General features: G+C 47.7%; 3 protein-coding genes and 1 non-coding gene across 14 annotated transcripts in view; 2 read left to right on the top strand and 2 right to left on the bottom strand.

Moving 5' to 3' along the window:
• UBALD1 (UBA like domain containing 1) overlaps positions 1-6652 on the bottom strand; it is a 13014-nt gene extending 6362 nt beyond the window's left edge. The window contains exons 1-2 of the mRNA XM_078862858.1: positions 6127-6652; positions 3404-3466 (exon numbers count right to left, since the gene is read on the bottom strand). Of these exons, the coding sequence (XP_078718984.1) occupies positions 3404-3466; positions 6127-6246 (183 nt within the window). The 5' untranslated portion in view covers positions 6247-6652. The remainder of the gene's footprint in view (positions 1-3403; positions 3467-6126) is intronic.
• Positions 6653-15220: 8568 nt separating this feature from the next.
• MGRN1 (mahogunin ring finger 1) lies at positions 15221-42078 on the top strand. 11 transcript variants are annotated; one of them, XM_078862846.1, is made up of 20 exons: positions 15221-15438; positions 16641-16840; positions 18981-19099; positions 21192-21280; positions 22556-22702; positions 23458-23575; positions 25244-25310; positions 26972-27015; positions 27504-27551; positions 27713-27784; positions 29135-29294; positions 30183-30295; positions 31037-31263; positions 31583-31703; positions 32800-32908; positions 33139-33302; positions 33733-33790; positions 34272-34376; positions 38610-38659; positions 39717-39807. In XM_078862846.1, the coding sequence occupies exons 2-19, from the start codon at positions 16753-16755 to the stop codon at positions 38651-38653; spliced, it is 1893 nt and encodes a 630-aa protein (XP_078718972.1). In that variant the 5' UTR covers positions 15221-15438; positions 16641-16752; the 3' UTR covers positions 38654-38659; positions 39717-39807. The 11 variants fall into 11 exon arrangements, with proteins under 11 accessions (XP_078718972.1, XP_078718973.1, XP_078718975.1 ...); XM_078862847.1 differs by having other exon boundaries at positions 38610-38663; positions 39717-39793; XM_078862849.1 differs by lacking the exon at positions 38610-38659 and having other exon boundaries at positions 15222-15438; positions 33250-33302; positions 39717-42078.
• A 1316-nt stretch (positions 42079-43394) lies between these two features.
• Positions 43395-43542, bottom strand: LOC144936924 (U12 minor spliceosomal RNA). The gene has a single exon (XR_013637516.1). It is a non-coding gene; the product is annotated as a U12 minor spliceosomal RNA (small nuclear RNA).
• A 3740-nt stretch (positions 43543-47282) lies between these two features.
• LOC144942887 (forkhead box protein J1-like) lies at positions 47283-61361 on the top strand. Its single transcript, XM_078869929.1, has 3 exons — positions 47283-47465; positions 51189-51879; positions 60240-61361. Exons 2-3 carry the CDS (start codon positions 51220-51222, stop codon positions 61158-61160), a joined length of 1581 nt encoding a protein of 526 aa, XP_078726055.1. The 5' UTR covers positions 47283-47465; positions 51189-51219; the 3' UTR covers positions 61161-61361.
• Positions 61362-71404: the final 10043 nt, after the last annotated feature.

The raw sequence follows: 71404 nt of genomic DNA, 5'->3' as shown, positions 1-71404 counted from the left end.
CATTCCATTCCTTGTCAGAATTTACCACGTGAAAATAACTAATACAATTGTCTCGTTAATGATATAATGATCGTACGAAACGGTTGAGTTTATTTGGACATTAATCTCACTGGAGGGATTTTTAAGGCCAAAAATAGACGTGGAACACGCTGTACAAAGAAGCTAAACATTTACTTTTTTACAGCTATATAACGCTGAGATCAAACCTATTTACATACCATGATGCGACCGAGGCACATTCAGCTGTGTTCATTTGTGAAATCAGCGCGGTTTCTGCACGAAATGACATCACATTCAATCGTACTAAACGTAGTCGTATGAACAACCAAAGGGGCTTATAGCCAAACTATCATTTGAAGCGATTCGGTTCCATCTCATCCAAAACATCTCTGCGGTTTCCAGGCCGTCAAAGACAGTTGAAGGATATCCCTGAATGCTGCTACACACGGGTGGGCTGCAGAACCTTGAAAGGAGATTATAACCAGCAGCTGAGGGCACAAGTCACTGGAGGCCATCCGACTGTTCACCGGTAACTGCACTGCTGGGAACGCCAACAGAGGGTGCCGCTCACTTTATATAACGCCGCTGCTGCTACCAAGGGTTTATGCTCTTGAGCAGAACTTGTTTGTTGGATGCCCTCTGTAAACACAACATGACCGCTGGCTGGCAATAATGAACCGTAAAAAATAGGGGGCCGGTTTCCAGGAGGCTGCGCTGCAGTACAATGACCCGGACAGATCACGGGCCAAATATACGACTCTTTACGCAGTTTACGAGATTCGTCAAATGCTTGCCACTCTTGGTTTTGTAATATTCTCGCAATGCGCAAGACAACATTTCTCAACTCCCAAGTGGAGTGATTGATGTCAACGGCAGGTAAAACTTGCACGCTTGACGGGGTAATTTACATTTTAAAATTACATTTCGCACTGTAATTTTTAATACAGTAAATGGAATACGGTGCATCCCTGCAATAACTTCTTGACGTCACCGCTAGCAGAAGGGCCTCCAGTTGCCAATATTATCCATAAAAGAGACCAATATTATCCATAAAAGTGTCGTTAAAACATCCAATTCGTAAGGTTTGTCACGTAAACAAAACATGCCAATTAGTTACAAGTTCAGCACACCACTGTGTTGGAGAGTAAACCCACCACGTTCTAGAACCACGATGTTTCGCCGATAATTACAACCAGCCTCATTAGGCAACAGCCAGAGTCATCATCGCTGGCCAAACGTCATGGAAGGATGTCGGAAATTCCCACACTTTACTCCACTGCACGCGGCCTTCCGATTGACTAACTGGGATGTACCTATTCATAACTACTGGATGAACAAAGGCGAGGAAGGAGGGCATTTAAGAAACCTGCAAATCTTTTGAATTGCTGCCGCCGCCACCGCAAGCATGAAATCGATGACCCATGGATTGCAAGTCCAGGTGTGCTCACCTTAACGCCAAATCCAGCAACAAATTCCACACCAACAAGAGGCCACAGAGCTAAGTTTGAAACAAGTTACCGTTTCAAAGTTCTAAAAACATTTGAAAAACGACACCTTGAAAGTGAAAACACACTTCCTGTACTTAATCATGGCACTTGACTGACCCAGGGAACGGAACACGTGTTAAGGGAAATATACTTATACAAAAATAAACAATCGAGCAATGTAATGCTGAAATATTGCAGCTGATTACTTTGTGGAGTGCTGCTCTATATAAACAATTGTAATATTTGCTTCAAACTGTCCTTCCATAGACAAAAACTCCATGTTAGCAGCACTGTTTACACATAGGGTGTATTTGCAAAATAATGACTTAACCACCACCACCACCCCTCCAGCTTCAATGGTGCAAGTCGCAGGTGATGATGAACTATGGAAAGAGGCGGTGGTGACGTACATCATATACAGACTGTACTGCCTCGAACATTCAACTGTTGTGTACAAAGGAACGTGTACAGTCAGGTTTGAGGTCACAGCACTCGAGTGCCACACCTTCCTGGCAGTAAAAGCCCAAATGTTGTGGGGTGTTGCAACGATGATACTTGTTATAAATATTCATAATATTGTTATAATATATATAATATTGTGCCCTTCTATAGCACAGTAGGTAGAAACGTATACAATATAAGCACAACTATATTCTGTGTCTACATGTTTAAAGTAAAACGTTTCAGTCTATTGGTCTATTGCCTTTCCAGATCATCTGTTGAAGCAAGTCAACTCTGGACCGGTTTCGACCTTCTGGATTTCATCAGCAGAGCCAGGATTGTTAATCAAATGCCGCTTAGTTCTCGAATGTGACTGGCAAGATCACCCCATCTAAACGACGGGGCCCACACTGGATGGATGTATTGTTGCAAAACACACCAGCTGCATTCCTCTTAGCACTCAGGTTTCCTCCCACGTGTGTACACTGTTAAACAATGCAGTGGGTACAAATCATAACAATCACTGTGGTGACGCTTTAATATCATCATCATTATCATCATGAGCCATGGTCCATCCACTGCTGGATGAAGGTCTCCCAAGTCACCACAATCTCGCGTAATCCTGGCGTGTAGGCAATCCACCTAGCAACTGCACGGAGCCGGGTTCACCGCTTCATCTGATCTCGGTATTCCATCCCTTGGCTGCCGCTCCGTCATTACTCTTGACCATTGGTCCTTTCGAGGGATGGCGACGCATCCCGCCCGATCAACATCTGAACGATGCCATTAACCTGCTGCTGTTCTCCGACCCACGCTGCATTCCTCTTGTGGTTTCTCGATGCAAAAACAAACAGCGTGTACTTGTACTGTGATCACACGCTCAGGAACACTGGATCTTTGAAATGGAAATTGTTGATCGCAGCGGGTTAACCAAAAAAAATAATTGCCGTGCCAGTGATGTTAGCCTACCACTTGGCATACATATTCTGGCTCTCAAAATATAACAGAACAAAAACTCCTGTGACATCAATGATGTCAAACCAATGCGTGGGTCTAATAATTAATAAAAAAAACGTCAGTGTATGATTTTGTAATGTGTACCTCGGTTTGCCTGTGTAGAATAATTACGTAATTAAGCGGTCTAATTGCATTGTGCAGGCATTTTCAAATCTGGCCACAACTTAATGTTTACATTTTCCTGCTCCATTACATTGTTTGATTTGCTCTTCAGTCACGTGTAAATCAGCTCACGGGGGAATTCGTGCCACGACGCCGTAAGACGAGCCAGCCTTTGAAAAAAACCAAAACAAACAAAAGCAGCTATTTGAAATGCCCCAAAAAAATGCACGGGTGGGGGAGGGTTAGACAATGTTTGTCTTCACAGGCCCTCCGTGACATGGCACGGTGGATGAAAGGGGGCAATGGATTTGGATGGAAGGGGTAGAGGAAGGGTCCAGAGCCCTCTTGCAACTCACCATCTGGTGAGCGTGGAAGGCGTTGGGCACATTCGCCTCCTGGAAAAACATGCTGAGCGCCGTCTGTGGATGGGGGCAGAGACACAACACGGCAACAGCGCGCCAACGATTGGCTCAAATGCCACACAGTGACGATACACATTCCTCAATGACACTGCCCTCAAAGGAAAATAAATACTGTACTGTATATCCATACGTGACGTTTCAGGCAACGGACCTTCTTCACAGCTGATGTCCATTTAATCAAATACATTGTTTTCCTTTTAGGGCAGTTGTTGACAAATGTGTTGGGTGTTTGTTATGTGTGCTTGTACACCACTGCCTGTGCTGAACAGTAATCGCACATTTTAAATTTAGAGTGACAATACAATACAGTGAAAAGGACAAAGCAACCACGATTTGCTGTCTTAACCCAGCGGCACACGACCTTGCCCGATGGTGCTGTTCGTTGCTGGCCAGTTTGACACACATGGGCATCTGGGCTCAGCAACTGTGATGTTACTGTACGTTGGGATAATCGGCAAGCGTGGCCATTAAAAACAAGGTGGCCCTTTTAAGTCCCTCGTTCCTGGAAATTGCAACACACACACACGTGATGAGGTTGAGCATTGTGTGGAGGAATGTGCCTTTCGATCTCGTTTCCAGGTCACACACAAGGCAGAATTTGGTCAGGGTTTGGGCCTTAGGAGAGAACGGCCTTGTAGGCGACCCCAGTACAGTCACTGTGAATTGTCCACGATGAATAATGTGGATGGTATTTTAGTGAAGTCAATCGCGTACGAGTCTACATTGTTACTCGTGCAGCGTTCTGTTCGGCTGATCAGGCATGCACACTGCAGGACAACACACATCACGTGCACTAATTGGTAGGCAACACCCTTACACCCTTGCCAACTGCGGCAGAGTCTGCCAATGCCAATGTGCGGTTGAAAACAAAACACCTCTTTCTTGCCTTCTGATTTTCACAGCCATCAGGCTCCATCAGGCTGCACCAGGACCACCCAAAACTCATGTCCACACATTTCCTCTGAGGAAGGGGCATTGCCCGAAACGTCACCTATTGGAATTTCTTCCCCCCATTTTAGGGAAGTGTTCCCGAGGGATGTGTTGAGTTTCTGTCCATCAGCAAACTGCTTGTATTTGTCAATGTCTTATAACGCTATAAAAGTCCAACTACACACGGCATAAAGTTAGAAAGAAATGACTTCTATGGGACAGGAGATGTGATAGATCACGTTATAATGAACGTACAGTTGTAAGGATGAAGAGGAATGAAGAGACGCATTCTTAGAATAACATCGAGACGTAACGAAAAACACGTTAGGACATTCTGTACTCGTTATAACGACATTTCAAGCTCAAGTAAAGTAGCTAGACGGAATGATGGCTGGTGATCAAGAATAATGATCCAGTGACAGCCAAGGTTATGGAACGTGTCCGAAAACACGACCGCGGAGGAGATGGAGTGATAAAATCAGCTCTTGTGTCGGTTTAAGGCGACTACATCGTAGACTCGTGAGTGATGTCCGATGCCTTTGGGAGGCCTTCATCCAGCAGTGAATGGATTACGGCTGATGATCGGAGGTCACAATTATGGGCGAGATAGAATGAATGAGGAGGATATGAGGACGACGATGGGGAACTGACGGAGAGACGATACAAGATGTTTAGCTATGAAGAGAGGGGTGAAATTCAGGTGGGATTGTTTGGATGTCAGAATTGATTTTAATGAAAAATGGCAGTAAGCGTTGGATTACTATGGATTAATTTCCATAGAGATGGTCGGAAGGGAGGTCGTGATTTACGGAATATGTAAGCTGACCCAAAGGGGACGGATGGAGGTTGCTCGGGGTGGACGGATCACGGAGAGGATTAGTCTAAGGCTCTAAGCAAAGGAGAACGGACCTACATTGTATGACCGCGTCGTTGTTGCACTAGCGGGGAGCGTGGTCTGCAAGCGTGTGTCGTGATGACAGATGGAAGCACTGTGTGTTGAGAAGGCTGAAAGAACACAATGTCATCGAGTGGGTCAACTTGGATGTGGAGGATCACAGGAAGGAGTTGACGGGACGGGCGGGGTGGACCGAAGATGGACGTGGGGTTGGTGGTGGACACGTGGAGGTCGAGGTCTGGATGGGCACCCATCACCCAGTGTGCAGGGCCAGATTAAGGTTCTTGTAGGCCCTGGGCATTTCTGTTTCGTAGGCCTTCATCCTTCCCCTTGACAATTAGATTGTAAGAGAAGCACCATTTGAAGATGTTATTGCGAATTTTGCAATGAAAAAAAAAGATCTCGAAAAGTTCATCTTCGGAGTTAATTTCTCTCTCGTCTTTTGAAAAAATAACGATTGACATGACTCTGCCCCTTTGTATATACACTGTGCCTGTCCTTGCTATCGAGACATGTATTTATTTAAGAAGATATCTTGGTTAACTTTTTTGTTAATCATACAAACAACAACAACAAACATGGGTCAATCAGTGCCGACTGTGACTCTATCGGACAACAACGACCGTGGCATGTTGGAGGTCGAGACCTGGGGCTGGACACCCGAAGGTGCGAGGTGATGGTGCAGCAGTAGCAGCAGGAACAGCACAGCATCAGCAGCAGGAGGAGCAGCAGCAGCAGGAGCAGCAGGAGCAGGAGGAGCAGCAGGAGCAGCAGCAGCAGGAGCGGCAGCGGCAGGAGCAGGGGGAGCAGCGGCAGGAGCAGGGGGCCTCACCTCGAACTGCCAGCGCGCCGCCTGCAGCAGCTGCGTGGCCTGCTCTGCCGCGCAGCCGGCCGTGAGCACGAACTGGTTGACCATGAGCTGGTGCTTGAGCTCCTCCATGTTCGTGGACATGTCCAGGCAGAACGCCACCAGCAGCAGCAAGTGGCGGCAGCAGCAGCGAGACGAGGCTGACCCCAACAATACCGGGCAGAGCTAACCAACAACCGCAACACCACCACCACCACTGACACCCACCACCACCGCTATAACACCACCACTGCTTTAGCACCACCACTGCTCTAACACCACCACCACTGCTCTAACACGACCACTAATAAACGAATGCCTGGCGCTTCACGCTACCCACGGCGCCGAAAGGTGAACACGCCACCCGATTCGTCCCCCTCCAACAAAAGACGGAAAAAAACCAAAACAGCGGCCGGCGACGCCGCCGAAACACGGCAGCAGCTCGCGGAGAGGCGACAGCGGCGAGTGTGGCGGTGTCGGTAACGAAACACGGAAGCGATTGGTGCTGCTGCTGATGATGATGCTGCTGATGCTGCTGCTGATGATGATGCTGCTGCTGATACAGATGATGCTGCTGCTGATACAGATGATGCTGCTGCTGATACAGATGATGCTGCTGCTGATACAGATGATGCTGCTGCTGATACAGATGATGCTGCTGCTGATACAGATGATGCTGCTGCTGATACAGATGATGCTGCTGCTGCTGATACAGATGATGCTGCTGCTGCTGATACAGATGATGCTGCTGCTGCTGATACAGATGATGCTGCTGCTGATACAGATGATGCTGCTGCTGATACAGATGATGCTGCTGCTGATACAGATGATGCTGCTGCTGATACAGATGATGCTGCTGCTGATACAGATGATGCTGCTGCTGATACAGATGATGCTGCTGCTGATACAGATGATGCTGCTGCTGATACAGATGATGCTGCTGCTGATACAGATGATGCTGCTGCTGATACAGATGATGCTGCTGCTGATACAGATGATGCTGCTGCTGATGATACAGATGATGCTGCTGCTGATGCTGCTGATGATGCTGCTGCTGCTACTGATGCTGCGTAGAGGTGCCGCGCCGGTGTCAATGATTACACCTCCCTGGAGCACAATAACAACAACAACAATGACGACACGCGTGTAGGAGGCTCTGTGCGTGGCACGGGTGTGAAACCAACACACTGCGCAGCGCCACGACGGCTCGCGGCGAGATGAAACACCTGCTGCACCTGTGTGGGCAGCAACACCGGTAATGATCAGAACGAGCGTTTCACCAACGCAACAATTGCCCGAGACGATGGCGCGGGCGGCGTGAAGTCGCCTCTCAAAGCCGCGTGCCTCCTTTATAACCACAACCACCACCAGCAACAACCACCACCACCAGCAACAACCACCACCACCAGCAACCACCACCACCACAACCACCACCAGCAACAACCACCACCACCAGCAACCACCACCACAACCAAACACTCACCACCAGCAGAACACCAAACACTCACCACTACCACCACCACCAAACACTCACCACCAGCAGAACACCAAACACTCACCACTACCACCACCACCAAACACTCACCACCACCACTGCTGCTGCTGCTGCTGGGGCGGCCTGGGGGAGACCAGGGGCGTCGGTGGGGAGGAGTGGTGGTGGTGGTGGGGAGTGGTGGTGGTGGTGGGGAGTGGTGGTGGTGGTGGGGAGTGGTGGTGGGGAGTGATGGTGGGGAGTGGTGGTGATGGTGGTGATGGTGGGGAGTGGTGGTGGTGGGGAGTGGTGGTGGGGAGTGATGGTGGGGAGTGGTGGTGGTGGTGGGGAGTGGTGGTGGGGAGTGGTGGTGGGGAGTGATGGTGGGGAGTGGTGGTGGTGGTGGGGAGTGGTGGTGGTGGGGAGTGGTGGTGGGGAGTGATGGTGGGGAGTGGTGGTGGTGGTGGGAAGTGGTGGTGGTGGGGAGGAGTGGTGGTGGTGGTGGGGAGTGGTGGTGGGGAGTGATGGTGGGGAGTGGTGGTGGTGGTGGGGAGTGGTGGTGGGGAGTGATGGTGGGGAGTGGTGGTGGTGGTGGGGAGTGGTGGTGGGGAGTGGTGGTGGTGGTGGGGAGTGGTGGTGGGGAGTGATGGTGGGGAGTGGTGGTGGTGGTGGGGAGTGGTGGTGGGGAGTGATGGTGGGGAGTGGTGGTGGTGGTGGGGAGTGGTGGTGGTGGTGGGGAGTGGTGGTGGGGAGTGATGGTGGGGAGTGGTGGTGGGGAGTGGTGGTGGTGGTGGGGAGTGGTGGTGGGGAGTGATGGTGGGGAGTGGTGGTGGTGGTGGGAAGTGGTGGTGGTGGTGGGGAGTGGTGGTGGGGAGTGATGGTGGGGAGTGGTGGTGGTGGGGAGGAGTGGTGGTGGTGAGTGGTGGTGGGGAGTGGTGGTGGTGGTGGGGAGTGGTGGTGGTCGTGGGGAGTGGTGGTGGGGAGTGATGGTGGTGGTGGTGGGGAGTGGTGGTGGGGAGTGGTGGTGGTGGGGGGTGGTGGTGGTGGGGAGTGGTGGTGGTACTGACGGTGGTGTAGCGGTTAGCGCGCTGTGCCCACACCGTGTCAACAACCCACACGGTTCACCCCCCATTCTTCTTGTGCAGGGAAATTGAGTTTTCACGTCCATACGGCGTACTGCCGTTCCAACACGGGCAAACATCGTTGTCTATTTGTTTGTGTGTCTCCCTTGTGATGGGACTTCATCGGGTGAACGTTGAGATTGATAAAGGCTCAGGGTGACTTATCAGGTCTGATTTGGTCTGTAACAAGGTAGGGCACTTACAAGGGGTGACAGGTTTGTGTGCCTACGAACCCCGGCCGACCCACCACAACACCAGTGACGATTTTTCTGAACCGGTTCCTAGGGCCCCCCCTAGGTCGACTCAGCCATAAATGAGTACCTGGTGCGGTGTGTAAACATCGCCACTAGGGAGACAAAGGCGGGTCGGGCGTGGAGTTGGGTCACCCTCCCACCCCCCCATTGTGTCACAGTGCCCGGCTCACTGTGAAGGCCATGGGGGAGAATGTTTGTCTTTGGTGGTGGGGGCTGTATTTTGAGTTCACTCTGCCCTCAGTCTTTACGGTGGGGGTTTGTTTTTAATAGAAACCAAGCGCTTGGTCGCGACTTTACCACACTACAGAAGTCAGTTGAATATCAGTCCCTCCAGAAAAACGCGATTATGCGATCGCAAGATTTCACGCAAAATCAGCCAAAGTCCGCAAATTTATGCGGGGGGCGCGTTTTTTCAAATACGCCGCACTTTCGCCGCATAAATTGCAGATTTCCGCGCGCAAAATATGCGGGCTTGCATGATTTCATAATCCCCGCATTTTCGTTGCAAAAAGTCACATATATCTTAGCAGAAAGTTGAAAAATGTTGCGTTTACTTCACAAAAGCGCAGCCATTTCCCCTGTTGCCATGGGAACGTTATGAAGTGACGTCACTCATTACGCGCCATCATTGAAAAGCTGCAAACCCCGCGATGCCAATGAAACCATGATGAAGCCCGCAAATCTTTCTCATTTGCCAACAAACATAAGCGCAAAAGACCGCGCAAAGCAGTTCCCCAGTGTGTTACATGACAGTGGGGGCAAATTATTTTGCATAGCTACCTCTGTAAAACAGGAAGCACACATTTTTTTTATATTTTATTTATTGATTTTTACAGAAGTTGTAGCATATTCATTTTGTAAAGCTACAGAACTTGTTCGACTCAATGTTTTGTAAGTTTGAGCCATCTGTTAAGGTCTGAAATAAAACAAGAAGAGAACTTAAATATTCCCAGCACTTTCTGTGATGTAGTATGCTTGCTTATCATAGGAAGTAATAAAAAATGACTCTTTACATTAAAGTAGTAGCCTAGTGAATAGGGTGTTGGGGGAATCACTTTTTTTTCTCTTTTTCATCAAACCGCAGTTTTTGCAAGTTCCCGCAATTTTTGCAAGTTCCCGCAATTTAATCGCATAAAATTGCATAAATATCCCGCATATTCCATCGCATTTTTTAAGAAAACGTGCCGCATAATCAACGATTTTTGCCCGCAACAATCACCAAAAAACTCCGCGTTTTTCTGGAGGGACTGGAATATACACTTCACCGCACAGAGCCCAGTGTATTGTTCTCGCCATACGCTATAATAGAGACGGTGCAAAGTGTGGAGCTACTTCAGTCGTTTTATTTGTCACTAACTGTCGGTTTGCAAAAATGCCGGTTATGGCTAAATGATCGCCTGGGACCCAATGGCTAAGTAACGTAACACATGCTCCAGTTCATGATAGCGAGTCGCCACTTTAACACGTAAATATCTAACATGTTTTACTGCGGCAACGACAAGTGTAGTGGTTACATTGCACTGTAAGAAGGCAGCATTGTAGGTTGTTGTCTCTTTCTTGTAAACAATCGAATCGATAAACAGGGACTCATCTTCTTGGTTCTTTCGGTAAAGTCACGTAGAAGGGAAGTAATAAAATAATAAAAATAAAACATAATAAAACAATTCTCACGACGTTTCGGCCACAACGCAAGCAGCCATCCTCAGGCGAAGAATGAAACACCCCAAGCTTGGAGCGTATATTTAAGCTGGGTTAGAGGGGGGGGAGGTGGGAAGAAGAGCGCCTAAACAAAATAATTTGCATATCAAGAGGAATTCAGCATATGGAAAATGCGTAGGAGGTGGGCGGGGGGGGTTCCAAATCAATACTATGCCCGTGCATTATGCAGGATTAGCAGCATCAAAGGGGGGGGGGGAAGTGGGGGAGCATTAACAAAGGAAAGGAATGTTAATAGTATGTAGCTGTAGTTACTAAACAACCACGTAAAAAACTACAGTATAAACTGCATGACAAACTACTTACGAACGAGTTAGGTTCCAGAGTTCTGTTGGTAAGTCGATTTGTTCCTAAGTCCAACTGGTTCTTCACGGTCTGCAGATGTAGAGGTCATCACCGCCAGCTATTGCGCGGTGGTGAACTTACGACTCTTGGTTTGAACAGCTGCGACTGGACATACGGGAAGGTTTGTTCGTATCTCTGAAAGTTCGTAAGTCGAATGTTGTTGGTAAGTCGACGAGTGCCTGTACATGAAGGCAAATTCAGAGGACGCGTTTGTTTTTGAAACGGTGCCCTCTAGCGGTGCTAGGCATGTCAGGGCACGCACAATGTCGACACGCCGATGCTCAATCTGCCAAACTAACGAAGGAATTACCGTCAACGCCCCCGCATTTTCAAGCCTGGAGAGTTGGGTTATTCATGACTGTAGAATTTGAAAGGGTATGGGACTGTGATACATATCCTTCAGGGAAACAAAAGATACGTACCAGGGATATAAAGCAAACAAAACAAGGTTTGACCGCAATGCCAAGTAAAAATCCACGATCCAATCGATTACAGAAAAATAAGCTGGTTTTAATACAATGGAAACCCATGAAATGAGAAGCATTCGTGAAACACAGATGGCTGTACTGTATTATTATGTTTATATATTTTTGTCGGCTGACCCGGCTTGCAGTCATAATTTAATGTCACACGAGCCAGTGTTGACCAACGGCGGTTAACATTGCGTAGAATCGGTTCCAGTGTGCATTATCTGGCTCCATGTGCACTTCCACAAATATTTGTACACGTTTCTCTACAAAACGGAAGGAAATGCGCAAGGTGGAACATTTCTCAACGCGAAGTGAATTACGTGCTCAACAACTGAGCAAACACGGGCGTGTGTGTCAATGACTGGGATTTGTGTGGGGCTACGTGTGGCAAAGGGTGGGTCAGTGAACGGGCACGATCCTGGTGTTGCACAATTGTGAATCATGACGTTATTTTATGAATCGACATCGCATACATTCGTGAACAATGGCAGGTGCGGCAGATCGTGTAACAAAAAAAACATTTACACGATACTAAATTACGCGTACTTACATTATGCTTTGAATATAAGAACATGCCACTGGCGAAAATGTAGGAGATACAAACTCTGTCCATCAAAATACGTGACATTGGTTTGAAGATTCATTTAAATAAAACTATGGTTTTTTAAGTCGCTTAGTTTGTCAGGATGGCATGCTATTCAACAACCTGCTTTACTACATTTGAAACATTACATGTGTTAAAGATGCATACAGTTATAAACTACCAATATGCCTTTAGCAATGACCAGAGAAAACGTGCTATAACCTCGATGCCTGATAAAGGCCTCATTAAGAATATAGCCAAGAAAAATGTACTTCCTTGCATTGGCCAGCTGTTTGGCTTGAATATGTGCATGGGCTATAAAGTGCAATCTTCTCATACGTGTGATGCACAAATGCTACTCTACCTAACCAACAATTTTTATGCCATAATGCACATTAACAATACTAATGTACAGTCCTTTATCTTCCCGGTGCTAGATTATAGGTTTTCCGTGCCATGTATATACTGTGTGTATGTTGAACTTCTTTCGCACTGTACCAAGCCAACCGTGCTAATCGGAGGTGCGGATTGTTTGACCATATTTCACCACGCCGGTCAATGAAGAATGTTAGCCATAAGGCTGGGAATTAAACTCGGGACTCCGGCTTAATAATGCAGTGCGCTAACCACTGCGCCACTGCTCCACCCCAACAATTGTTATATCCTACGAACATATAATCAGCTTGTGTCGATATACTCACTGGCTTCTGATGTAGGCCTATACACAAGCTGATTTCCACACCCCAACGACAGGTAACAAATTGGATTTTCTGCTTTATTATCATCTAATGTCAGTATTGCTTTGTGAAAGGGTAAGTCATGTTTTGGAGGTCATGTTATTTTTTTGGCTTGAATTGATGATTCCTACAAAAAAATGTCAATGAGTTCACTCCTTGTGTTTGGAAAAATAATAAACCAAGGTTGTGTTTGGTTCCCATTTGTAATAATGTTTTCAGAATGCCGTACGGTACGTAATTCACAATGTTTTTTTAAATTACATTTTAGCCTGGCAGCTTGCTGCAAACGTATTTTTATTTCTTATCCACAGATTGTGTAGTTTAACTTTGTGAATGCTGAGCAACGTCCGGGTCATGCTGTCATTTCACCAAGACGCCCTTGGATATTACTGTACATGCAAATCTCGAAGGCTTATCCCATTTAAACAATGACATAATCACTATATTAAACGGTTAATACAGTGATTTTAGCGCTAAAGAAATCTACTTACTCCATAGGACTAGACATATTGAACAGTCAAATAATGTATGAAGATAAAGAAAATGTGCATGTATGTGTTGGATTATAACTCTTAACTGTGTTGATCTGCTGTGGATGCTTTCCAGTTTTGCCTTAAAATGCGACGAGAATGTATATTGTTGGTTGTAAATATACCAAATGTCCTTACATTCCAAGCGACACCTATTTCATAAGCCTGGAAGAATGTGCGTTTTTCACAAGTTTAACTTTATTATTACTCTGCTAGTGCATACATGTTTATGGTTATCTCATTTTCATACAAACACCAAATGTAAGGATGTAAGTAAGAGGATGTGAATGCTTGCAGCATGAGTCAAATGTACAATGCAATAATCACAGTGGCAAGCATGAGTTTTTACGACCACTTTTGCACCAAGTGAAAGGTTAAATTTCTGCTTCAGCAACCCATGTAATAACCAAAGTGTGTGTGTGTCTCAAATGCTGCAATATGGACGATGAAGACCACATTACATCATATGAAAGATTGCACGTAATAAAATACAGGCTATTGCCTATGCAAAAATAAAATGTTTAAAAATAAAGTAACATTTTGTATCCATCAAGCTATGCTTCTTATTAACAGGCCACACAAATGCTCTTGAGATTAACAAAGTAAAATCAGTCTAGACTTTCCCTGCCAAAACAAATACTGTTGGAAAACATTGGCCCGGGTCACAAAAAGTCTGAGACTCAATGAGGTTTCTCTTGAGTGAGACATTCTAATTATCAGTATTATCAATCTGCTACTGTAAGAACCATTCAACCACATCTAAATGTAACTGAATATGGTTTAAATGCTGCTGGATTTAGTTGCTATGCAGAAACTGTGGGCATACTTCATTGATCTGGGATGCTCCAAAAAATTCTCACGCCCCTTCAAATATACTGGCTGTCCCCTCTTGCCTCCTGAAGGCGGGCAACCCCCCTAATAAGCCACGCCCAGCGTGACGTGACGACGATGGCGATTACGCCACGAAGCTCAGACAATCAACTCTCAATATTGTCGTGTTATCTGATTAAATCAGGTAATAAATCCGATAACCAGTTTAATAATCGATTACTTAAAAATATATCCACTACTTTCGTGCAATCCCGTACGAGTAATATAACCGATAACCTGAAATGGATTATAATACAATCACAACTTTTCATATTGTCTGATAATTAGGAATCAGACCGATGATCAGTAGCGTAATCGATAATCCCAAACTGATTTCGTGTTACCCGGTCAGACTGAGTTAAGCGAACCCATGGTCGGTGGAATAATAATCAATTTATTTCATAAAGTATTGGATGATACCCCCAGGCTTGAGCGTACCTGTCAACCCCTTATCAGTGCCCAACTTATTACAGACCAATTCAGACCGTATTGGTCACCCCGTTCCCCTTAAAAATCTCAACGTTCATCCTAAAAGTCCCATTACAAGGGAGAAACACAAGCAGATAGACAAAAAATTATGTTGTGGATTTGCTCTCCAACACACCGGTGTGCTGTACCGGTGTGCTGTACTAGTAACGAATTAGCATGTTTTGTTTACGTGACAAACCTTACTCATTGGCCGTCGGGTGGTGACGGGTTTAACGACACATTTATATTTACTCGATCTAACCTCCCCAAAAAAACCTCTATTATGGAAGACAAAAATTATTGGTGTTTTTTTTGCCCGTATTGAAACGGTTGTACGCCATATGGACCTGAAAACGAAATGTCCCTGTCCAAGAACACGGCCTGAAATCGTGTGGGTTGACAGGGTATGTTTGAGCGACATCACTTTAAATGCCTTGCAGGTTATGTGTGTGGGGGGTGGTGGTGTGTGACATATCAAAGTTGTAATACCGCGTTGGCCCACACGGGTTCGCCCAGCTTGAAGGCGGTGTGGAGGCGTGTGCGAGGTGTGGATGTGGAGGATTTGGCTCGCGGTCGGCCACCGAAATCAAATACGCGACTGCGGTTACGCAAAGACGTTGAGGGACGCATGCACCGGCACATGCACAGGCAAAATACGAAGCGGCCACACGCCAGTTAATGCGGCAGCCGGGCAAGGGCTTACAGCAACGGGACCCTACTCAGCTGAGACAGGTGACGAAACGGTTCCAAGTAAGGGGGTTTAAATTCCTTCAATTGCCGTCTGTATTTTTACTTTTTTAGATGAGAGTACCAAAGAATTCATCATCTCCATCATCATGACCACCACCATCAGCCACGGTCAATCCACTGCTGGATCAAGGCAGCCGTCTGTCACTGTCGCGCGATTTGCTAGCAGAGGTGTCGGTGTCGATCTCTAAACCCCATCATCATCATGATGATGCCGCTTAAAGCCACCGGCCATCCCCGTGCCCACCTGGGACATCGGACGGCCTCGCTCCCCCACCTCCCCCCTGGACGGGGTCACAGAGGTCACGGAGGGCCCCACGCCACGCGGTGATGGAGCGACGGCCAATGCTGCTGCTGCTGCCATCATCGTCGTCGTCTTCGTGTTCACGGAGCCGCCCTTCGCATCCTTCGCGTGTTTTGATCCATTAAAGTATCACTTAAAATACAATCACTCTACGTAGCGTAAATTAGGCGTTTACATTATTTTGTATTTGACGGTTAATTTTTACAAGAAAAATATTTGTAATTTTTAATGTACAGTACTGTGATAATCTATTGAAAGGTACATTATTGATTCGTTCTAATTGTACATTATGACATGAATGTGTTTTGTTTGTATTTAGTTTTTGACTTTAGCTCAACATTTACCTGGCTGTCTGCATGTATTTAATATTTATAACTAATATACTGTATACTGTAGTCCAATAATGTAGAGCAGTTTCGTTACTGTTGTGTGCATGCGCAGTAACTACTTTTATTTCGTGATTATTATTCAAAATATATATAAGCTACAGTAGTCGATGTCGCCGTACTTTTATATATTCGCAGTGAAGTCAACTTGATAACAGCAGAGGACTTTAACCTTACACCAACCGTGTTCATCTCACTACCGTACTCACATTTACAGCAGTATCACATTACAACGATAAACCACTTTTAGATTCACGATTTTGATTGAATATCAACACTGTGCGTATTGTGCATATTCATAATTATTATTATAATTTGTCTTGCGTCAAGCGCCCACCGTCAGACGCGTCTGTCAGTAAATCTTCATTCTCACGATAACATTACAACAGCGTCAATTACACACTAGCCACGGCAACATCAGTAAAACACCTTATCGGTGGTACTAGTAGCAGTGTTGTTAGCGACATTATTTGTATGTCGTGTGTGTGTTTTGTTAGTCTTTTAAGCGCCTCAAGCGATAACGGGACCCCGAAGCAGGCCGCTGGCTCTGGTGAAGCCTAGGCTCTTGCCTGAGCGGCCCGGCCGTGGAGGTTCGGGGGAGCCGGGGCCATGGGCGCCCTGACGAGCCGGCAACACGCAGGCGTGGAGGAGCTCGACATCCAAGCCAACGCTGTCTACAGATACCCACCAAAGACGGGTGATTCTTCGTTATTTATGTGACTGCAGCGATGTAATCGTTATTATCCACTACAGAGTGCATGTGAACATTACATAGCTGTCAACCCATACGGTTTAGCCCCGCGTTCTTCCTTGTTGATGTGAAGCTTATTCTTGTACAGCCGCATTTAGTTCAATACGGACAACAACAAAACACTGTCTGTCTGTGTTTCTCCCTTGTGATGCCACTTTGTAGGATGAACGTTGAGATTTATAAGGGCACGGGGTGACCAATAAGGTCTGAATTGGTCTATAATAGGGTAGGGCACTGATAAGGGGTTGACAGGTTGACAGTGATGAACACCACGAATCACCATCGCTACCAACTTCATGACTATAATCATCAGGATGATAACGATATTCATTATCTCAAGAGTGCTAACAACATCGTGGCATTGATGAACAGCACTATAATTGTGATCATTAGCGATATCGTCACCACGGAAACTAGTTATTACGATCACCACACCTATATGTAATCATCGACAGCGATAATGATAATATGCATAATGACCAAAATCATCACGCCAATTGTAACCATGATAACTCTCGTCATGGTCATCATCCGAAGAGTGCGGACATCACGCCAATGATCAACATCACTACAGAGCAATCACCAGCATCATGACCAACATCATCACCACGGCAATTATAATTATAACATCATCATCATCTACACAAATCACAACTATAAGCATCACAACAACTACACAATAATCACAAGTACAGTATAATCACAACAAATTTAAGTGCTCTACAATTATACAAATATAACCACAACTATTATAACAGCATCACCACTGTCCCTGCCACCATGAAAATCATAATAATTCATCACTCATCATTCTCATCACTATACTGTAACCTTCATCACCATCACCACTTTTCACCATCACCCACACGAAAACGTCGTCACAACAACTGTCTCCATGATTACTGACCACCGTTCAGTGTTCTTCAACTAAAGTGCACACTAATTGTTACAATGCACTATTCTCTATGTGTGGTCAATGGGCATTTCTATGCAGGGCTCCATGCGTGTTCTGTAGTGTACGCTCCGCGGTGCTTATTCACTACTGGTACACTTTTGAGTGAACGTCATGGCAGGGGTAATGCGTCTCCATGTCATATGAGCACTCTGAAAGCCTGCACTAAAACACAACCGGTAATTCTCCGCCGTGTACGTAATGTTGGTTGGCTTATTCACTCGGTCATTGGAGCTCACAGCCACTCTTCAGCGTTTGGCAGGTTCAACCGTTGCTAATGGTGTATTGTATTCCTCATTATCAGTGTTGGTAACACATTGCCTTGTGATACGTGGTCTCAGATTAACTAAGGTAGGTTACGGGGCATTCTGTTACCTTTAGGACACTAAAATAAGAAAATAAACCAGTGCAGAATGTATCGAGTGTGCGTCTGCACGCAATTAATTTCACACTGTGTGCTGTGATGTATATTTGGTTGAGTGTCACATTTTTTGTATGTATTGTCAAGGTTTTATGCAATGTATTGGTAATACAGTGCTGTGATTACCACAGTATTTACTGTTGACACGTAAAACATGGTAAAAAGGTCGGCCAAGGTTCTATATATAGTATACACAAATGCTGTGCTTATCCATAACACAGGATTTTTGGGGTTTGCTTATACTTGCTTATACTAAGCATATTGACTGTAACTGTGGTAGCTTGGGACAAAATATGCCTAATATTCTCTCGTGAAAAAGTAATCAATGCTGTGTGATAGAAGGTTATTATATTCTGAAAAAAAAATGTAGCCGATCAAACCGTATTTGATGTTGTGTGATGTGAGTGCTATCATGAGCCAATTAATACGTACAGTACTGAGCTGTATATTTCTGAAAGTAAATGGTAGTTGGTTAATTGGCTTTACCTTTAATAATGGAAAACCTAACATCTGATGCCAAATATTTTTTATTTAAAAGGCTCCATAAACAGACTGAATATTAAACCACAACAGTGGTATATCATTTACAAGCCCCAGCTAACACGTGAATCGCCACGGTGCACCAGGAGAGGTATTTCCGGCCTGAATAAAGGACTCACTTCAAGACTCATCATGTCGATCAATGCCACATGCTGTGCTTTGTTCTCACGTAGGCAATTATTTTGCAAGCCATTTCATAATGGGTGGAGAGAAGTTTGAGACAAGCACTCCTGAAGGTTATTTGTTTGGAGAAAATACAGATCTCAACTTCCTGGGAAACAGGCCAGTACCGGTAAGCTCTGCTGTATTTACCTCTCATTATCAATGGTCACATCACCTGGGGGTAACAGGTTTTCAACTTTGTCCATTGCTCCCAAGGATTGTCACATGCAATCTATGTGCACGACATTCATTATGTGTGTATATGTATGCCATGCAGTATACTCTATTCACCGTGTAGCACGTTTAACAAAACTGTTTACTGTACAACATCCATGCATGATGATGGGATATAAAATTTATAGATATTTTACTACATGTTATATATAATCACAAGATATAGAATAGATAATTTGTGTAATGTATTTAAATGTATTAAGAACATTTACTCAGTGCACTGGATCCTCTTGAAAGACATGATAGCTCTAAATAATTCAGTACTTCCTTTGACATTTAAATAATGTATCAGCCTCGACAAAGTACTCTCATCTTACTTCCTGCTGCGTAACAGCTGTTACAGTTCTGCTTCGGTCTGGAGCACACAGAGGCATTCATAAGACAGTACACAATACTCATAACAATGTCATTGTTTTCTATTCGTTCAACATATTTGGCATGTTTTATATGAACTCTAAAGGAAAATAGTTTCCACTTTGAAGCCATTTTGTATCAACTGTCTGTGTTGCTGACTTACTGTTTGCATCGGTAAAGTTGTGTGAAGCGCCCTCTTATATGGCCTTTGGTGGTTGCAGCTGGCAAGTGAGCTGTTAAGAGATGTCCTCCTCTGTCGTTCTTCACTCCTTCGTCAAATGTTATCATTCATCCGACCGTCTCCGTACCTTTTACCTTGGCATTGAGGTTCACCCATTGTAAGATGTGTTTTCCCTAATTTGGAAATGTCAATGTATCCCTACATTTGGTCTACTTCTACGTATTGTTGAGGCAGCAATTTGTTGGGGCATACATTGTAATTGTCTGGTTCGAATGTCATGTTATCTGGGCAACATTAGCTGAAGTATTTGTCAATCGTATCATTCAGTGTTTCATTCCCAGAGGGACTAAGGGTCACACTCATTATGACCAACAACTCTCTCTCAGTCATAGGAAAAAGGTTACCACTATTTAAATGGGGTAGGCTCTCTTTTTTCCTCACCTCCGACTTTACGTCTCTCCAATCAGTCTCAGTTCAACAAGGTTTGGTTTGCCAGACAGATTCCATGTATCGTTTATAGCCAGAGTTAAATTCAGAAGATGGTCACTTTATCATATCCAGTTCTAGCACCCTCTGTCCACCTTCCCAACCAGTGCTATGGCTGATGGAACAAGAGCTGTTGTGGACTGGGAGCCATGATATATATATGTGTCACTGGGATGAGGGTTTTTGGACTCCCAGTATATTTCACCACACCGGTCAGTGGTGGTTGGTGAAGGGGGGGCCCTGGCCTGGTTCGGATATCACTCGTCATTATTCTTAGCCATGGCTGGGAATTGACTCCAGGTTCATCATTTGGTGCCCTACCACTGAAACCACTCTATCGTATTTACAGCACTTTAAATAACATTTATTACAGTAAAATATACTGTACACCCATATACAGTACTTTACAGGGCAGTATAAATGTCTAGACATGTGTTTAGACATCACTGACGTTTACTGAACGTGTTCAATGTTTTTATAATGCCGATATGACATTGTAATGCCACATTTTGCATGAGTTCTGTGATCCAAGCTGTTGGCATTTTTGTTAAATCTTACAAAGATGTTGAAGGGAGTGTTCTTCTGATGCCAGGGTGTACTTATTTGCACGAGCGTTGTTTTGGTAGTGATTACTTGGGAGAAGGGTGAGGTGACAACTGACTCCCATGAACATTTTTCAGTTACAGGGTCTGTCTCGCGCAGCCAGAAACCAGACGCAAATAAACAAAACAAAGAAAAGCAATGCCTGAACGGGACCAGATTTCATTTGAAAAAAATATATCTTCTGTAAATGCTGTTAACTCAAATGCATTGAAAAATCATGACGGATTGTGTATGTTAATATTGATAAGTATAACATTTCAGATGTTATGAAGTCACATATTGTAAAATACACTTTGAATTCCTGCTGAGGCGTAAACATGTTTAATAATATTTGGGCCGTCAATTGAATATTTTTATTTTCCAGTTTCCTTACCCTGCACCTCCACCCCATGAGCCCGTCAAGACTATACGCAGCCTCGTAAACATCAGGAAAGATTCGCTACGTCTCGTCAGGTAAGTCTGTCCATAGCAGAAGAACAGGACAGGCATCTGCTGCTGCAGCACCATTTACAAACAGGGCAGTCAGTAACTGCTGCATGCTGGGTTGCACAGTGACAACTTGCTGGTTTTTACCTCGAAAACAAAATATTGCAATGCAGTTTTGTATGCATCATAACCAAATGTTCCAAATATATTTATTTGCTTGGTTACTGCACATTGCACCTGACATGCAAGCAGATTAATGCTGTTTTAGGTCATACGTAATGATGACTGCAGTTGAAATAGTTAAGTAAAGGAAGTACAGTAATTTACATGATAATTCAAAATATTTTTTGTAGCAGTTATTTTCATCATAATTCACGTGAGAGTTCATTCAAATAACATATAGTAATAAAGAGGAGACTCGGGAGAATACAAGCTCCTGGCTACATTAAGTCGTTAAAGGGTTATGATAAATCATTATAAAATACATTAACCTTTTTTATATGCGGTGCAGTAAAGTGTATAAAATTGCCTTCTTCGCATCATTCCCTGCGATCCTGCATCATTGCATCAAAAGGCTAATTCTGAAGCTGCGCATTGCACTTTGTAATCCTTAAAGCCAGTCTTGACGTTGGGTGTTGTAATCCAGCTCCAGGATATGTTCTAAGCTGTTTCAAGGTTGTCGGCTATGCTTAGCTGCTTCCTGCTTCGTTAAATCGGCAGCACTGTGTGCCGAACATTTTTTTGTGGTTGTGGGAGAAATGCAAATGTGGCTTGTTCCAGGTATCCACAGCTCAGATTCATGTAATGCATACGAGAACAGAATGTTCAACCTTTTCAGCAGTGAGTGATGTGTGCAAGTCTTGGCTTTGAGCCAATCTTTGCTGCAGTGTTTGGATTTTTGCCTTAGCACTATTTACATTTGCAGTCAGCATAGTATTGTTGTACCAATGCACGACTTATAAAATACAGGGTTCTCTTTTTGGCATTGCACACACCGTACACTGTCAAGGATATGTTTTCATCATAGAGAGGGAGGCACTGCAAGTAAGTTGGCATGGCAACCAAGAGAGAGGTTGCTATTGGGAGCCCGGTAACCACAGAGATGTCCCATCTCAAATAAAGCCCTTTGTCTGAAAATTAAAGCATAATGTAACGCCACGTGGATTTTCTTTTCTTAAACTGTTATTGTATGGAAATTCGTTTGGGTAAAATTGTCGGACATATAGTTTTTATCTGGAGCTGTGGTTTTGCAATGAATGTGTGTAAATAGCAATTAAACATGTTTTTGTTTTCATCTCCCAGGATTACAGATGAAGCAGAAACTCCTGATGGCGATTCTTTAAAATCCAAATTCAGCTACAACGTAGAGTTTGTGTTTGACTCGGATGTGCAGGTGGCCATTACCATCTATTACCAAGCTACAGAGGAATTTCACAATGGCATTATCATGTGAGATATTCTCATGGTCATTAGAAATATTCACACATTTCCATAACCACAATTTTATTATTGTTAAAATTATCAGTGTTCTTCAAGTTGAATTGAACATACGTATACTTTTTCCTTCTTAAAATTATTACTACACATTGTTATTTATACTTGAATGCAATTGCTTAAAATATGAATATGATTAATTTGATACTCTGTATTTTTATTCATAGTATTCATTAATAATTTGGAGAAAACAAATCTTCTGTACAATTCATAGTCAGCCACAGCAATTGAGTGATTTTTATATTAAAGCATAAAAAATATACGGGCTACATTTCCGCTTTGGTGGTGCGGGGTTGTCCATGATTGCTAGTTATCTATTTTTCTGCACCTGTATATAATGCCTTCTTCAAGCATTATGGCTTTCTATCTCGGTTAATTTCTCTCCTCTCATACTCTTTGGTTCTTTCGGTAAAGTCACGTAGGTGAAAACAAAAAACAAAAAATAAGAATAAAAATAAAGAATAAAATAGAAATAACTAAATTAAATAACGACGTTTCGGAAGTAACACAAGCTTCCATCATCAGGTGGGACAACCACAGCAAAAAACAAAATTACTGTAGTGGGCAAAGAGAGCTGTTAGTGACAAGCGATTATATAGGGTAAGAGGGGGGGAGGAGCCAGGGACTTTACCGGAAGAACCAAAGAGTATGGATCCTTGCAGTCACGAAAACTTCAAATCTAGAATCTCTCCTCTAACTTTTGCTTTCAGGTATACGGCAAAGCATCACCTGCGTCAATCAGAGACGGTTCTCTGCAAGGGAGGAGTGAGCCAACTCTTCTCCCAGACATCACATGTCATTGACCCCTCTGAGTGGAACCCAGAAGAGGTTAATCATTGTTGCTTTACATCTTACCCACATGAGAAGCAGAATCCATACACCTTAATGCGGAGGAGTGCACGCCACGCTGCTCCAGATAATCATGCGTTTGTATTCGCCAGACCTCCCCGTTTTGTCCCCTGCTGTGGTCAAGGCTGGTTGCATATAAGCAAACTTAAGACTTTTACACTTGGGAGGTAATGGATCCGACTGATTTATCCCAACTCAAAAGCAGGGTCTCACAGTCCCGTGAGTATGATTCTCGTGTTAGGGAAAAAGGGAAAACATGGGTAAGTGCCAAATGGCACTTGGCCAAACATCCCAGGAAAGTCTAGAGTGGCCAGGCATGTGCAAACATTGCACAAGTAAACCCAATAAACCCAACTACCCCATATAACTTGACAAGGTTTTCATCTTGTACACGTCATCATAGTAGCATTTGTTAATGATATGATGAGAGTGTCATTTGTTGGGCATGTTGTGAATCAAGTGACATTTTTACATAGGTGTTTTCGAGGCTGCAAGTAGTCATGCACCCAAGGGACACTGAAATCCAGATTAGGGCGTGGGGTTGATTCAACCGGGGAGAGGTAATGATTGACAGACAAACACTTTGTTTCATTCTTGTTTCAGAAGTTAAAGTTACATTTGGTTTTGTTGCATTAATTTCTGGTTCAGTTCGTTTTGGATCTGAGGGTAAATATGTGGGCCTTGGAAAATAAATAATTATACTTTTTGGTTCTTTCGGTAAAGTCACGTAGGTAGAAAAAGAAAACAAAATTAAAATAACTGCTGAACCAGCAGTTCCACTGCTGGATTATTTTTTCCGCCTGAGGACGACCGCTTGTGTTGCGATCGAAACTTTGTGATATATTATTTTTTATTTTGTTTTATTTTTCTACCTACGTGACTTTACCGAAAGAACCAAAGATGGATTCCTGTAGTCACGAAAGCTTCAAAACAAAATTTAAAATTGTCTTTAGTTCCGCAGTTTTTAGTTTATATAACATTTGAGAATCTTTCTTTGACTTTTTTTGGGAATAACTAGCAACGTGCATGTCTGTCCAGCCCAGCCAGCCAGCAAAACTTTTTAAAAATTATATACTATGATTGGAACAAAACAGAACGGAACCTACCTGCATTACTAAATTTAGTTAAATAAAAACAATGTTGTTGGCTGAATATGATTTGTGAGTTAACCACACGTTTTTAATTAGTTTTACAAAAATAATCACGCATAGATCGACTTGAAAACATTGCCATATTGTGCGCCCTTGTGCTCACGACATGCGTAAAGTTGGTGCACGCTATGCAGCATGTGCTACACACTGATGTCTGCAACTACAGGAACAGATGTCATTGCTACCTATGGTAAACACAGGAGGCGATGTCATCAAACATGTTTTGAATGCTTACAATTTATGTTTGTACATTCCAAAAAAAAGAATTGAGCAAAAAATATAATCATTTATAATATTCCAGCCAATTTTTAAAACCAATTTTTTTTGTTATTAATTGATGTTCCATTTCTTGTTCTGTCCCATGAATTTCAATCATTCTGGAACGTGCCTTGGGAATATTTGTCTTTCTATTCCCCATCTCTGGATTTAGCATGAGCTTTCCTTTTGGTGAGCATGATTTTCAGCCCTTAACATATTCTCTTACTGTACATTTCAGCTGACCTTTGACTTGGAGCGTGATGTTTACCCCATGGTGATCCATGCGGTTGTGACGGAGGGGGAAGGTAAGGTCGTGGTTGTTACAAATGGTTACCCATGGGCTTCTTGGAATCATATCTTTTTTTATGATTGCGAATAGGATATTTCGAGTTGGTAGCAGTATGTGTCTCGCGTACATATTGGAGGGTTTGTCTGCAACACTTATGATAATTTATTGTAGCATACGTGTAATACGCATGGCTGAAGTGGCAGTGTAATGTGAGCCAAATTGTTGTTTTATGATACAAATAATGACCATTATTTACAATAAGAATTGTCCTTAATTTCACACATTTAATATAGCACCCAGGCATTTATGTTGTAGTCTCTGGGAGGTAGCTACATAGGCAGCTACAATTTTAGGTAGAGAAACTATATCCACATTGTCCAGTATTTAATCGCTGTGTTAAATACTGACTCGCATCCAAACCTGCAGTTGAGATAAATTGGCACAGCGTAACATGTGACACTCATTTGTGTTGCTCTGTTGGAGTATGATGGGGCACAGTCCCGAGGAATGGTCAGCGAAGCCAACGGAGGCAACTATTTTGTTGAGGCAACATGAGACCGTGTCTCTGGATATATACACTGTCAACTAATTAGAAAAACTTGGTGATTGTTAGATGTCTGCCTCTGCAATATCAACCCCTTCATAAAACATGCCCTTGGGATAAAGAGATGTCTGGTCTCTTACACTTTTCACATTTTGTGGTCATCGTATTTAACTTGTAGTTTGTAGGCAGTGCCAAAAAGGGTATGTTTAGTGACACGTTGTACCAGTTCTGTACTGCGTGCGCACTAAAGCAAGGTTAGTAAAGTAACTCATTATAAGCAGTCAACATTTACCGACCTGTTATTGCAGAAGGCAGTTGTTGTGTACTTACACATACGTACATGTGCAGTTAGGCAGCCTAGTGCAAAAGCACGTATACATTCGGTGTTTATGAAAGAAAAAAATAAGGAGGTTTTAGACACGGTTGCAGACATGTTTTGATGTAAAAGAAAACGATCTTTATGATATGCAATGCAATCCGATTTGTATTCATGAATATAATGACCTTGGAGATGGAGGAATTAAATCAATTAATGCGCACTTCCGATTAGCACGGTTGGCTACGTACGGTGCGAAAGAAGTTCAGCATACATGCACACATATGGTAGGTACAATGAACTGTGAGGGATAGTGACGGTTTGGAGAGGCTTTTATAATAAGCATGTTTTATTTGTCCATTACAATATTTCAGAGACAACGGTACAAGGCCGAGGCCTGTGACAATCCTCGCTGCTCGTGTATAGAAGCGCAATTTATTGTAATTAGTCGATATGTATATGATGACATAAATATATTAATTACTTAACACGTTTCCCCCCACCCTATTATTGAACATAGTGTTTTTGCCAAATTGTAACCTGAGGAATGTGATTTTGAGTGCGTATTTCACAGTTGCGCAAGTTTCTGTTGCACGGTGCTGAAGACAGCGTGTCACAGCAAGCAACTCACACCTTGCCAAAACATTGGGTGGCTGGGGAAATGCACGCCCATGACGTTTAGAAATGTCATGGTTGACAAGAGGCATTTAGCGATCTGCTTTGCTCAATGTCAGCGCATTTTTGGGATTATGGGCACAAGTTGCAAGTGCAATGTTTTTAGCTTCTTTGTTGTGTGATGTTTTGTCTGTATGGCCAGAGTACATCGGGCATTCCCACGTGCTACTCGCTACATTTGACAAGGTGAAAACTTCTTCTTGGTTCTTTCGGTAAAGTCACGTAGAAGGGAAATAATAAAATGATAAAAAATAAAACGTAATAAAATAAAAATTATCACGACGTTTCGGTCACAACACAAGCAGCCGTCCTCATGTGAAGAAACAGAGCTGTCGGAACGTCAGCGTCCCAATGAACACCGCCAAGCTTGGCAGCGTACATTTAAGCTTGGTCGGGGGGAGGAGAGTGCCTTGACAAAGGAGTTTACATATCAACACCGGAATTAAGCATATTGATGGGAAATGCAGATATGGGATTAGTCACTCCTTGTGGAATGTGTAGGTGGCGGGGGGTCTCAAAGTCATATTATGCTCGTGTGTTATGTAGGGTTAGCAGTGATAAAAGGTGAAAATCACGCATACGCTTTGCACTCGACAGTGTGCTCTGGAGACTAAACGGCTCCCGAGTATTACGTTGCTACCGCAGTGTTGATGGCTCTTTGCCGCTCCCTGCAGCACACGGATGGAAGCTTCTTTGTAAAGCCGCTCAAGCAGAAACAAGTGGTGAGTAAAATAACCACCGAATTGTTCTCGATTGCCATTGAACATACAGTGGCAGAGCACTGATTCCAAACAATTGCTGCACGCTGTCTTGCAAAACGCCCGTGCTTTTTTTGCTACGTCCATTGACTCGCTCGTGGTGATGTTTTGAATTTGGAAACAAGGTGGATGGAGTGAGCTACTTGCTGCAGGAAATCTACGGCATTGAAAACAAGGGGAGTGTGCAAGAGCTTAAGGTAAAGTCGTTCATTATTATGATCGATGTACTCGTGAAGTTGATGTATGCTTGCCGACGAAAATTGCGCTACGATTACAACAGTGAAATTTGCATTTTTATAACATTTCGTTAATATGTGAGTGTGAACACTTTAATCTCTCAAGTACATAAGATGATCTCTTCAAAAATTTTCACAAAAATGCAGCAGTAGTGTCCACAGTGAAAAACAAAGCATTGTCAACCCAAGTGATCGCATGTCAGCATTTTCTTAAATGGTCACATCCTTTAAGAGTACAAGAAGTGTATTGAAAAGTAAGGTATGTTGAAATAAAACATGTTAAAGGAGTGTTTTAATATTGTACATTTAAGTACAGTGAAATGCTGTATTGGTAAAGGAATTGAACTATGCTGTGTTATGTAGTTTACTTAATTGTTACATAAGTGGTTTGATGAATAGTCATAATTGGGGGGTCAAGATTCAATTAAAAAATTGTTTCTTTTTTAATCTCATTTGTATTTTCTCCCGTTCTTCTTCGTTTGTAATGACTCATTCATTACATTAGTCTACATATACAAATGTAATATTATCGTCATATAATTTGCATAAACCGTGCAATAACAAATTCTTGCTTGTACAATTTTGACTTAAAACTTTCGTGACTGCAGGAATTCATATTCTTGGTTCTTTCGGTAAAGTCACGTAGATAGAAATGATGAAGACCGCTTGTGTTGTGATCGAAACGTCGTGGGTTTTTTGCTTTTATTTTAAATCTTATTTTTAATTAAAATGTATTTGTATTTTCTATCTACGTGACTTTACCGAAAATAACAAGAATATTAATTATTGCACGTACAATTTTATGCATGCATCGTGAGTGTAAAAAAATATATTAATCGGTGAATCTTTGCATGGATAATGCAAACGAGAGATTTGGGAATACAGGCGTGGTATGAATCTATTTGTTTCGTTGACAACTAGTCTGGATGTAGGTATTTATGTTGTACGTACCGTAGGTAGCCAACCGTGCTAACCAGAGGTGCGCGAGGAAGGACAACAAACTAAAAGTAAAAATCAGTTCTAAAGAAAATCTTTTCAATTTAGATTTAAAACTGTATAGCTCCAGTGGGCTTGCTAATAGTCTGGGATAGGGCTTGGCAACGTGCGGCTCCGGAGCTGCATGCTGCTCTTTACCGGCTCGTTTGTGACGTAACCTATGTTGTATTCACATGCGGCTATTGAAATATTGAGTTTTGCACCAAATTCGAAAAATAATTGTCTCGTTCTTTTTTGGTTGCCGACCCCTAGGTCCAGGCCCTGTTTGACGTTCTCGGCATCTTCGCTTGTGCATCGTGGTTGTTTCCTCTCTAGACGTGTGAAGATGACATCAGCGACAACAGCACGGAGTGCGTCGTGTGCCTGTCGGACATCCGGGACACGCTCATCCTGCCGTGCCGCCACCTCTGCCTTTGCAGCGCATGTGCCGACACTCTGCGATACCAGGCTAACAATTGCCCCATCTGCCGGCTGCGTAAGGCATAGCATGCTGTCACAGTGAGGCGCACGTTTTGTCACCATAAGGCATAGCATGCCGTCACAGTGAGGCACAGCGTGCTGTCACCGTAAGGAACGCGTGCCATCAACATAAGGCATAGCATGCCGTCATAGTGAGGCACAGCGTGCTGTCACCGTAAGGAACGCGTGCCATCACCATAAGGCATAGCATGCCGTCACAGTGAGGAACGCGTTCCGTCACCATAAGGCATAGTATGCCGTCAAGATAAGGCACAGCGTGCCGTCACCGTACGGCACACATGCCATCACCGTAAGGCATAGTATGCCGTCAAGATACGGCATAGCGTGCCGTCACCATAAGGCATAGTATGCCGTCAAGATAAGGCACAGCCTGCCGTCACCGTACGGCACACATGCCGTCACCGTAAGGCATAGTATGCCGTCAAGATACGGCATAGCGTGCCGTCACCATAAGGCATAGTATGCCGTCAAGATGAGGCATAGCGTGCCATCACCGTACGGCACACGTGCCGTCACCATAAGGCGATGGCACTGCTGTCACCACAAACGTGGCCCGTTGGTTTACGCGCACTCCTTCCATCAGTCTGCGTCCTGGGAATGCAACGTTTTACCGAGCTCATGTTAACTATTTAATCGCTTATTATAATTTCAATCGCCATACAACATATGCTTCAAAGGGCCTTATAAAACATTGGTCGTGTATTTGAAATTGGTTCTTGACCTGTCCGCATTTTAGTGCACGTGTATTTTTGTCTTCTATTTCTAGCTACAACCGCTACCAAAACTAAAAGAGCCCTTTAGTTAAAAAAACGCATGTATGGAAGGCGTTGCAGAATGCACGTGTAAGCATGATTATTTTCTTCCTCTCTTTTCATCTTTGCAGCGTTCCGCGCGCTGCTGCAGATCAGGGCTATGCGCAGGAAGTCGTGCTCTGTCGCAGCGGTCAGCTACAGCCCCGTGCTCGCCTCGCAGTCGTCCGACAACGACGAGCGCACGGTGCGACGCAAACATCCGGACGAATTAGAACGCCATTGGCTTTCGATGACTGCAACTGCTGACAACGTGTATTTGCTTACGAGCGAACAGTGAATCAACCTGGCATTCAAAAAGCTCATCGATGTGACGAGCAAACGCTTTTTTGTATACACGGGGTAAAATGTAAAATGTATATCCGCCACACATTTAAGGTTACACCATTATAACAGTCCTCACATGTCATGCGTATCGGCATTTAAAAATGCTCACTGTATTATTAAATTTTCCTCTAATTTCCTTTTTAGTTTTTTTCTAAATCTTTTTTGGGAAGCTAGCATGTTTTCATAGACCCTGTGATATATAAGGGATGCAATTAATTTAAAGCCTTAATCTGGTTGAGGAGTTTGCGTGATCTTAACTACCTTGTCGGGTATACAGCAGGTCGTGGGTTCAAACCCGACGCTGACGTCTGCTGTATATTTGGAGTTTGCGTGTCTCTCTCCCCGTGGTCGCGAAGATTTTTCTCCGGGTGCCCCGGTTTTTCCCTCCACATTTAGACTCAACATCACGCGTTTAGATTATTTGCCCGCTATACATTTCCACGTGATGATAATCCCCTTTGTTGTTGAGCTATTATTTGAGATCGCCAGGTCGCTTCTGAAAAAAATTGCTACAAAGCTCAGTGGGCCTTACCCGGGAAAATAGACATGGATTATCGTTGATTTTTTATAGTTTTTTTTTCCCCTTGCCTGTTCTTCACAGAGCTGCGAGCAGGTGCACATGGGCTACGAGGTGATGTCGCTGCTCGAAGCTCTCAACGGGCCGCTCTCGCTATCCATGCCGGCGGGTCCCCCGCCCGTGGCACACGAGGGCAACTTCCCGAGCCTGCCCTCGTCGTCCTCCCTGCCTTCCAGCCTGCCCGTGTCTCCTGCCGGCTCCCTCTCCCGCTCCGGCAGCCGTGACAGCACGCGCAAGAAGCTCACCCCAAAGTGAGAGCAGGGAGAAAAAAATACGTCTTGTAAAGAGTACAGGGAGGAACGGTACTACGTGCAAGGTTGAAAGTGTTTATGCATTACCTCTGTCCATCTGTGTGTCCGATCGTACGATGGAGTCACGATAACTCGAAATGTTGACCCAATGCAAGTTCAGTTTTCGTATTAAGTTTCGTTGCGGATATGGACTCCGTAGAAAACTGGCCAGATTGATCAAAGGGTTGCTCGAAACCTGGCGATGCTTTAAAGCTTTCTCGACGATGCGTGAACACAGAGCAGGTGGTGGTCGGTGAATAAGGTTCATCCGTGTGCGTAGGACCTTGTCCCGAGACTCGTCGGTCATCAGGGATGACGATGAGAAAGACGAGGAGACGGACCTGCGGGCGTCCTGCCACCGTTCTGTCACGTGTTCCCTGCGCAACATCACGCTCCTGCAGGTGGGCACACAGTTCTAATAATTGCAGCAACAGAAATGTGAAATTGTAGTCACCCTTAGCTTGGTCACCTTGCACGATTTACACTCATCGTTTGTTGTCTTTGAATGTGATCACCTGCAGCTGGGTCATGGAATTGTGGTTTTTGAAATGTTGTCTGTCGGGTGATGGCTTGGGGGCAGCGATGTTCGAGGCACTGACCCAATGCTTATGAAAGTTTTTGGGTTTAAGCCCTTGTGCGGACAAGTAAAAATGTGCCCTCGTCATGCCATTCTGAAAGAGGGTTTTGCCTGCGTTGGGCTTGATGGTTGTGGTTGCAAACTGGACATCTGTGGTACGGATGGTTTTTGCTTCAGCAATAAGCAATATAATATTCTTGGTTCTTTCGGCAAAGTCACATAGAAGGGAAATAATAAAATAATAAAAATAAAACAATAAAATTCTCACGACGTTTCGATTGCATTTACTGAGACTATTATAATCTGCGGACTGCCAGGCTATCCGTCGCCTTCCTATACCTATAGCAGTTGACAGGGCTTGATAAACCTCAAAACATTTCTTTGCATTAGCCCTACAAAAGATGTTGCTCACCAGCTATTCTGCGTATAAGTGTGTTCTATCACGGCAGCGTGGTGCTGACGTTCCCCGCGCATATTCAACATTTTTCCTGCACAATATCCATGCCGCAGCCTACAGGGGCACGCGACCCACATCTATGGAACCACTGCATTACAGACCGTAGGTCCTGGCTTTTCCGGAGGCGGCCTTCGACTAGACGGTGCTCTCCGCTTTCATTCATATAAGTGCTGCCCCCACTTCTACTAGTCAGAATTTATTTTGGCAAGCATACCCATGGGTCAATAACGTAGGTGCTTGCCAGGCTGTTAAAATAGGTATTAAAACAACATCGATTCATAAGTGGAGTTGAGCAATGCGGTGTTATTTGAATGTGGAATTTGACTTAATATTTTCATAGATGCATTCTACAACTGTAATAATTGGTAAGTCATGCATGAATTATAAAATGCTTCCAAGGTATCTCTGCCCGATACTGTGGTTTGAGCCATCGTGTTCTTTCTCCACACCCACTTTACACAAGGACTGTGGAGTCACTCCAGAACACGAGAACCTCACTGTGTCTTCCGGACCCATGGACCCATCCTCCTGCACCATAACACCTTCCTCTTCTTTGCTCACCTCACCAGAAGGTTCGTACTTAAATTCCCATAATTCTAGAAACATGCTGGGTGTAAATTGCAGTTTCGCCTATCACTTTTTTACATCGTACTTTCGAACAGCAGTAGGATTTTTTCTATCACGCCAAGTGTTTCCTAATTCTATTGCGATCCAGAGGAGTTCCTAAGCGGATCAGATAAACCCGGTACGAAAACAAAAACTCTCCACGATGTTAATTGTTTAAATTGTTCCCCTGGCGCAGACCAGTTCAGTAGCAGCCTACCGCACTCGGCCATGTCGCTAGCGTCGTCCCTGAGCCAACGCTCGCGGCTCACGGCGGACACCCTCTCAACGCTGTCGGCCTCCTATCCAGTTGTGACAGACGACGAGGGCGAGGGGCCACCCACGCCGCCCGGCGAGCCACAGGTGAGTGTGCGACGACCCTCATCTCGCCGGAGCTGACCGCTGAAACAGAGCTGTATGGCTCAGTGGGCTTTACCTTGTCAATAAAAAGAGGGTTTTTTGTTCCTCTGTTACAATGAGTTATATCGTCGTGATTCACAGATTTGTTTTGGATTGTTTTACGCAAGCAGATTGCCTCCGTGCGCAAACTTGCTAGTGACATCCTACAAGGCTGGAAGAAGGAGTGACGTAACTTGTCACCAGTGGGAAAGCAGTCTACCGAGAGCATGGTCTCATTCAAATCTTTCGGATACCAACACTGCTGCCATGAATTCTGCTTCATGCTATAGTTGTTATCTCGGTGAACACGACATAAAGTGTATAAGTTGCTGTACTGAAATGACTCAAACCACTTATGTTTTCTCAGTGTCTGACAATGATCTTCCTTGAACAGGAAAATGTTTTTTTAGAGGAAGGTGATTCTGCAGCAGAAGGAGAAGGTATTGGAGAAGGTATTTTTACATTCAATCTTTCACTCGCATAATCCCATTCAGCAAAGTGCATGTTTCTTTTTTATTTCATCAATATAAATGATGTTGTTGAAAATTATTTCAGTTTAATTTGCATGCTTCAGATGCTTCCAAAGCTTCACAGCAACAAAATAGCAATTTCTCTGAAAAATGTACAAATAAACACTATTGATGTTACATTTTATCTGGTGCCCAGCTGTTCCCCCCGCTGGCATTGGGACAGCGTCACGCTCTCTCTTTCGGAATTCGTTTCCTCACTTCTCAACGTTCAGCGATTCGGACAGCGCTGGTTACATTTTCGCCGCAGAGGACGGCTTTAAAGTAACTTGCATTGGGCCACGCCGGTGATGGAGACTCGTGAACGTTGCGGTTGTGCGACTCCGTTGGGCCTGCGTGGTCTTTTCCGCGGCGGACCTCCTAGCCTGACGTCGGCGCCTTGTCGTGTGTGCCTCCTGCCTTGTAGGCTGGCACGGTAGAACGGTAAGGGGACTGTTCCTCCCCGCCAACAATAACAACTCCACGGTGGTTGAGGTGGAAAGTGGCCACAGCGTGTGGGATGCCCTGCCTGGTGAGTGAGTGCACTTTGACGGCAAGCTCGCAGCTTGAGTCTGCCTCTCGGCTGCTCACCCTTATGCCACGAGGCTTTGCTCACTTCAGCAGAACGCCTGCCTTTGATTACGCAGCCACTGCTAGGAACGCTCTTACACCCGGTGGATCTGACTTTGGCTGCAAGGCTTGGCTTTAGATTTGCATGGCAATTGTATGCCAGGGTACGCTTAGTTGTACGTGGCATATAGATCAAATCTAACACATCTCGTATGTGTGTATCTGTCATAAGTTGTGCGATCCAACATTATTTCGATCAAATATCAGAAGGCCATCTGTGAGTAATTACTTTAGAGGCTGATTTTACGTAAAATTTTGGTGAACATTTTTAATTTGTATATTTAACAGATTTGGACATTTAAAATATGCGAACTGTGTGGCAGATGAGTAATAGAGAGCATAACGGAGACTTGCAGGTCATATATGTGGGATATGGAGGAGGAGAGCAGATATTTATTCATTTGACATGATTCCTGAGCATTGCCATGATGGAGAGAATAAAAGTCTTACATGCATATACGATAGATAAATAAGTAACAATCTTCGTGAAAATATCGCAATTTTGAAAACAAATATGATTGTAAGTGTAAATCAACCTGCACTAACAACGGCTTCCATGCTACTAATTATTTCATGCATGCATGGCTCAACAAACCCACCCATGGATTGGTACTTGATTAGCATTCATTCAAAATCCTCTGTTAACATTTGCATGGGTTTTTGCAACCTGAGCAAATGCCACACCATCTCTTAATTAATCCCATCATCTATTTTTGAAAACATTGCCATGTTTTTTTTATTTTGACCGCCACGGTTTCAAGATTACGCTTTAATGCCTGATTGTCTCTCCTCTTCCATCCCCTTCGACGAATCCACGTAGTTTCCATGCTGCGAGCTTGCGTGTGCACTTTCTCTCCAGATAGCCGACATTACATCGTGATGCATTGCCTGCTCTTAATTTTTTTTTCCCTTTTTCTTGAAACCAATTACTCTCATCCACATGTATATTGTTCTCGTGTGTTTGTGTGCACGCCTCTTTGCCGATGTTGCATCTGAAACCGGAAGACTCAGCTGTCGTAATTAATCCAAAATTGAGAGTTTTTTTTGGTTTAGATCGTTTAAATATGAATGCGTCGTTAAACCCGCCAACACCCGACATAGCCGATTAGTAAAGGTTTGTCACGTGGACAGATCACGCCAATTAGTTACAAGTTCAGCACACCGGTGTGTTGGAGAGTAAACCCACAACATTTAAAGTTATGCAATCTAACCCAATAAAAAACATCGTATGGATAATTTTGGTCGCGAAAGCCTCCGTGTTAAACTGTAGTAAGAAATAACTAACCTCTTTGTAAATGAAATTGACAGGTTGTTCCTCCAAGAAACTGCGATTCATGGTCTGAATATTTTAAAATAAATAATGAACCTTAGTATATGTCAATTTATCATCAATTGAAGCTAAAAAGCGGTTGGCATGCATTTTGTGTTGGTCGTGTGCATTTTGGGAGTTCTGCATGAGGACGTGTGATTGTGCACATGTGGTCAGTGTGCGATAAGCTAATGGTTGCTTTGTGTCATGCAATCTTGAACAATATGCATCATGCATCATGCACGTGGGGAGAAACTATTGTGAGGCCGCATAATGACTAACATGTGGCCGATGTGCGTGCTCTGCTTTAATAATCTGTCCCTGCGTGGATGCTACTCTTATTTGAAACACTTGATTACCTTTGATACATTGGAATTTAATTTACATTGCAAAAGCATATTATCATCTGACACTTGATGATGTTGCCCATTACAGAGTCGTTCCAGAAATTTGCCTTTGTGTTTAACGTCGCTAAAAATGGATGAACTGTAAAGAATGTCCAATGCAAGCGATTCAAATTAGGTGAAAATAACACCACGATTGATGTATGTGGCAACCCACAATTTGTCTGAATTACTGAAATAATGTAGGTACGTGTGGTCCATATTCTAGTGGCGGTGAGGTGCATTTTCTTTTATTGCGGGAATATTTTTTTAGTTTGTTTTTACTCTCAAGCTAGCTGCAAATATATGTGTCCAACAAGGGTCGACGTTCTCCTCTGTCGGTGATCGTAAGCGACAAGCCACTCTCTTTGCTTGCCAACTTAAATTTGAATATTGAGCATGAACTGACATCAGGAGGGCTGCATTAAAAAAAACATGTGCCCACGAGGTGAGCTCCGGCTGTTGTGATCGTATGCAATGGCGGGAATATGTGAAGCATGATATTGCAGAACGAGCATCCATTGTGAGTACGTCACCGCCTCTGTTTTTGTTAAAGAGATGCGTAGAAGTCAAATTTGTACTCGTATGCTACGTGAATGTAATCTTAGTCACACTGATATTGGTGTACACACTGCACACTTGAAGTGAAAGCTATATATTTTTTATATTATTTGGATTTGTTTAATTCGATGAAGTAAACCATAAAAAATATATCGAGGACATTTAGAATTTTACACGAACCTCTGCTCTCTGTAGTCGTTTTGAAGTATGTAATAACAGCTTGCATAATTGCGGATACAAGGCTGCAATTAAAATTGATCAATGCTCGTAATGCTGACATTACTCCAGGGGCCTATTGATGCTATTCGACAAGATCGCCTCTGTCACACTGGAATTGATATGTAGTGCATTTTTTTTAAACAATGCAATTCTCTGGTATACGTTATTACCCAGGTTTATAAAAATTGCTTTTAACAGCGAGCTCATAATGCATATACTGTAATAATTATACGCATAATTACATGCATAATTAGTATATATGAATGACATTATACATGCATTTTACTGTACTGCTCATATATTCAAATATAAACTGCTAGGGTGGAGCAGTGGTGCAGTGATTAGCACTACACTGCACTACAAATCCAGCAGGCTGCGTTCCATATACAGCCACAGATAACTTGGAGTGATATCTAAGCCAGTCCTGCCCCCCCCCTCTTTCCCTTCCATCAGCACTGACCAGTGTGGTGAAGTATGGTTAAAAAAAACCATGACAGTATGGGAAAGCTTTCATCTAGAAGTGGATTGGCAAAGGGCTGGACATTGTAATGTACCACAATAATGCGGTATAGATAAAGTGCTTCTCTCCTAGTCCAATGTAGTATAAACTGAATAAACATTAGGAATTGCTTATACATTGCAGCTTTGTTGTACACGTGTTATTTGAAAGTAAAATAACACCTAATTAGGTCCCAATTGAACACATTTTATATCTGTTTTTTCATCTTATATGTTTAATTAACATTTTCAGCAATCCCTTTTTAATGATGCTTGAGCAGCACCCTTGAGATCTATTAGCCATGAAATAATGCAAATATGTTGAGACGGTTAAGTGCTGTCGGCTCTGAATATTTCTGCGCTAGGGTGCACCACTAAAAGTAAGGTGCAGTGGATTGCATTAAAATATTTTCACCTTCACATTTAAAATGTTGGTGCCTTAAGTGTATGCTTATTATATTATTTGGGTCTTTCGGTAAATTCACGTAGATAGGTTTAAAGAATAAACTACGACGTTTTGATCACAACACAAGCGATCGTCATCAGGAGGAGCTCTATGGTTTTGATGAGGGAATTCTTCTGGGAAGGATGGTGGTGGGAGTCAGGTTTCCTGAATTTTGTTATTGTATGTTGTTATGTCCATGATGACTGTGGCATTGCCCTTGTCGGCTGAGAGGATGACGATGTCATCTCTCTTTTTTAATTGGTAAAGCTCAAAGTGCTCATCCTTACTGATGTTGCTAATAGGTGTCTTAGCGTTTTTGAGGATTGCAGCCATTTCCGATCTTGCCACGTCTGCAGTGATGTGTCCCAAACCCTTAAGGGCTACGTCGACCTGGGCAATGATATCATCAACTGGGATGTGTTTAGGGGTGACTGCGAAATTCAACCCTTTGGCTAGAGCCGATTATCGCGTGTAACATGATTTTCAAGTGTCGTAAAGACAGTGGAATAAAGCAGTCCTCAAATCTTCCCATAGTCAGTAGTCCCTGTGGGCTGTGGTGAGATGTGAGAACAGAGAGGTTAAGGAGCCTTCAGTTGACCGGTGTTACAGTCGGAGGGCGTTGGCAGCACACTGTGCATGCAGATCACTCTCTCGTTATTGTCTCGCTCCTGTGTGTGTCCTATTTTTTCCTTCCTTGTGTGATCTGGTTCACTTGGACAGCCTCTGATCCTGAGTCTGCTTCTTTCCCCGATGGTGGCCACTAGTTGCGGGTAGGTCAGTGCCTCGATGTGAACGAGAGTATAGTTTGTAATCTGAAAGCGTTAAGCCGATTCATTAAAATGTAAAGTTGGCACCAATGAACAGGTTACCACAAATTATGTACATTGTGCATACATTTGCTGTACGTACGGATGTATGCACAAACTGCTGTACTGTAAGATGTCTTGTTTTTTAAATTGATGCTGTGAAATAGTTATCCCACATACACCTGCACACCTAAAGGCTGGATGATTATAATTCAGAAGTGCTGTATGCTACATAATTTAAATTGTGTGTCATCACTGCAAATTTGACCTGAATGAGTTGGGGTGAGAGCATTTGGGTCAAGCATTCAATTGTTTATCTTTTCTTAGAGCAGTCGTTTTTAACCTTTACTGCAGCCTTGCATCCCTTTGGTTCTAAATCGTTACAAAATGTATAATGGTCGTAAATGCATCGGTTTGTTGAAACAAAGTAGTTGTACTTACGTGACCGTGCTTAATTTGTTTTTAAACGATTTACCTTCTACAAAAATCTGGCTGCATCTCGTACCCCCAGAAAGGGCATCTCACACCCCCAGGGGTGCAGGGTGCACTCCAGGTTATAAACCACTGCCTTAGAGGCTTGGCTGCCATACTAACACTTGCTCTCTCTACTCAAAACTGATCTGACCTCTTTTTCCATGTTTTTATTTGTTTCGGCCTACAACTTAAATGCTGATTATATCAATTATTATTTTCTACTGTGTGTCAGTGTTCAGAGTAAAATATAAAAATGTTTGTCATGCATACGATGACATGGGCACTGCATGTGTTTTCTTAACTCGTCTTTTTATAGAGAAAACCCCTAGTTATATTTCAATCTAAGTATCTGTGATTTTAATTTTTAAAATTGTTTCCTAGTTTCTTGTAATTGTTGGAACGACAGTATATTTAGCTGTGTCCTGTCATGCTCAATTGTACTGAAGACCCCCACGTGTGTCTTCTATCCCCCCCACACCCCCGGTGCTCATCATGTGCCACGGGTTAATTGAGACAATGGCTTTGTGTGGTGTGGCGCGTCATCCAGGAACGCCGGCTTCGTGCGGTAGCACGGAGAGCAGGGGGAGCTGCAGCAGCAGCAAGCAGCTGCTGCCGTTGCTGCCCGATGAGATCCCGGCTGATTCTGCTGCAGCTCGTGCCTCCCCACGCGCATTCATGTAGGGGGCAACCCGTCCGGGGCCTAACGGCATCCAGCGGCCGTTGCGTGTGCACCAGCTCACTGCCAACACTTTGCTTTGCGTTCGGTTAGATGCGAGGGCAGCTTTAACGGGGCACACACCGCACAATATGTCCCCCACGATCACGAAGCTCAATTGACGTAGCTAACGCTGATCGCCAGGGGGTCTGTGGGAACTCATTAGCTTGGGGTGGAAAGGAGCTGAAAAAAGTTAAAATTTCTGTTTTTTTTATATAATTTTGTTTGTCGCGGGAGCAATCTCGGCAGTGACGACAACTATACAGGTTTGAGATGCGTTACGACGACCCCATCGTAAGTCAAAAAGATCGGAAGTCGGACCAGCGTAGCTCGGGGACTATCTGTACTTAAAACGAAGGGACCGTCGTAATATTTCTGGTGGGGTAATAGCTAATTTTACAACCTCTGCTCCCGACCAAGGTGATTTGTCCCCCTGAAGTTGACGCAAATCCAATAGTGTGCATCGATCCATTTCGTTACTTTAAAAAGCCAGGAAGGGCCCATTGAGACGTCACTCCTCACCTACAGCAGGGAGACCTGCGCTATAACGAGGCGAGCAACAATCATTTTCATAGTAATTGGTGCGAGAGCAATGTGCATGCTTTCCAAAGTAAGATGGCAAGAGCGCGGTGGACACTGTGACTGTCGTGAAATTTGAAATAACAGGATAACGTAACGAAGGAAACAGTGGCGAATCATACCAACAAAGTAAACCCCTATTCAGTTAAATAATCATTAAGCTGTGTTCATCAAATACGTATGTACAGTACTACCTAATTAGCTAAGCAGGGGCACTATTGCATGGGCTGTTACTGTAATTGGAAACACTGAAACATTGTTCAATTATTGCATTGTAAAGTTTGCATTGGACATTGCATGTTGAACATGATATATATTTTTGCATATGTTGCACTATACATTATAACACGTTAAAGGAAATAGCTTAATATATAGCTATTTGTGTTTGTTTTCTTTTGCGTTATTTGCTGAATGCTGCCTTTAGAGCTTGTGTTTTGCATGATTGCAGAACGTAGGTTTGCTGTTACCGTTCTACAATTGCAGCTTTATGTTTCTTGGAAAGTGTTCGCGTGTTGTTGAGCCTTCTGGTATCTTAACTCCCAAATGTTCAGGGTTGTGTATTGTGGTGTTCGGTTGAAAAAAGGGAAAATGCTTTGAGTGAAGGGTCCTTGACAGACAAAAGGTGAAATTAATACATTAATCACGTGACATGAATACATTAATAACGTAAAATAAATGAGAAGCACATGGATATACGGTATATTTTCGTTTTGTAAAATATCAACAAAGGGAGATGAACGAGTTTGTGATACAGAGTTAAAAGTATTTGCACATTAAATACTATTTACTTTTAGAATTATAGCCACAAGAGGCGAGTTTGAATTATTTATTTTTGTTTGCATTCACATGTGCTTGTGCGCTTTTTGTGAACATTTGTATTTCATTATTGTAGCTTGAGTAACAGGACACATGGTCCTCTGATTCACAACTTGATGACGTTCATTGGCAACTTATCAGAAGTGGGCTTATTGTTTCTGCTGCTAAAAAAAAAAATCAATGGAGACCTACCATCCAAGGTATTCTTCAGCAGAAATTGCAGTGCAGAGTTAACCACCCCAACTCGGGTGGTTACCTGTGAATACCGCTCAATGCGAGGCATATCTAAGACCCTTCATCAGTCTATTAGCACAACGGTGACCACTGTACGTCGCCATTTCACATGAAGGTACACATACTACAGTTATATTCCAAGTATTACACAATATGCAATACGCATGCAATAAGCACTCTACCGCAATGGGATTTCAATGTATGATATATCACGCCGCTGTATTGGCTATTTCACTGCGTATTAAATCACGAATATACACAAGCGGTTGTCACTTCTGAGCTGCAAAGTCGATTTGCTAGCGGCAGCAATCTTGAATGCAGCGTTCGGAACAACTGTGCTGTCTGGCCATTGCTAAAACGACGCTCCACTAAAGCACGGAGTACACATCGAACCGTGTGATCTTTCAAACAATGCGCCTTATAGCCCCTTGTGCGCTGCCTTGCAATGCTCGTCTGCTTTGCAGTGTCATCTTCACGCCAATTGATGCACGTTGCAACAATGACTGGAGACAGTCGATTTTTGGGCTGTAATGAATTGTCAAAAAAATATAAAATAAACAAGTATGCCCCATTTTGCGTTTGAACGGTGTATCATTTTTTTTATTGTGCGTACGGAAGATCAGGAAGAAGTTGAGGAAGTGGAGGGAACTAATTGCGGCCTTCTGTCCCATCGGGGATGAAGAGGATTAACTAACGGAAGATAAAGAAGCAGTCATAGGCAGGGGAAAATTAAGATATTGAGCACGGGGTTTTTAACACGGGTTAAGGGATTCCACACAGGATGGATGATTGAGGGGAGGGAGCTTCAGAATGGGGGACAGCAGAGGAGAGTGAGCGACCTCCCATTGAGAGAGGCTTCACAAAGCCTTGGTCGCGAGAGGGTGCGTGGAGGTGAGTTGAGGTGAGGGCAGATGCAGGCAGGGCTGAGTCCATTTAGGATCGTGAAGATGGTGAATTTTATCCAGGATTGGGATGGGTGCCAACGGACGCATTGGACATTTTGTGTGGGAATTCTTTCGTTTCTGTTTTCCTAGTGAACGGTGATGTGTCGTTTTTATTTTGATGTCGAGCACTTTCAGATACTGTGGCATTTAAGCGCCATACAAATCCTGAGCTTTATTTGCTCGCGTTGTTAAGCGTTGACTCCAGAAATCCAACAGGGGGCGCCAGCTAGTGTGGTGAAAGTTCAAAACTTGTCCTATCAGGAGGGAAAGTCGATAATCGTGACACGACAGTTTGCACCATCGGGTAATTCACAATAGCTGGTCAACAATCATTTCAGTACGAAACTATCTGAAAGGGAAAAGAATGATAGTAAACCTGACTGATTTGTCATTGCTGTATTACATTGTATACATCGCCTACAAATGTGGACAGCGTGGGGGAAGCCTTCACCCAGCACGGAGACTGACAATTCGATTTAAAAACATTTTTTGGGTTAGATCGCGTAAGTATAAATGTGTCTTAACCCTCCACCACCCGACACAGCCAGCAATGCTTGTCACGTTAACAAAACAGTGACGACTTAAGGCGCCTACCGGTGTGTTGGAGAGTAAAACCCACAACATGTACAACTTGAACACGCCCCCGATGGATGCTGGTGGATGTAATCACCAGCGAAACGGGCGGAATTCGACCTGGGAACACCGATTGCATTCGCAAAGTTGACAAACCACTTCGCCACCACTCCACAAACTACATTGAAAGGCAAAGGTGCAGCTCTGTAATGTCTTGTTCTCGCCAATACTGGCGGAAGGTGGGGGCTCTGGAGTGTTCTTGGGCCTACTCTTCCACCTCGGGAAGAGTATTGTGAGTAGATAACCCTACTACTCGGCATTGTTCCAAAAGCTGGTGTTCTTATTTTGCTTAGTGGATGGGGTACGGGCAGATCGCGCTCAACCGGCATCTCGCAAAGTAAGCGAGTCACCCGCGGGCGACCTGTACCCGTGCAAAAATTCTTCTCACATCCGAGTGAGGATTCGGGCGTCACCCCGAACCGTTATTTTCCTTACTCATTAGTTTAAGGCATGAGGTTTAACACCGCGGCGTTCGGCAGCTATAGGCACCGCCTGTGCCTAAACGTCATGGGTCGCCCAGAATATGTTTTTTATTGTGTCGTTTCGAGATGGTTTTATCTGATATTTTGCTAAAGTCCAATTTAATGTTTTATACAGATATGTTTATATATGTGCCGAGTGCCTTATCTGTTTGAGAATAACAATTTAACGCGAGGTTTGACGTCGCTGACCTCATTAACATAATTTATGCTGCTCGCGTTGGAAGCTGATGCGCCGCCTAGTGGCAACTTTGGGTAATCGCAGTCGACTGCAATAAAACCATCGACTCATTGCGTGCACAGATATAAATAAATATACCTTACACGAATGCAACTTACATTATAAATATTTGGTATTTTGTCTATTATGTCATAATTGGGCGTTATCTTCCAGTCACTGTGATACAGTCTAAGTGTTACAATGTTTTGATTGAAAGCTTTCGTGACTGCAGGGATTCATATTCTTGGTTCTTTCGGTAAAGTCACGTAGAAGGGAAACAATAAAATAATAAAAATACAATTTTATTGTTTTATAAAATAATACAAATATAATTTTATTATTTTAAATTTGTACTATTTTATTGCTTCCCTTCTACGTGACTTTACCGAAAGAACCAAAAATATGTTCCAATATTGGCAATGTTTAAGTTAACAAGTGCACAGTGGGTCCATACATTTGTAGATGTACGGCCCTTTTGTACATCCACTGCTGCATGAGGTGCTCCCCACGCCGTCACCGGCGTGTGGGTTACTTCGCCACACTTGGGGTCAACTCTAAGCACGAGTTACTCAAGAGGTGCTCCTTTGGGGCCGTCCATAAATGACGTCACGCGATTTTGGACGATTTTTGACCCCCCCCTTTCGTCACACGGCGTCACAAAAAGTCAGACCTCCCCCCTCAAATATGACGTCACAAAGCTCTGCTCCCTCCCCCTACAAAAAAGAAAACATGCTTCAAATCGCTTTAAACTATTGTCATTGTAGTGCGTGTTTAATGTGGCGCTGCATTCTGATGTAGGTGAAAACATTAATAAAAAGTATATTTAATTAAGTAGAACGTGTTGTCTATATTTATTTAAAGTTGCGCATTTTGGTGTGACGTCACATTTCTCAACCACCCCCCTCTCGTCACGCATCGTCACAAATGTCTGACCGCCCCCCCCTAGGTGCGTGACGTCATTAATGGACGGCCCCTATTCCCACAAAGACAAAGATTCTCCCCTTATAGCCTCCACACATCGCTGGGGCAAGTGCTGTTAGCGAGTAGCACAACGTGGGGATGGGTGGCCAACACCACGCCCGACCGCCTTTGTCTCCCCGGTGGCGATGTATTTATGTTGAACTTCTTTCGCACCGTATGTCGCCAAAGCGTGCTAATCGGAGATGTGGGATGTTGACACGCCGCACCAGGACCGGTTCAGATAATCGTCACTGGTGTTGGCCGTGAGCGGGAATGGAACTCGGCTCGCTAAGTTCCTAGCGCAGCGCACGTAATAACTCGCACACTCACTCCACTGCTGGATGAATTCCTCACCGCTCATCAGGATTGCTTGGTCATACTTCACCGCACTGGTCACGTGGTGAGGGTTGGTAAGGGTGGACCATACTCTTAGGTTTTTTCGGTAAAGTCACGTAGGTAAAAAATAAAATAAATAATAAATAATAGAAATAATAGAAATTAAATAATAAATCACGACGTTTCGGAGGCAACACAAGTCTCCGTCATCAGGTGGGACCGTCACAGCTGAATTTACTGTATCAAGTGAAGGAAAATCCAAGAGACAAGCCCTTAAATACAAGTTAAGGGGGGGGGGGGCTTGTCTGAATGTGGCATCCAGCTTCAAATCTAGAATTAAGGGTGGCCCACTCAGGGTGAGTTCCGACATCACTCGCCACTGATGGTAGCCGTGGCCACGGAATCGAACTCAGATTTCCCGGTTCACAGTGTAGCGAGATCACCATTAGGCCGCCCCTCCCCACGATTGCCACACAAGCAGTCATAAACAAGAGACTTTAACTTAGCGCTTAAGATAACTGGTCCTAATTGGCTTTGCGTGTGATTAAACTAATGGTAAATGTAGCGTGCACACACAACCAGTTCAGCGGCGCAATGTGTAACGTAGTCCTCGCGCCGTGATGTGGATTTCAGCAGGAACACACCTGTAATTAGAGACAACGCAGAGACGAGACCGGTGAGGTACGGCACCGAGATATGTTGTCAATTGTAGCCTCATTCAATGGCCACGGCGGAAAACTTGGGACATTATTCTGAACAATTAGCGCCTCCTGGAGTGCCTGTTGAGACACACGGGCGAGCTTCCGTGGCGATTTATCTCGTCGGTAGCCGATCGTGGCTGGAGCTGCTGTTGGGATGATGATGTTCAAGGAGTCTGTCATAATCACATTCTTTGTCTACAGTAACTTGAGCTACAGATTCCACGTGTTTGTGTGTGCGTGTTCAGGTGTGGAGCGGTGGTGTAGCGGTTAGCGCGCTGCGCTACGAACCTGGTGACCCGAGTTCCTTCCCGCTCACGGTCAACATCAGTGGCGATTATATAAATCGATCCTGGGCCTCTCCTAGGTCGACTTAGCCTCAAGTGAGTACCTGTGTGGTGTGTAAACATCGCCACTTAGGGAGACAAAGGCGGTCGGGCGTGATGCTGGCCAACCACCCCTTCGTGTGCCGGTCTGGCCTTCATAGGTGCTCGCTAACAGCACTTGCCCCAACAGTCTGTTAAGGCTATACGGGGGATCTTCGTCTTTGTTCAGGTCACCTGGAGTACGTTTGTTTTACTGCGCGTGCCGCCAATGAATCTCCAGAGCAGCAGCCGTTGATGATGTCACGGTGTGTTATACCTGGAGAGCAATTGGCATGTCCGGCATCAATATTCATTACAAGAGACGCAGAATAGCGAATCTAGTCCAGAATTTGCATGCCCAAAACATGTGCTGACGATTACGTCTCGAAAGCCAAGCTGTGGTAGGATGGAGGTGTAGGACATTGTATTTCATTGTGTCTAAGAAGACAGCTTTAATCAATGCGTGGTCATAAGAATGGACACTCATACAATTTTTTTTAATGAAAGTTCAAAACTGCCCGGGAGAGGACGTCCATTTCGAGGCAGAAAGAGGAACACGTGGATCAAATTACGCAAGCAGGTCAGAGGTATGATGGTCTCTGTCAAAAACAAATGGTCCTGGGCCTCCCCTAGGTCGACTCAACCTCCAATGTGCTTGGGCAGGAGGGGTGACGATGGCCAGTGGGCGAGACTGAGAATGAGTGTCAGCCAAAGGAGGGGTGGGGGACGCTCCAGGGAGAGGAACGTCCACCGCGAAAGACGAAGCGCCGAATTGATCTCGCGTGCAGGTGCCTGGCAAAGCGCTGCATCGCAGGGCCGAGTTTTCGTGGCTGACGATGGCTTTTGAAGGGGGAGGCCTTCATCCAGCAGCGGAATGATCATGGCTGGTTTGGGGGGGGGGGGTTGACGATGTTATCGTTGTAGCCAATGAAGACTCCACCGCGAATTCCAGCACCGCTCCGTTCGCTTGGCGTGGCTTCTCGTCGCATTGGACAGCGCTGTGGCTCAATGGGCAGGAGGAGCGACTTCCCCCCCCCCCACCGCCACAACCACGTGTGTGCTCGTCCTATTAAAGCTGCCCGGGCTGCCTAGGTTACACTGCACAACGCCTGCGACAAGCCAGCAAGCAGCAGGAGGAGGAGGAGGAGAGTGGAGGAGGGCGCATCGCTGGTGGTGGTGGTGGATTGAGCGCCTCTCAAAACGCACTCAGCAGCAGCAGCAGGAGGAGGGGTGAAACGGAATTCCAGAATCTTCATCAGCGCCCGCAGATCATCCTCCGCCACGCAGAAACGCGCGACAGCTTTGTCCTTGTCACAGGTGAGGACTGCGTGAGAATGACAGCAGCGGCGGTGGCGGTGGTGGTGGCACACGGGCGCGTGTGAGTGTTGAACCCGTGATAGAATCAGATAGCGCCTCTTACCCAAAGCCGTCTCGAGTGGCGGATAAAGCGCTAATGCCTCGATAGCGGAACGGAGATGACACGGCGCTCTGAATCATCCCATGCCGTGGAGTCACTTTCTCCAACTGTGCGCTTATCGTACGCCTTTTGTAATCCCATTGATTTGCAATGTATAATCCGGCTTTGGTATAAGTGACACACACACATATGCACACCGGAGAATATGTTTTTATTCAATTACGTGTGTGTGTATGTGCACTTTACAGAGTTGTTACAAATACGCGATTACATTTTTACAACCGTGAGCTTTGTTTCTTCTCAGGAATGGTCGTGTTCATATGTATTGTACATGGAACTTCTTTCGCGCCGTACGTAGCCAACCATGCTCATCGGAGGTGGCAGGTTTAGGCTACTGTGAGTGTAGCAGACATTTCGTGTGATATGGTAACGAGTCATTGCGACACACTTGCAGTATGTCGCGTCTAGCATCGCGTCGTTCATACCGTGCCTGAATAGTTGTGCCCGGTGTCTATCATCGCCGAATAAGATAAACGGACATTGAGATAAGACGAAGATTTACACGTCACATATCACCGCATGCCTTTCCGATCTCCAATATAACAATGTACCGAGAGAAAGATACGCCTGCAACTAGCCTGCCATGCAAATGCTTCCCTGCCTTTGTGTATACGGGAGGGGAAGTTGAATGTTGCGTCTATTTATCATCATCATCAGCAGCAGCATCATCATCGCCACCGCGTGATAACTCATTTTACACCTTTGCCTTGGTCCACATGTGTTGCACTCGTTTATAGAGGCAACCGCATCATCTTTCGTGGGAAATTCTAAGAAATCCATGGGCAGCTCGTCTCTCTACATACACACACACGTGGTGCGACTTGGAGCAGACACGTGCTTTTAAACGAAGTCACTTCATCTGTGCCGAGCGGTCGTGGTTGAGCTCTGGCACGAGAAATCATCTCGCGAGCCACGCGTACGGAGAGGCACCGAGTCGCCTCTCCGTACGCACGTGCTGGAGGCGGGTGGCTTGGGGAGCGGTCGGATCGATAACATCCGCAATGAACGTTGCCATCTCCACCAGTGCCGGATTAAGCTAGTGTGGGGTCTGCAGCATGCGTTATAAAGGGACCCTAAATAAAAAAACCCACTTAAATATTTAAACACACACATTTTTAACTTGCATAGTAAAGTAATTGTAGTTTTTCATTCACTGTGCAGCCGGATAATACGTCAAATCGCTAACCTTAAACACCCAGTCGTTCATAAAAGTTTAAGGCGGTATCGTACTATAGTAATAGAGCAAGTGCAGAATCACTGAACCGGAATTGATAGCTTAAAAGCTTAAAAGCATTTAGCCTTTGAAAGTGCGGGGCTTGTAGCTACATATGTAGCTACTGTTGCTACTACATATGTAGCTATAATAATTGTTTTATATTTTGATATTTACCGAACCTTTTGTCAATCCACTGCTGGATGAAGGCCATGTCGGAACGAGCTTTAATGTTGTCACCTGGGGCGACCCGAGGTTGATTGTTCCTCGTCACGGCTAACACCAGTGGCGAGTGTGAACCGACACCCCCCCCCCCTCCTCGCCGTCACTAACACGCACTGACCAGCGTGGGGAAGTATGACCAAACAACCCCCGTGACCAGCAGCGGAAGGGCAACACGACTCTCTCTGTACATTCTTCAATGCCATCGCTATCTTAGGAACTCCCAAAAGGTCCACACAGTTGTGTTCACGTCCGTCTGCGTCGAGACACGTCCGTGACACGTGTCACTCGCACACACGTGTCACTCGCACACACGTGTTTCGCCAGCAGTTGTTTTGGTTGCTGCTGCACAGCCTGAAGGCAACGCTCCAGCCCAGAGCGACTTGCCCCAGCCACTGGAGCAAGTTGCAGGGAACGCTCCGTGCGTGACCCGCTTTGCGCCTCGTCTCTCCGTGTTCACGTCTCGAGGGCCAATTCTGCGTAGACCATTCGATTTGGCCGGCACCAGAGCTCGCCTCGACGAATCGAGCGCCTCTGATTGTCGAGGCAGCAGCGGCTGAGAGCGCAAGGGCGGACCGGTGGAGATAATGAGGCACCCGGGAGAGTTCCTTTTAGGCGCGATAACATTTTACGAGTTTTAAAATGTACGTTTAACACGTAGGCTCTCGCGACCGATATCATCCATAATAGAGGTGTGTTGGGTTAGATCGAGTAAATATATACAACACGTGTCGTTAAACCCGCCACCACCCGACACAGCCAATTAGTAAGGTTTGTTAGGAAACAGAACGTGCCAATTTGTTATTAGTACAGCACCACCGGTGTGTTGGAGAGTACATCCACAACATTTACAACTTGAGTACGGCGTTTCGCCAATAATTACAACTAACATCGCAACATGTATATGATGATTGTTTCTCCTGGTGGAGTGGTGGCGCAGCAGTGAGTGCAATACGTTACGAGCCCAACGATTCGAGTTCGATTCCCAGCCGTGGCTAACATAAGTGGCGAGTGATGTCATAATTGCCCTGTGCCGCCCCCACTTTAAAATCCCCTCTGACCAGCGGGGTGAAGTATGGTCAACAACCCCCACGAATGATATGGCATGGGCAGGCAACGTGGATGGATTTATGTCTAACACGTAGGCTTTCGTGATCAATATTATTCATAATTAGGGTTTTTTGGGGGGGTTAGATTGCGTAAGTAGAAAATCTGGCAAAATCGCACCATGATGCTGGATCTAATTACCAGCGAAACCTCACAGCACTCGAACTGTAAATTTTGCGGAATTACTCTCCAGCACACCAGCGGTGGACTAAAGTAGAACACCAATTGGCCACGTTTTGTTTACGTGACAGACCTCACCCATTGGCTGTGTCGGGTGGTGGTGGGTTCACGACACATTTATACTTACGCAATCTAACCCCAAAAAGCCCTTTATTATAATGTAGGGCTCTTTATTGTTCCTTGTGTGTCCTGTCAACCAGGTGGAATTCAATTACATTGTGGACTCTCATTAATTCTATCACATACATGTAAAGCATCTAGCACGTATTTGCAATGTTTACCGGTTTTTGTACTTTAGTATCTTTGTTACTAGTTACATATTTACGTTCAAGAACGTGGTATTTGCTCAGGTGTGTTTTGCTTCATGTCGTGGTGTTTTCAGATCGGCCTTGAGATCTGTATTCAAAGAAAGATAAAAATCTCATCATGATAATTAGGTGACCTGTATTGACCAATAAGAATCCATTTAACACCAGTGGTCTCCTCTTCAATGATGACCTGGATATGATTGCATCTTCTGTTAAGTTAAAGCTCAAAACTGATTCTAAATCTAGCATCAGGCCTTCTTATTCTCGTGCTTTGCCCGTTGCTCTGTGGGGGCTGGAACCGCTTCGTTCACCGGCATCTCCTCGCGTTGCTTCCTCCTGCCCGAGAACCTTCGACGGCTTCCTCCACCACGGGCCTTGGCAGCCGGTCCCCCTTAATTTTGGGCACGTGTCCCAGTTAGTGCCGTTCGTTGCATTTACACGCGATCTCGCCGAGCAGTCTCGATTCTCTTGTCTGTGTGCACGGTGGTTAAAAACGAAAAAACTTGACGCAAAATAAACCCGCGCTGCCGCAGGTTCATCGAGCGTGGCCAGGGAGGAGAAACCATGCCCATGCCCGCTCTGCTCCAAATCGCCGCTCGCTTCCAACAAAGCTGGCAGCCTTTGCCCCCCGGCGCCGAGGATGAAGCTCGCGGGGCGGCGAGAGCCGACGGCGGCGGCGGTGCAGGAGGAGGAGGAGGAGACGGCGGCGGCGGGATCTGTCTCGACGACAGCCTCACCAGCCTGCAGTGGCTCCAAGAGTTCTCCATCCAGGGCTCGAGCCTGCGGGCTCCGCAAGTGTCCCCCGGTGGCGGTGGCAATAGCGGCGGCCTGCAGCAGTTGCAGCAGCTGCTGCTGCTGCAGCAGGACGAGCAGCAGCTGCAACTGCAGCAGCAGCAGCAGAGGTCGGGACCAGCGCCGTGCTCGCCTCCGGCCGGCGACACGGCGGGGGCCAGGGGGACCCCCGCGTGCACCCCGCAGCGCCCGGCGTGCGGTCGCAGCAGGGAGGGCATCGGGGAGCAGCAGGGAGGGGGGCGAGCGGCCAGCCCCGTGGCGGACGAGGTCGACTACCGCACGGACGCCAGCGTGAAGCCGCCCTACTCGTACGCCACGCTCATCTGCATGGCCATGCGCTCCACGCACAAGAGCAAGGTCACGCTGGCCTCCATCTACAAGTGGATCATGGACAACTTCTGCTACTACCGCCACGCCGACCCCACGTGGCGGGTGCGTACGTGCGCGTCTGTGTGTGCGTCTGTGTGTGCGGCTGTGGGGAGCGGTGGTGTAGTGGTTAGCGCCACGTTGCGCTACGAAATCAGCGACCCGAGTTCGATTCCCGCTCACGGCCAACATCAGTGACGATTATCTGAACCGGTCCTGGCCCTCCCCTAGGTAGACCCAACCTCAAATGGGTACCTGGTGCGGTGTGTATAGTAACTATCGCCACGAGGGAGACAAAGGTGGCCGGGCGTGGTGCTAGCCACCCACCCCCTCGTGTGCCGTGCCAGGCTTCAGAGGTGCTCGCTAACAGCACTTGCCCCAACAGTCTGTTAAGGCTACATGGGGGATCTTTGTGTGTGTGTGGTGATCATGTGCAGATGCGCTAAATGACTTGTTGATGTTGTGGTTGTTGCTGTTCCAAGGCGGAGGAAACGGTGTTGGGGGTTTTTGGGGTTCCCAATGGGGAATATTTGTGGCTTCTAGCCATGTCGTGTGTGATGCACAGTGATGGGTATCAGTGTACGAGCTAGTGGAGCTGTGTGTTGTATGAGTGGGGTGATAGTGAATGAGTGATGTGCTGTGACTGGTTGTGCCTAGTTCCTAAACGTGGTGCCTTGAAGGAAGCGTACCAGGAGTGCAGTAGTGACGATACACTAACAAAAATCTAATTGTTTTAGACGTCCTTACAATCCCCCATGGTTAAATATATAGTTCATTTAAGTTGTTGGTTCGGTGGCTTCAATGCATTCTTACGGATTATACATTTAATTGTAATCGAAGCATCTCCGTGAAATGACATCTTCGCGAAGGTGAGGTTCGATAAAAAAAAGATACCAAAAATAAATGATTGGCACGAGCACGACAATATGATGAATACGCAGCCCTCGTTACCACATCCCCACGACTTCCCGCGATGTAAAGAGAGGGAGAGGCAGAGACGTGCACCTCGCGAGGAGTCTCGTAAAGTCGAAGGCTCTTCACGAGTCGCCCCTGGCGCCGCCTCGGCCAAGAGGGGCCCCCCAGTGGACACCGCGGGGGGCCCCCCAGTGGGCGGGGGGTGACGCTAATGGGGGGGGAGGCAGAGGGGGCGGGCCCCCCCCCCCCCCCTGTGCGGGTTAGTGTGGGCACCTGACCGACCCCCCCCCCCCCCAGCGGTGGTCGTGAGCAGGTCAATGAAACCCTTTAACTCAGCGGCTCTTGACCTTGACTGTGCAGCCGTGCACCCCTTTGGCTCTCCATCGTAAAGAAACTACAAATGTATCACGTTAATAGCCACATGGAGGGTTTGATGAAACAAAGTAAGTTGTTACTTAGTGCTCCGTGCTTGATTTGTGTTTCGATGGTTTATCTTTAAAAAAAAACACAATCTTGCCACGTCTCTCGCCACCCCTCCCAGAAGGGGCACCTCGCACCCCCAGTGGGTGATTCCCCCCCCCCCAGGTTAAGAACCACTGCCTTGAATCAATCGAGCAATTCAAACCATCATGTGCGCCCGACTCGCACTGATCAGCAACGTTTTAAGGAGAGTGCAGTGACCATGATTATTACGAGTGCAGTTGTACCCCCGTGTAATTGGTATGAAGATTGGCCTCATAAGATATTATGTAAAGTTGGAGATTTTATTCATTTAAGGATTTATGTAACAAAAAAACCGTCATGACCATCCTGCCCGTCAACGTGAGAATAGACCTCTGATATTCAACTACAGCACAGTGTACATATATAAATATATATACATACATTTTTGGGAGAGTAAGGATATAACAAAGTTATTGTCGATCGTAACACTTCAACAAATTCCATGGTCGATTTGCATACAAGAATAGTATTACTACAGAATCAGTCCAATGTAAAAGGAGGGTGCAATCGCCCAGATATCCATATTCTTTGGTTCTTGCGTTAAAGTCACGTAGGTAAAAAAAATAATTAAATCAGCAGCTCTTTTGCCTACTTCAGCAACTGTTTTTTGCTGTGATTGTCCCACCTGATGACGGACGCTTGTGTTGCGTTCGAAACGTCGTTTTTTTTTTTACCTACGTGACTTTACCGAAAGAACCAAAGAGTATGGATCCTTGCAGTCACGAAAACTTCAAATCTAGAATGCCCAGCTATCGTTCAGAGATCTGCACGTTGTCTCCCTGATGAGCCACGCTCGTAACGACCTCGCGCAAGGCCTTGGGGCAATGATGGCCATTCCACGCTTGCTACGCTGTCCCCCCCTCGTTGTCGAAGGGATTCTACTCCGTGCAAGTGCGTGGCGAGTTGTTGTTGTTGCGCCACACACACACAGAGACCACTGCACCACCAAGTGCCCTGCTGTGAGTGCAGATCATTATTAACACGGTTACTGAACACAGACAGAGGCTGAACGGTGCAACATTCCCAGCAAGCAGCAACAATCAGCACCATTGGATGTGTAATACGATACACACTTGAGGAGTTTCTTGGTTTAAGCAGCGTTAAAATACATTCACAAAAGAGATGCTGATGATGGGAGGAGGGAATTTCAAAGTGGAGAAGTGCGAGGGATGAAGCAGAAAGGGAAGTGAGGTGATCGGCAGTGTGGTGAGTGGGTGGGTGAGTGGGTGGGTGAGTGAGTGGGTGGGTGAGTGAGTGGGTGGGTGTTGTGACCTGCAGGGTAGTGAGTGGGTGGGTTAGTGGGTGAGTGAGTGGGTGGGTGAGTGGGTGAGTGGGTGGGTGAGTGGGTGAGTGGGTGAGTGAGTGGGTGAGTGAGTGAGTGGGTGGGTGTTGTGACCTGCAGGGTGGTGAGTGGGTGGGTGAGTGAGTGAGTGAGAGAGTGTGTGAGTGAGTGAGTGGGTGAGTGGGTGGGTGGGTGAGTGAGTGAGTGAGTGTGTGAGTGAGTGGGTGGGTGAGTGGGTGGGTGGGTGGGTGAGTGAGTGAGTGAGTGGGTGAGTGAGTGGGTGAGTGAGTGGGTGGGTGTTGTGACCTGCAGGGTGGTGAGTGAGTGGGTGGGTGAGTGGGTGGGTGAGTGAGTGGGTGTTGTGACCTACAGGATGGTGAGTGGGTGGGTGAGTGAGTGGGTGAGTGAGTGGGTGTTGTTGTGACCTGCAGGGTGGTGAGTGAGTGGGTGAGTGAGTGGGTGAGTGTTGTGACCTGCAGGGTGGTGAGTGGGTGGGTGAGTGAGTGGGTGAGTGTTGTTGTGACCTGCAATGTGGTTGAACACAGGACGGGTGAGGTGAAACAAGTCAGTTCGGTAGACCCAGTCTTGGCCGTATGCCTTATGAAGCTAGTTGTAATTACTGGCGAAACGTCGTGCTCAGATTGTAAATGTTGTGGCTTGGCTCTCCAACACACCGGTGTGCTGTACTAGTAACGCAATCCATAGGACACGTCGAGATAATAACGACTTGTCTATGATGCACACAGTACCTGTGGGTAGCTGTCACGATGTCAGATGTGGACTTTGAGAATGGCAGACATCTGATACAAGCACACGCGTGTTGGGAGCAAGGCGAGAGTTGTGCTCACAGGGGTGTGCTTATATCAGAAGCGGCCTTATGCCCCCCTCCCCCATCAGCACCGTGCTGCTCTGTGCTTACATCAGGTGTGCTTGTATTCAGCTTCTGCTGTATTATACAGCTTATATGTACCATGCATTGTGTCGCTGTAATGATGCTTGCAGCTTGCGCAATTACATTATTGCAGGGATTAATTTTTGCAGGCTTCAATTTCCCCTAGAATAGTTTAGTTCCAGTTACCCCTAACCCTCAAAGCCCAATGGGATACGGTGGTGGGTGGTGATGGGGGATGTGGGGAGATGTAGGAATATTTTCTGGAGCCCTGCCTCGGACAGCTTCAGCGGCAGACATGAAGCTCTGGCAACAACAGAGCACCACGCAGGCGGCGTGCGCGCGACACATGCTGCTCCCCCATGGGCAGCACGCGACACGTGCTGCCCACGGGGGAGCGAGCCTGCGTGCTGCTGCTGCTGGTGGTCATAGCGCACCCGTGGTCTCGCTGTGACGGGAGGCGACACGGGGCTGTGTGCGGGGCGTGTAACGTAATCTGCTGCAGTCACAACAGATGGCAAGCACAGTGCACTGGGCGCGTGCGTCTATACCACGCTCAGCTGCCACGATCGCCACTCGCGCGGTCCCTGTCTGCCGCACATCTGCACAGGACTTGAAATAAAAATTGAATTAAACTATTTTTATTATTTTACCAGGTAAGGCCCCACTGAGCTATGGAGCTCTTTCTCAGCAGTGAGCTGGCTATCAAAAATGAGAGCTCGGCCAAGTGGCTTATTGTCATCACGTGGAATTGTAGAGCAGCCAAATACTCTGAACACGTCTTTCTAATGTGGAGGGAAAACCCGGAGGACCTGGAGGAACGTCCACGTGACCACGGGGAGAGAGACATGCAAACTTCGCATATATTGGCGTCAGGGTCGGGATCGAAGCCACGACCTCCTGTATACCAGGCGAGGTAGTTAACATCTCCTAGCCACCGTGGAGCCCCCAACCACTTGAGATGCCAAGCTGAACGAGCAGACGATACTGTATTCCATTCCATATTTGTCCCTCCACATAAAAAACAAATCAAAGTATTTTTTAGACATCCCAGCATCCAAAAGGCTTTCTGCGAGTGCATCATTTTAGCGGCATTGGTTCGATACGAGCAAACTCTGGACCGGTTTCGACATCCAGTGTCTCATCAGCAGTCAGGCTTGCTTCAACTCATTCTGGTGAACTGTTAGATGGCAATGATCTTCTCTGTTAGATAAGGATCCTAGTTTCACACGACATTGTATAATACATAACACAATCATAGCTCAGATGCAAGGAACCCATTGCCAATTAGCAAGCACTCCTCTAAACGTACACTTAGGACAACATAATTATGTTACGTTTGCCTTGTTGAGCAGTGCACTTTTTTTACAGCTATTGTCCATTAATATGTTACTGATGATTATAATTCTACGGCCTTTAGGCAATCCACTGCTGGATAACGGGCTTACCGTGCCGTGTCGGTCAGGGGAGTTGGCTGACCATACTTCACCACGCAGGTCAAATGTGGAGGACCGGTTACAATATCACACGCCACGGATGTGAACCACATCCGTTGGTTCACCGTGCAGTGCGCTAACAACTGCTCCACCACTCTCCCACCACCACCACCACCTCATTAATTAGTCATTGTTGCTATAAACAGTAATAGCCGGAATTTGACACTGCAAATGAGTCGGGTCTTGGAACCCAGAAGCCACGCGTGCAGGTGCACTCATTCAAACGATTTCCACTGGCAAATGCATCCACTGCGCACGATACACGTATGAAGTCGTAAAATAAATACCAACGCGGTCGCTGCTCGAGTGAACGAAGCTGCAGTCGCTAGGTGGAGTTCCGCCATCCAGGGCGGACTTGCACCGCCCGCGTCTTCTCAACGCAAACAGCAGCGGCAGCCAGTCCATAGTGAAGGGCTTTTTTGGGTTAGATTGCGTAAACATAAATGTGTTGTTAACCCACCACCACCCGACACAGCCAATTGGTGACGTCTGTCACGTCAACAAAACGTGACAATTGGTATACGAGTTCAGCATCCCGGTGTGTTGGAGAGTAAATCCACACACAACGTTCACAACTTGAGTACCGCGCGAGGTTCCGCTGGCGATTACAACCACCAGCTTCAGCGGCTGTTTGACGGGCACCCCTCCGCTTTGCTCACCGTGCCAGGCGACCTCGGTTCAAACCCAGCGTGAGAACACTCAACATTGCCGGAGGAGTCTCATTCGCAGGAGCGGCCTCGGGCGTGAGTCTGCTGCCGGTCGAGGGGCCACGGTTGCTGACGTGCCCGTGTGCGTCTAATCCCAATTGAGGGATTTGCAGAGTAAATTTCGAACGTGGCGAATTAAAGGTATAAACACATTTTTTTATTTGACCAGGTAAGGCCCCACTGAGCTATATAGCTCTTTTTTAACAAGCGACTTGGCTCTGACGAATGATAGCTGAACGGAGTGGCTCATCGTCGTGTATTTATAGCAGCAGCCAAATACTCTAAACGCGTGACGTTGTTGATTCTAAATGTGGAGGGAAAAACCGGAGGACCCGGAGAAAAATCCACGCGACCACGGGACGTCAGGGTCGGGATCGAACCCACGACCTCCTGTGTACCAGGCGAGGTAGTCAACATCTCGCCACCGTGGCGTCCATTTCGACGGTGATGCCGGCGCACGAGGATCGGCTCTCGCGAACGACGCCGGGGGATGTTTAACGTCGACTGTGACGCGGGTGGTGGCGCTATCGCGGTTATTGCCCCGCAGTAATCATCGGGGCGGCCGCTGAATTCGAACCGCGCACCTCCGCGACGAGCGAAGCTTCCGCTAGGCCACGTATAATAATAGTAATAATAAAATCATCATCCAACTCGTACCACTCGTGTCGGCCGGTCCTCGCATCGGTGATTATAGTGAGGCGCGGGCAATTTCCCGAGGTTTTGAGGTTGGGAGTTGGACAGTCCGTGGGCTTGCGGCCTGTCGGTGGCAATTGCGGTGCCGCTAATGAGATACAAATAATAGATGAAGGGTGTGTAAGAGGAGGAGCGGCTGCTGCGGCCCTCTCATTGCAGGCTCGCCATTGTGAGTCAAGCCCAGTGGAGAGGCTTCAAAGCCCGTCATAATTAGACGCCATTTAAATTGATCATGCGATGCGCCAAAAAGAAGAAGACGCTGCCGCACCGTGCCGCAAGGAACCCGTGGGCGCGGGGTTGCCATTTGTGAGCGCTTTGAATTTCTGGACCTCTGCGAAGCGGCGCGACTACAAAGGCGTCCACATTCTTAGCGGCTGCTTTTTTGTTTGTTAAAGCTGCGTCGAGATCCGTTGTTTTTTTTTGCTTTAATCGTCGAGACTCCCGTACGACGATGGCGGCGCCGTCGTCGGTGTTGGGAGGCAAAGGAATTCGTTCCCGCGGCCCCCTGTCCCCCCCCCCCGCCGGTTCCCGCGGCCCCCTGTCCCCCCCCGCCAGTTCACGCGGCCCCCTGTCCCCCCCCCCGCCGGTTCACGCGGCCCCCTGTCCCCCACCGCCGGTTCACGCGGCCCCCTGTCCCCCCCCCCCCGCCGGTTCACGCGGCCCCCTGTCCCCCACCGCCGGTTCACGCGGCCCCCTGTCCCCCCCCCCGCCGGTTCACGCGGCCCCCTGTCCCCCCCCGCCGGTTCACGCGGCCCCCTGTCCCCCCCCCCCCCCGCCGGTTCATGCGGCCCCCTGTCCCCCACCGCCGTTTCACGCGGGGGGCACGTCGGGTCCGTGCGAGTCCACTGCCGGGGATGGCCGGGGTTCGTCTACAGAGAGAGACGCGCGCTGGCATTCGCTCACCTACTGGCGCGCTCTCCGGATTGTGAGACGAACGGAGAGTGAGACGCACCCCAAACTTGTGCCCTGGTGTCAGAAAAGACAAAGATTCCTCGTACAGCTTTAACAGACTGTTGGGGCAAGTGTTGTTAGCGAGTACCTATGAAGGCTGGCATGACGCATGAGGGGGTAGGTGGCGAGCACCACGCCTGGCCGCCTTTGTCTCCCCGGTGGCAATGTTTGCACAAACTGCACTCACGTATGCATTTGGTGGCTGAGTCGACCTTGGGGAGGCCCAGAACCGGTTCAAATAATCGTCGCCGGTGTTGGCCTTGAGCGGGAATCGAACTCGGGACACCGGGTTCGTAGTGCAGCATAGAGCTAACCGCTACACTATCGCTATGCCACCGCTACGCTACCTCTACACTACCTCTACGCTACCACTACACTACCTCTACGCTACCTCTACGCTACCACTACGCTACCTCTACGCTACCTCTACGTCACCTCTACGCTACCACTACGCTACCTCTACGCTACCACTACGTCACCTCTACGCCACCTCTACGCTACCTCTACGCTACCACTACGCTACCTCTACGCTACCACTACGTCACCTCTACGTCACCTCTACGCTACCTCTACGCTACCACTACGCTACCTCTACGCTACCTCTACGCTACCTCTACGCTACCTCTACACTACCTCTACGCTACCTCTACGCTACCACTACGCTACCTCTACGCTACCACTACGCTACCTCTACGCTACCTCTACACTACCTCTACGCTACCACTACGTCACCTCTACGCTACCACTACGCTACCTCTACACTACCTCTACGCTACCTCTACGCTACCACTACGCTACCTCTACACTACCTTTACGCTACCTCTACGCTACCGCTACACCACCGCTACACGACCGCTACCTTCACTTTATACGCTGGACACCTCCAAGACTTTTGCTTTAAAAAGCAAAAGTCGTCCGTCGCCTTCGTGCCATTTTAAAATGGCCGTTGTTGTTAATACCGCGGGGGGGGGGTCTCTGTTCATTCGCAGAACTCAATCCGTCACAACCTGTCTCTGAACAAGTGCTTCGTGAAGGTTCCCCGGCAGAAGGACGAGCCGGGCAAGGGGGGATTCTGGGCCATGGACCCGCAGTACTCCGACCTGTTCGAGAACGGCATGGTGAGACGCCGCAGGAGGGTCGGTCCGGCAAACTTCCACGGCGCCGGCGGCGGCGTCGGCGTCTCCGCGCCGCCCGCGCCGGGCAAGAGCGGCATGTGGAACGCTCGGCACTACGGCTCCGCTTGGGAGACGCCGCTGCCGGGGGCCGCCCACGGGCCCTGCCTGGCCGACGACCCCCGGGGCAGCAAGCGCAAGCAGCCGCTGCCCAAGAGGCTGGGCAAGATGCCCCGGACCTCCAGCCCCGTCCGCCTCCCCGCGTCGCCGTTCGCTGGCCCGGACGACCGCGCCAGGGACCACCTGCGGGCCGACCTGGACTGGCAGCAGGTGCTGGAGGACATGTTCCACGGGGACCTCGGCGGGCTCGGGGAGTTCGAGCTGAGTCCGCCGCTCACGCCGGAGAGCGGGGGGGCGGCCGCGGCCGCAGAGCTGGACGTCGACCTCACGATCCACGGCCACCACATCGACCGCCCGTCCGAGTGGTGCTGCGGGCAGGCGGGCCTCGATTCCCTCCTCGTGCAGCAGAGCCGGCTGCACCAGCAGCTCTACCACCATCACCAGCAGCAGCAGCACCACCACCACCATCAGCAGCAGCAGCAGCAGCTGAGTCAGCCGCCGCTGGGTTTGGATGAAGAGCTGGCTCTGGCCGTGAGCTCGCTGCGTCACCCCTGGGAGGAGATCCATGATGATGACCTGCTGATGGGGGGTGCGGTGAGTCTGGCCGAGGTGCTGGACTTCAGCGACGGCTTCTCGGAGAACCTCAGCCAGTGGGACAGCTCGGAGGCATCTCAGTGAACGCCTCGAGCCTCCGCCAACTTTGCAATTCGAAACTCTCCGCCTCGGTCTTTTAACGCCGTCGCGAATTTCCCGTAGACGGTCGATGCGGAACACTTTGAAATGCCTCTGATTTAGAAATTGCAATGGGCAGCCCCCCCCACCCCTCACCCCAGTGGTGGCCGGAAAAGAGATGAAGGCACGTGTCATTTAAAGGGATGAAGGCACGTGTCATTTAAAGGGATGAAGGAGCGTGTCATTTAAAGCGATATTCAAAACAAAAACAAAACAGTGGACGGCGTTGCGCTCTTGAAGAGATGCGTTTGTCGTAGTTATCGACAATATGAATGCATCATCAGTGCGTGAAAAGTAGATGCCATGTGCTAGCTATACAGCATGATCATGCCTCGCCTGTTAAGGCGCAGGTGTCTGCTCACGCCGAGTGTACAGCAACAACGTTGGGAGCGTAGCACCCGTTTGTTGCCCATGCTCACACGCATCACTCAGTTCAACTCAACGTGCCCAGTACACGCCCTGCGAGTCGTTACACTGTTCCCGCATAAAAAAAAGGTTTTTCTTTGTTCATTTAAATGTTTTCACCATAAAGATGATGGCATCACAGCCGCTGCATCACGCGTCATCGCAAAGCGGCAAAACGTAGAATCCTCGCCGCCGTTAAACACTGGGCCTTTGGAGGACGGAAGTTCCGACACACAAGCAGTGGGCTGCATGAGATGTACTGCTCCGTGTACTGCTGCCTCGTCGGATCCAGGGGGAGTAACGGTGCCTTGATTCATCAGTACCGGCCCTTCTGCCTCGCGATACACGCATCGTTTCGCGTCTTGCGTTGTATGTAGTAGGCTCACGGTGACCCTTCCAGCCACTAGACGATGACACATTCACCGCAATTAAATATATTTGAAATTACGCTTGCTGAGCACGGGGCCCCCAAAAAAAGTCCTAAAATGCCAAGCTGCCAGCGACAAGCAGCGCTCTTGACGGCGGAGGAGTGGGTGAGAGTTGACGTGTCTCGAGGTGTACAGGGAATTGGGAAAAAGAGACGGTGGGAGAGATTTTACAAGAATTGAATTCTTGGAATGAATTTCTTGACCCTGAATCGTGACAATTTAATCAGGAAGATAAATAATCTGGCTTGTTTTGCAGGTCCTTTTTGTTGTTGTTGTTCTTGTTTAAAGCACAAGTTTTTTTTTATCAATCCATGTATAAACCATTGTTTAGCCAAATATTTTGTTACCATTGTACTTTTGCATTGTTGTAGTGCTCTCGGCTCGTCTACCAGTGGAGTGCATCGAGGGTGCACCTGTGCTCAATTGGGCCCGAGATATCCACAAGTTCATATGCTTGCAAATCTTCCAGAGAGGATCAGGGTCATTGTGGTCAATGTTCACACTTTCCACCCCGGCCTCTACCACGGCTCTGCTGAGTCACAAATCCTAAGAGATCTGGGTGAGAACAGGATCAACAGGCTGTGTGAACAGGCAGCTCATTAAAAAAAAAATTAGCGTCAACAATCGGATACATGTGAGCTTTATACGTGAATATTGCCTGGGATATAAACATTTGGTTTGTCGCGTTGATGCAATTTACAGATTTACTCATATTTCATCATCATCGTCGTCATTGTCAATGCCATCATCATCACCATCATCCTTAAACCAAATAATGTATGTGGGTTGTTCGAATTCAATGGCTTTTCTGTTATGTTGTTTCTTAGCCGGGTTATGGAATGTAGCTTTATTGAACATCAAAGAAGGGGACTTGTTTATTTATTGAAACGTGAGAAAGAAACATTTTTTGTCGACGCCGATTGCCGGTGGCCGAGTCTCGTGACCGATGGTCGTCATTGGGACTCGCACCGTCATTCGCGTGCAATTTTTATTCTATGTCTTTGAAAATGGTCTTGCGATTGGGAGGTGTGAAAGATCGTTGTTTTATTTTTTAAGTCAATATCAGAGTGATTTACTCAATAAATTGTGAATGTGTGTGGGTATTACTCTCCCAACACACCGGTGTGCTGAACTAGCAACGAAATGGCACGTTTTTGTTTACGTGACAAACCTTGGTAACTGGCTGTGTCGGGTGGTGGTGGCAGATTTAACGACAATTCTATTTACCTGATCGAACCCCAAAAAAACCTCTCTATTATGGATAACGGAATTATGTTTGAAAAAAACAGGAACTTCTCTGCAAAGGATTCGGCTGGAACGACTCAAAGAAGACTTTTAATTTACTCTGTGAGAGAGTTGTCATACCGTTGGGATTATTTATCAATTATGATATTGCTAAGGGATATTTCTATAATGTATCACTGTTGGATATCACGGTCGTGGTTTAAAGAGTAGATACATTACCCTAATTACGGTAGTTGTATGCATGTATGCTGTGTTTACAATAAGGAAGGTTTTAAAATCCCTGCATTCATTTCTTGTCATTTATTTTGAAATAGCTTTGTAGTTACTTTTAATCAGGTATGTTGACCGTGAAGGGTAATATGCCAAGAGGGGTTTGCTTAATTTTTACAAGGTTTGGATTTGCTACACAGTCATTTAATATCCATACAACACGACAAATAGTGTTGGGCATCTTAAAATGTTTTTACTTCTCAATGATGACGTGTGAATTATCGTGTGCGCTTAGACAGGCTAGGGGCAAAGCAATCTGTCCTTGCTGTTAATTTAACTTCAAGTTGATCAAGTTGCTGTTTTTTGTTATTAAATGCTGAAGCAATATAGATGATCGGTGTGCATTTGGTTTTCAGCTTTTCAACTTGCAATTTTTTTTGCATAAACCTGCAGAGGAATGTGAAATGCTCCTAATGGACTCGCGTTGATCCTGAAGCAGGCGAGAGGCGCGCGTCCATAGCTGATGATTCTAACTGAAGAAAAACATCGATTATAGATATATACATATATATAAATACACAAAAAACCGACCCTTTAATAAATTGCTGTCTTTGAAAACGTCTCCACTTCCTTCCGAGGTGATGTGCGACATTTTATCGTGGGTTTTTTGTTTGTCCGTTAACGTTGGGAGAGTGGCCACCAGATGATGCGTTGTCAATCTCGCCCACGGTGGAACGTGGGCGAGATTGGGTGTGGGTGCTGGGTGTGGGTGCTGGGTGTAAATAGTGCATCATGGTGTGGAGTTAGACGGCCTGTGGCTCCTCGTGTAGTCACGTGAATGCACCGCGTGCTATCGACGTTTACTCCACATTTTCCCATTTCACTGAAATAAAATCGGGTGGCAAATTAATAAACATGTTAAAGGGAAAATGTTGGTATAAAAAATCAGTTAAAGTCACGAATGCATGGGGTTAAAGTATACCACCTAATTTTGTAAAAGTGTAAATATTCCCTTTTACAGAGCACGACACCAACCTGGCTTAGATGTGATTTTATGATTACGATCCGTAAGTGGATTAAAGAAGCACTGGACGAAACATGCAGGAAATACAGACAGCGCATAATTACGGCTAGATTACAAATGGCATGTCTAATATAACCAGCAATAAAACAAATCATCCGTACACACTGCAATAAACAAACGCATTCACATGAATTCAGCAGCTTTGCCCCATACAGTGAAGTTTGCATATTTGTAATTCCTAGTTGGTGGAACAGTCAGGACCCATGGTATCACACATCTGACGCCGTGACGTCAAAACGCACCCCCCCCCCCCCCAAAGTGCGGGGCCTGGGGCGGCCGGCCCAATTCGCCGGACTCTTGGACACGCGTCTTGCCTGGCAGGGTCCACGACCGCGCGTGGCGAGGTCATCTCGGGTCGTGACGCCAGCCGCTGACACATTTGAACGGTAAACCTCGTGGCGCAACGTACGGCCAGACTCACGCGCTATAAAGGAAGAGCCTCGCTGCTTTAACACATTTTTCCTTTCAAGCGCGCGCCGTGACAGGATGTGATGAATCCGCGACAAAATGAATGACAAGTTATGTTCTTGCGAAGGGGAAGACAATCGGCGTCAATGGGCGGCATAATATGGGGCTTTTAGATACACGAATCGCCTCTTTTGATCCAGAAATCAATACACGTGTCTATGTGTTCGAACATGGATCAAGCAGTGTTCGAGCTTTGGATCGTTAAAAAAATACTTCGATTCGCGTTCCGGTATTCCTTATATGGGCAAAGCCACCCGCAATTACTCCGTATATGGGCCTAAAATATTAACATAAATTACACTGTGTAACATTTTTTTTTGCTCCTGGGTAGTAAGTGTTATTTCCTAATTGCTTATGCCTCAAAAGTACAGGAAATTGCTATTATGCTTTTGTGACCAGGACAGTGATATTTTGAAATGTACATATTTTCAATGAGAAAACGTGGTGTGCATTTGTGTCATTCCTTCACTTAAAGTCCTGGTCACAAAAGCAAAGTTTGTGGGGAATGATAGCCATTTTCTGTACTTTTGAGGCATAAGCAATTAGGAAATAACACTTACTACCCAGGAACAAAAATTGTGTTACATCGTGTTATTATTCATTCTGTCGCGGATTCATTATATCCTGTTACAGCGCATACCTGACGTGAAATAAAGTGGGGGCTCCCCTACTCGACGTGCCCCACTCCCCACCCACACCACCCCATGGCCCCCCCACCCACACCACCCCATGGCCCCCCTCACCCACCCCACACCATGGCCCCCACCCACCCACCCACACCACCGCATGGCCCCCACCCACCCACACCACCCCATGACCCCCCTCACCCACCCACCCACCCAGCCACACCACCCCATGGCCCCCCACCTCACCCCACCCCATGCCCCCCCCATGCCCCCTCCCCCATCCCATGGGCCCTCTCGCTTTGGCCGGCACGTGGCTCGTGGCCACGAGAAGCCCACGGGGCCCAACCCCGCGGGGTGTGTAACCCCCGCGGGCCGTCGCCGTGCTGCTGCGGACGGAGTGTGCACATTCGTTCTCGAACGTGGTTTTTTTTTGGGGGGGGGGGGTTTCAAAACATTCCTCCGACTGAACAAACACAACGAATGGTATCGGTGCGCGTGTACTTTGCGTCTCCTTTTTGTCGCGACGCTTAGGAAAGACAAACACGCTTGAGGCAAAGGTGGGTAAAGGGGCGGTGGAGAAAATAACATGAAGTCGTGATTTAGAGAGCAGCATCGCTTCATCGGTAAAGGGGGAAAGGCGGAGCTCGTGTTCACAATCGGTGTGGCGGCATGATATGTGACCTTTTCAAGGTTACAGCTTCTCTGTGACACCGCGGGCCTCAGAATAGTTGGCCTGGCACGGAATAATTACAGCCAAAAGAAGTAGGGGGAGAGAGAGAATCTAAACATAGTGAACCTTACGTGGCATCGATGTAAATTTGTAAGCAAAACAAACATGCAATTTGATCCGCAGATTAATACCGGTGAATATTGCGCGAGTGGCATGTTCTGCCGTGTTTTTATTTATTAATGAAGCGGAAAGATTCGTGGAAGAAATGCATCATTGCCGTATGTAACCAGGAGAGGTGTGATACACATTGAGTGGTCAAGAGTTCGTAGTAGGTTTTACCCTTTAAACTGGTACAAAAACTGACACCTGTATACAAGGCATCATGTTTGCAATAACCACAACACAAGCAGTCAAAATGCAAACATTTGTCAAAATGCAAACATTTGTTTGCATTTTGCATTTTGACTGCTTGTGTTGTGGTTATTGCAAACATGATGCCTTGTATAAAGGTGTCAGTTTTTGTACCAGTTTAAAGGGTAAAAACCTACTACTATATTTTGACACTGGTAAAGGAGGTCTCATGGTCTAGAGTTGTAACAAAGTGGCAGTCAAGGATTGAAAGGCGTCCCGAGAGAGAGCCTGTTGATGGAGGAGATGGAGCGATGAGATCAGGTTGTGTATTTGTTGGGGCTGGGTGCAGGGTGTGGGTGCAGGGTGTGGGTGTGGGTGCAGGGTGTGGGTGCAGGGTGCTGGGTGTGGGTGCAGGGTGTGGGTGCTGGGTGTGGGTGTAGGGTGTGGGTGCAGGGTGTGGGTGCAGGGTGTGGGTGTGGGTGCAGGGTGCTGGGTGTGGGTGCTGGGTGCTGGGTGTGGGTGCTGGGTGCAGGGTTCAGGGTGTGGGTGCAGGGTGTGGGTGCAGGGTGCTGGGTGTGGGTGCTGGGTGTGGGTGCAGGGTGTGGGTGCAGGGTGTGGGTGTGGGTGCAGGGTGTGGGTGTGGGTGCTGGGTGTGGGTGCAGGGTGTGGGTGCTGGGTGTGGGTGCATGGTGCTGGGTGTGGGTGCAGGGTGTGGGTGCAGGTGCTGGGTGCAGGGTGCTTGGTGCAGGGTGTGGGTGCAGGGTGTGGGTGTGGGTGCAGGGTGTGGGTGTGGGTGCAGGGTGTGGGTGCAGGGTGTGGGTGCAGGGTGTGGGTGTGAGTGCTGGGTGTGGGTGTGGGTGCAGGGTGTGGGTGCAGGGTGTGGGTGCAGGGTGTGGGTGTGGGTGCAGGGTGTGGGTGCAGGGTGTGGGTGTGGGTGCTGGGTGTGGGTGCAGGGTGTGGGTGTGGGTGCTGGGTGTGGGTGCAGGGTGTGGGTGCAGGGTGTGGGTGCAGGGTGTGGGTGTGGGTGCAGGGTGTGGGTGCAGGGTGTGGGTGCAGGGTGTGGGTGCAGGGTGCTGGGTGTGGGTGCAGGGTGTGGGTGCTGGGTGTGGGTGCAGGGTGTGGGTGCAGGGTGTGGGTGCAGGTGTGGGTGCAGGGTGCTGGGTGTGGGTGCTGGGTGCTGGGTGTGGGTGCTGGGTGCAGGGTTCAGGGTGTGGGTGCAGGGTGTGGGTGTGGGTGCAGAGTGCTGTGTGTGGGTGCTGGGTGCTGGGTGTGGGTGCTGGGTGCTGGGTGCAGGGTTCAGGGTGTGGGTGCAGGGTGTGGGTGCAGGGTGCTGGGTGTGGGTGCTGGGTGTGGGTGCAGGGTGTGGGTGCAGGGTGTGGGTGTGGGTGCAGGGTGTGGGTGTGGGTGCTGGGTGTGGGTGCAGGGTGCTGGGTGTGGGTGCAGGGTGTGGGTGCAGGGTGTGGGTGCTGGGTGCAGGGTGCTTGGTGCAGGGTGTGGGTGCAGGGTGTGGGTGTGGGTGCAGGGTGTGGGTGTGGGTGCAGGGTGTGGGTGCAGGGTGTGGGTGCAGGGTGTGGGTGTGAGTGCTGGGTGTGGGTGTGGGTGCAGGGTGTGGGTGCAGGGTGTGGGTGCAGGGTGTGGGTGTGGGTGCAGGGTGTGGGTGCAGGGTGTGGGTGCAGGGTGTGGGTGTGGGTGCTGGGTGTGGGTGTGGGTGCAGGGTGTGGGTGTGGGTGCTGGGTGTGGGTGCAGGGTGTGGGTGCAGGGTGTGGGTGCAGGGTGCTGGGTGTGGGTGTGGGTGCAGGGTGTGGGTGCAGGGTGTGGGTGCAGGGTGCAGGGTGCTGGGTGCTGGGTGTGGGTGCAGGGTGTGGGTGCTGGGTGTGGGTGTGGGTGCTGGGTGTGGGTGCAGGGTGTGGGTGCTGGGTGCAGGGTGCTTGGTGCAGGGTGCTGGGTGCAGGGTGCAGGGTGCTGGGTGCAGGGTGCTGGGTGCTGGGTGTGGGTGCTGGGTTTGGGTGCAGGGTGCAGGGTGCTGGGTGCAGGGTGCTGGGTGCTGGGTGTGGGTGCTGGGTGCAGGGTGCAGGGTGTGGGTGCTGGGTGTGGGTGTGGGTGCTGGGAGTGGGTGTGGGTGCAGGGTGCAGGGTGCAGGGTGTGGGTGCAGGGTGTGGGTGTGGGTGCTGGGTGTGGGTGCAGGGTGTGGGTGCTGGGTGCAGGGTGCTTGGTGCAGGGTGCTGGGTGCAGGGTGCAGGGTGCTGGGTGCAGGGTGCTGGGTGCTGGGTGTGGGTGCAGGGTGTGGGTGCTGGGTGTTGGTGCAGGGTGTGGGTGTGGGTGCTGGGTGCAGGGTGTGGGTGCAGGGTGTGGGTGTGGGTGCTGGGTGCAGGGTGTGGGTGCAGGGTGTAGGTGCTGGGTGTGGGTGCAGGGTGTGGGTGCTGGGTGTGGGTGCAGGGTGTGGGTGTGGGTGCTGGGTGCAGGGTGTGGGTGCAGGGTGTGGGTGTGGGTGCTGGGTGCAGGGTGTGGGTGCAGGGTGTGGGTGCAGGGTGTGGGTGCAGGGTGTGGGTGTGGGTGCTGGGTGCAGGGTGTGGGTGCAGGGTGTGGGTGTGGGTGCTGGGTGCAGGGTGTGGGTGCTGGGTGCAGGGTGTGGGTGCTGGGTGTGGGTGCTGGGTGTGGGTGCAGGGTGTGGGTGCAGGGTGTGGGTGTGGGTGCAGGGTGTGGGTGTGGGTGCTGGGTGTGGGTGCAGGGTGCTGGGTGTGGGTGCAGGGTGTGGGTGCAGGGTGTGGGTGCTGGGTGCAGGGTGCTTGGTGCAGGGTGTGGGTGCAGGGTGTGGGTGTGGGTGCAGGGTGTGGGTGTGGGTGCAGGGTGTGGGTGCAGGGTGTGGGTGCAGGGTGTGGGTGTGAGTGCTGGGTGTGGGTGTGGGTGCAGGGTGTGGGTGCAGGGTGTGGGTGCAGGATGTGGGTGTGGGTGCAGGGTGTGGGTGCAGGGTGTGGGTGCAGGGTGTGGGTGTGGGTGCTGGGTGTGGGTGTGGGTGCAGGGTGTGGGTGTGGGTGCTGGGTGTGGGTGCAGGGTGTGGGTGCACGGTGTGGGTGCAGGGTGCTGGGTGTGGGTGTGGGTGCAGGGTGTGGGTGCAGGGTGTGGGTGCAGGGTGCAGGGTGCTGGGTGTGGGTGCAGGGTGTGGGTGCTGGGTGTGGGTGTGGGTGCTGGGTGTGGGTGCAGGGTGTGGGTGCTGGGTGCAGGGTGCTTGGTGCAGGGTGCTGGGTGCAGGGTGCAGGGTGCTGGGTGCAGGGTGCTGGGTGCTGGGTGTGGGTGCTGGGTTTGGGTGCAGGGTGCTGGGTGCAGGGTGCTGGGTGCTGGGTGTGGGTGCTGGGTGCAGGGTGCAGGGTGTGGGTGCTGGGTGTGGGTGTGGGTGCTGGGAGTGGGTGTGGGTGCAGGGTGCAGGGTGCAGGGTGTGGGTGCAGGGTGTGGGTGTGGGTGCAGGGTGTGGGTGCAGGGTGTGGGTGCAGGGTGTAGGTGCTGGGTGTGGGTGCAGGGTGTGGGTGCTGGGTGTTGGTGCAGGGTGTGGGTGTGGGTGCTGGGTGCAGGGTGTGGGTGCAGGGTGTGGGTGTGGGTGCTGGGTGCAGGGTGTGGGTGCAGGGTGTAGGTGCTGGGTGTGGGTGCAGGGTGTGGGTGCTGGGTGTGGGTGCAGGGTGTGGGTGTGGGTGCTGGGTGCAGGGTGTGGGTGCAGGGTGTGGGTGTGGGTGCTGGGTGCAGGGTGTGGGTGCAGGGTGTGGGTGCAGGGTGTGGGTGCAGGGTGTGGGTGTGGGTGCTGGGTGCAGGGTGTGGGTGCAGGGTGTGGGTGTGGGTGCTGGGTGCAGGGTGTGGGTGCTGGGTGCAGGGTGTGGGTGCTGGGTGTGGGTGCAGGGTGTGGGTGTGGGTGTGGGTGCAGGGTGTGGGTGCAGGGTGTGGGTGCTGGGTGCAGGGTGCTTGGTGCAGGGTGCTGGGTGCAGGGTGCTGGGTGCAGGGTGCTGGGTGTGGGTGCTGGGGGTGGGTGCAGGGTGCTGGGTGTGGGTGCAGGGTGTGGGTGCTGGGTGTGGGTGCAGGGTGTGGGTGCAGGGTGTGGGTGCAGGGTGTGGGTGTGGGTGCTGGGTGTGGGTGCAGGGTGTGGGTGCTGGGTGTGGGTGCAGGGTGTGGGTGCTGGGTGCAGGGTGCTTGGTGCAGGGTGCTGGGTGCAGGGTGCTGGGTGCAGGGTGCTGGGTGCTGGGTGTGGGTGCTGGGTGTGGGTGCAGGGTGCAGGGTGCTGGGTGCAGGGTGCTGGGTGCTGGGTGTGGGTGCTGGGTGTGGGTGCAGGGTGCAGGGTGCTGGGTGCAGGGTGCTGGGTGCTGGGTGTGGGTGCTGGGTGTGGGTGCTGGGTGTGGGTGCAGGGTGCAGGGTGCTGGGTGCAGGGTGCTGGGTGCTGGGTGTGGGTGCTGGGTGTGGGTGCTGGGTGTGGGTGCAGGGTGCAGGGTGCTGGGTGCAGGGTGCTGGGTGTGGGAGCTGGGTTCTGGGTGGACTGCTGCCAGCAGGATCGAGGGAGACGGTGGCGGTATCGAGGGAGGCCACCAGCAGGTGACTTGTCCACGTGTCCAGGCCAGGCAGCTCCCTTGTCAGCACCACGCGAGGTGCCTTCACTGTAGCGGTTCCAGTCTCTTGATGTGGCCAAGAACAGCGATGCACGCGATAGCGACTTGGAGTGAGTGGCG

The sequence above is a fragment of the Lampetra fluviatilis genome, chromosome 1, assembly GCF_964198595.1.
Source record: "Lampetra fluviatilis chromosome 1, kcLamFluv1.1, whole genome shotgun sequence".
Lineage (NCBI taxonomy): Eukaryota > Metazoa > Chordata > Hyperoartia > Petromyzontiformes > Petromyzontidae > Lampetra > Lampetra fluviatilis.
This window is presented reverse-complemented; position numbering and strand designations above follow the sequence as displayed.

What these genes read in the sequence shown, in the direction of transcription:
- LOC144942887 (XM_078869929.1), top strand. Translation starts at nt 51,220, where the DNA reads ATGCCCATGCCCGCTCTGCTCCAAATCGCCGCTCGCTTCCAACAAAGC. An exon ending in ACGCCGACCCCACGTGGCGG is followed by an intron (nt 51,880 to 60,239) that starts GTGCGTACGTGC and finishes GTTCATTCGCAG; the next exon opens with AACTCAATCCGTCACAACCT.
- MGRN1 (XM_078862839.1), top strand. Translation starts at nt 16,753, where the DNA reads ATGGGCGCCCTGACGAGCCGGCAACACGCAGGCGTGGAGGAGCTCGAC. An exon ending in CGCTCAAGCAGAAACAAGTG is followed by an intron (nt 27,552 to 27,712) that starts GTGAGTAAAATA and finishes TTTGGAAACAAG; the next exon opens with GTGGATGGAGTGAGCTACTT. An exon ending in CGTGTGGGATGCCCTGCCTG is followed by an intron (nt 34,377 to 39,716) that starts GTGAGTGAGTGC and finishes CGCGTCATCCAG; the next exon opens with GAACGCCGGCTTCGTGCGGT.